At 37.8% G+C, this 72,089-nt stretch overlaps 2 protein-coding genes across 2 annotated transcripts; one reads left to right on the top strand and one right to left on the bottom strand.

Annotated features, from left to right (window-relative positions):
- Positions 1-35,849: 35,849 nt before the first annotated feature.
- CLDN1 (claudin 1) lies at positions 35,850-49,483 on the bottom strand. Its single transcript, XM_061194345.1, has 4 exons — positions 49,056-49,483; positions 40,401-40,565; positions 38,136-38,220; positions 35,850-36,421 (listed from the first exon to the last, which is right to left on the bottom strand). The coding sequence occupies exons 1-4, from the start codon at positions 49,276-49,278 to the stop codon at positions 36,259-36,261; spliced, it is 636 nt and encodes a 211-aa protein (XP_061050328.1). The 5' UTR covers positions 49,279-49,483; the 3' UTR covers positions 35,850-36,258.
- Positions 49,484-69,822: 20,339 nt separating this feature from the next.
- LOC133093439 (craniofacial development protein 1-like) lies at positions 69,823-70,759 on the top strand. The gene is given in 2 exon segments (XM_061193279.1): positions 69,823-70,473; positions 70,475-70,759. Coding segments are annotated over 2 exon segments (897 nt in total). The 3' UTR covers positions 70,721-70,759.
- Positions 70,760-72,089: the final 1,330 nt, after the last annotated feature.

Here is a 72,089-nt window from a genome sequence, read left to right as displayed (position 1 = left end):
AAGCAACATTGCCTGAAGTGTAGATGTTATAAAAAAAAATTCAAACATCAAAGTTTTGGAATAGTTATCTTGATATTCTTTCCAATTCCAAGCATCCATGGAAGTGCTCCCGGTTGTAGCATCTTTGTGTTCTTTGTAAAGATAAAGATCCTTGGGTAAGGGCCAAGGACCTTGTGCAAGGTCATATAGCTAGTAAGTAGAACTGAGAGTGAAATCTTGTTCTGATTCCAAATTATATGCATAATTTTTTTCTTTCCTATATATAAATGTCTCCCAATACTTTAGATATTTTCCTAACTCATCAGACCAGAGGAATACTTGTAAGGTTATAATGTATTAATAGAAATCCAACAGAGAATCATGAGCAATAATAAACAATTTGAGTACAGTGGATAGCTAAAAATGATTTCACAACTGAATTGTTGCCAGCAATGATAAACATTCATTTTTCTAATGAGTTGCTTTTAACTTTATAACAGATAAAAATAGAGAATTCAAGTTATTTTATATTTTGTATTTTATTTTGAGTACCACTTAACATGAAAATCCTATTTTATACATATCTATTGTAGTAAAGAGAAGATGAACCATCCAGTAATAAGCTGATAGTCTTGAATTAGGATATTCTAAACATTATTAATGCTTACATCTTGGAAAGATTCTCACTTTTTTAAAACAAAGGCTGTGGTTGTTTAATATATTTTGAGGAAATCTGAATTTTTGCTTATTTCACTCAGTCATAGTTTGAGAACCTCAAGATTTTGTTTTGTTTTGTTTTCTCCTCTTAGCCACAGAATCTGTTTTTGTATAACTTAGTTATTCAAAATAAACATGTAAGACATTGCATTTTAAATAATGAAAGGATACAAAATATGTTTGATATTTCCTAACATAATATTAAAATTAAATTATGGAAGGAGATATATCTTTCATTATTTTTTCATAAGAACACCTATTAGCATTTTCTCAAGGGCCTTTTAGGAAATACTCTTGTGTTAAAGCTACAGGGACTAAGCACTCAGCATAAGTGACAATTAGGATGCATTGAAATTTTCCAACTTTGTCATGCTTTTTATAGCTGATTTCACTCTCCTCTTATCCTACCAGCTGTTACTGAGAAGTTGGATTTTTTAAATAGCACTAAACTACAAAGAAAGAGGCATTCAATGTTTGAAATATTCCAGCCGGAACATCAGCTTGTTTATACCTCCAACATAGAGTAGTGCTGAAGTTAGCTGATACTTATCACGGAGGGTTTTCTCCACCACGACTTTTAGAAAATAATTTTGTGCATGTCTGATCCATGGAAATTATAAGGCATGGAATTATGGAATCCTTTCTACAGCTTAGTAAAACTTGCCACCTTGTTACTGGCCTTTCAGAAAACTCTAGGCCAGCTTCTGTCCAGCCCCCGTGGAATCAGGCTGGCTCGTTCCAGTCACCTCCCTAAAAAGTCTGGCAAATGCTGCAGCTCAGAAAGGTTTTATTCTGTTTACAAGAGACACATTTACAACATAAGGATATAGAAAGAATGAAAGCAGACGGATAGAGACAAATATACCAGGCAAATAATAACCAAAAGAAAACCAGTGTAGCTACTGTAATATCAGACAAGATTTTTTTTTTATTTAAATTATTTTTAATGGTCTTGAAAACACACACAAAATTAGATAGTCTATTGAACCCACATGTATCCATAATCCATCTTTAAAAATTATCATCATCTGCCAGTTTGTTTCAACTTTTGTTCCCCCTCCATATTTTATTTTTATTGGAGTATTTTAAAGCAAATCTCACGTCATATAATTTCACCCATAAATACTTCAGTATATATACATCTTTAATTGATAAGGGCTTTTCAAAAATCTAATTATCACACCAGCATTAAACATAAAATGTTAACAATAATTTCTAATATCATCTAATATCCATTCATACTAAAATTTAACAATTTGTTACTCAGTTGATTTCTTTGAATCACATATTGCATTATATCTGGTTATAGACCGTAAGTATCTTTTATTTTTTTAACATCTCCTTCTCTGTTTTTCCCTTTCTTTTCTTTTCTCTTCTCTTCTTCTTCTTCTCCTTCTTCTCCTTCTTTTTTTTTTTTCGTGATGGTTGTTAGATACACTGGAGCTTTTGAGCTGGAGAATGTCCTACTTCCTGGATTTGGCTGCTTCCTTGTGGTGATGTGTAATTTGTTTTTCTTTTTTTTTTAACGTTTTTTTGGTTTCTTTTCTTTTTTTTTTTTTTCCACACACACTGTATTTTATTTTTACAAGAGATAAATAGACTGACACCAAGCATTGTACATGGATGACCACAACAAAAGCAACAATGATTGCAATTACCAAACATGAAACACACTCATACTATGTCATAATATTGACATTCAGTCCAGTAATCCTCCACTGTAACAGCTCCTTTACTTTGCAGTGAAAATTGATTTGTGTATTCTTTGCCTCTGAGTCCTTGTGGGATTTTTTCTTTTTTAAAATTCAAACAGAAAGTCACAAAAATTATACTCATCCTCATCAGTTCACTCAGTCCCATGTAATTAATTTTTTTTTTTCATCTTGATCTTTTGTTAGCACTTTTATGAGCTCATCAGTTTTTCATTAGAGTTCTGAAAATGCTTATTCATTCAGTTCAGCAGTACAGTCAGGTACCAGAAACCTGTACTTGTCAGAGTCTTTTCCATGAATTTCCTGAAGATGAAACCCTTTTAGAGGAACATATTTACAAAAGCATCAGAGTACACCCAGAACTGTCTGTAAATGACAAAAGACTTAAAAATGACCACAGTTAAAGATTTGATGAAAGTTCATAATAATGCAGTTGACAAGAAAATTAGTTATTTCTGAGATATACATTTTAAAGTAATAACTAGGATTATGACTTATAACATTATACCAGAACATATAAGATTTTTAGAAATTTCACGTAATGTCTGAAACATTTATATTAACATATTTCCATACAAATAACCCAATGGAAGTTTACTATTAGTTGTTTTGTTTGTTTGTTTATATTGCAGGTTCTTATTAGTCATCAATTTTATATACATCAGTGTATACATGTCAATCCCAATCGCCCAAATCAGCACACCACCATCCCCACCGCTGTTTTCCCCCCTTGGTGTCCATATGTCTGTTCTCTACATCTGTGTGTCAACTTCTGCCCTGCAAACCGGCTCATCTGTACCATTTTTCTAGGTTCCACATACATGCGTTAATATACGATATTTGTTTTTCTCTTTCTGACTTACTTCACTCTGTATGACAGTCTCTAGATCCATCCACGTCTCAACAAATGACTCAATTTCGTTCCTTTTTATGGCTGAGTAATATTCCATTGTATATATGTACCACAACTTCTTTATCCATTCGTCTGTTGATGGGCATTTAGGTTGCTTCCATGACATGGCTATTGTAAATAGTGCTGCAATGAACATTCGGGTGCATGTGTCTTTTTGAATTACGGTTTTCTCTGGGTATATGCCCAGTAGTGGGATTGCTGGATCATATGGTAATTCTATTTTTAGATTTTTAAGGAACCTCCATATTGTTCTCCATAGTGGCTGTATCAATTTACATTCCCACCAACAGTGCAAGAGGGTTCCCTTTTCTCCACACCCTCTCCAGCATTTGTTGTTTGTACATTTTCTGATGATGCCCATTCTAACTGGTGTGAGGTGATACCTCATTGTAGTTTTGATTTGCATTTCTCTAATAATTAGTGATGTTGAGCATCTTTTCATGTGCTTCGTGGCCATCTGTATGTCTTCTTTGGAGAAATGTCTATTTAGGTCTTCTGCCCATTTTTGGATTGGGGTGTTTGTTTCTTTAATATTGAGCTGAATGAGCTGTTTATATATTTTGGAGATTAATCCTTTGTCCGTTGATTCGTTTGCAAATATTTTCTCCCATTCTGAGGGTTGTCTTTTCGTCTTGTTTATGGTGTCCTTTGCTGTGCAAAAGCTTTTAAGTTTCATTAGGTCCCATTTGTTTATTTTTGTTTTATTTCCATTACTCTAGGAGGTGGATCAAAAAAGATCTTGCTGTGATTTATGTCAAAGAGTGTTCTTCCTATGTTTTCCTCTAAGAGTTTTATAGTGTCCAGTCTTACATTTAGGTCTCTAATCCATTTTGAGTTTATTTTTGTGAATGGTGTTAGGGAGTATTCTAATTTCATTCTTTTACATGTAGCTGTCCAGTTTTCCCAGCACCACTTACTGAAGAGACTGTCTTTTCTCCATTGTATATCTTTGCCTCCTTTGTCATAGCTTAGTTGACCATAGGTGCGTGGGTTTATCTCTGGGCTTTCTATCTTGTTCCATTGATCTATGTTTCTGTTTTTGTGCCAGTACCATATTGTCTTGATTACTGTAGCTTTGTAGTATAGTCTGAAGTCAGGGAGTCTGATTCCTCCAGCTCCGTTTTTTTCCCTCAAGACTGCTTTGGCTATTCGGGGTCTTTTGTGTCTCCATACAAATTTTAAGATGATTTTTTCTAGCTCCATAAAAAATGCCATTGGTAATTTGATAGGGATTGCATTGAATCTGTAGATTGCTTTGGGTAGTATAGTCATTTTCACAATGTTGATTCTTCCAATCCAAGAACATGGTATATCTCTCCATCTGTTGGTATCATCTTTAATTTCTTTCATCAGTGTCTTATAGTTTTCTGCATACAGGTCTTTTGTCTCCCTAGGTAGGTTTATTCCTAGGTATTTTATTCTTTTTGTTGCAATGGTAAATGGGAGTGTTTCCATAATTTCTCTTTCAGATTTTTCATCATTAGTGTATAGGAATGCAAGAGATTTCTGTGCATTAATTTTGTATCCTGCAACTTTACCATATTCATTAATTAGCTCTAGCAGTTTTCTGGTGGCAGTTTTAGGATTCTCTATGTATAGTATCATGTCATCTGCAAACAGTGACAGTTTTACTTCTTCTTTTCCAATTTGTATTCCTTTTATTTCTTTTTCTTCTCTGATTGCTGTGGCTAGGACTTCCAGAACGATGTTGAATAATAGCGGTGAGAGTGGACATCCTTGTCTCGTTCCTGATCTTAGAGGAAATGCTTTCAGTTTTTCACCGTTGAGAATGATGTTTGCTGTGGGTTTGTCATATATGGCCTTTATTATGTTGAGGTAGGTTCCCTCTATGCCCACTTTCTGGAGAGTTTTTATCATAAATGGGTGTTGAATTTTGTCAAAAGCTTTTTCTGCATCTATTGAGATGAACATATGGTTTTTATTCTTCAATTTGTTAATATGGTGTATCACATTGATTGATTTGCGTATATTGAAGAATCCTTGCATCCCTGGGATAAATCCCACTTGATTGTGGTGTATGATCCTTTTAATGTGTTGTTGGATTCTGTTTGCTAGTATTTTGTTGAGGATTTTTGCATCTATATTCATCAGTGATATTGGTCTGTAATTTTCTTTTTTTGTAGTGTCTTTGTGTGGTTCTGGTATCAGGGTGATGGTGGCCTCATAGAATGAGTTTAGGAGTGTTCCTTCCTCTGCAATTTTTTGGAAGAGTTTGAGAAGGATAGGTGTTAGCTCTTCTCTAAATGTTTGATAGAATTCACCTGTGAAGCCATCTGGTCCTGGACTTTTGTTTGTTGGAAGATTTTTAATCACAGTTTCAATTTCATTACTTGTGATTGGTCTGTTCATATTTTCTGCTTCTTCCTGGTTCAGTCTTGGAAGGTTATACCTTTCCAAGAATTTGTCCATTTCTTCCAGGTTGTCCATTTTATTGGCATAAAGTTGCTTGTAGTAGTCTCTTAGGATGCTTTGTATTTCTGCGGTGTCTGTTGTAACTTCTCCTTTTTCATTTCTGATTTTATTGATTTGAGTCCTCTCCCTCTTTTTCTTGATGAGTCTGGCTAATGGCTTATCAATTTTGTTTATCTTCTCAAAGAACCAGCTTTTAGTTTTATTGATCTTTGCTATTGTTTTCTTTGTTTCTATTTCATTTATTTCCACTCTGATCTTTATGATTTCTTTCCTTCTGCTAACTTTGGGTTTTGTTTGTTCTTCTTTCTCTAGTTTCTTTAGGTGTAAGGTTAGATTGTTTACTTGAGATTTTTCTTGTTTCTTTAGGTAGGCTTGTATAGCTATAAACGTCCCTATTAGAACTGCTTTTGCTGCATCCCATAGGTTTTGGGTTGTCGTGTTTTCTTTGTCATTTGTCTCTAGGTATTTTTTGATTTCCTCTTTGATTTCTTCAGTGATCTCTTGGTTATTTAGTAACGTATTGTTTAGCCTCCATGTGTTTGTGTTTTTTACGTTTTTTCCCCTGTAATTCATTTCTAATCTCATAGCGTTGTGGTCAGAAAAGATGCTTGATATGATTTCAATTTTCTTAAATTTACTGAGGCTTGATTTGTGACCCAAGATGTGATCTATCCTGGAGAATGTTCCGTGCGCACTTGAGAAGAACGTGTAATCTGCTGTTTTTGGATGGAATGTCCTATAAATATCAATTAAATCTATCTGGTCTATTGTGTCATTTAAAGCTTCTGTTTCCTTATTTATTTTCATTTTGGATGATCTGTCCATTGGTGTAAGTGAGGTGTTAAAGTCCCCCACTATTATTGTGTTACTGTCAATTTCCTCTTTTATAGCTGTTAGCAGTTGCCTTATGTAATGAGGTGCTCCTATGTTGGGTGCATATATATTTATAATTGTTATATCTTCTTCTTGGATTGATCCCTTGATCATTATGTAGTGTCCTTCCTTGTCTCTTGTAGCATTCTTTATTTTAAAGTCTATTTTATCTGATATGAGTATAGCTACTCCAGCTTTCTTTTGATTTCCATTTGCATGGAATATCTTTTTCCATCCCCTCACTTTCAGTCTGTATGTGTCCCTAGGTCTAAAGTGGGTCTCTTGTAGACAGCATATATATGGGTCTTGTTTTTGTATCGATTCAGCAAGCCTGTGTCTTTTGGCTGGAGCATTTAATCCATTCACGTTTAAGGTAATTATCGATATGTATGTTCCTATGACCATTTTCTTAATTGTTTTGGGTTTGTTTTTGTAGGTCCTTTTCTTCTCTTGTGTTTCCCACTTAGAGAAGTTCCTTTAACATTTGTTGTAGAGCTGGTTTGGTGGTGCTGAATTCTCTTAGCTTTTGCTTGTCTGTAAAGCTTTTGATTTCTCCATCAAATCTAAATGAGATCCTTGCCGGGTAGAGTAATCTTGGTTGTGGGTTCTTCCCTTTCATCACTTGAAGTATATCATGCCACTCCCTTCTGGCTTGTAGAGTTTCTGCTGAGAAATCAGCTGTTAACCTTATGGGAGTTCCCTTGTATGTTATTTGTCGTTTTTCCCTTGCTGCTTTCAATAATTTTTCTTTGTCTTTAATTTTTGCCACTTTAATTACTATGTGCCTTGGCGTGCTTCTCCTTGGGTTTATCCTGTATGGGACTCTCTGCGCTTCCTGGACTTGGGTGGCTATTTCCTTTCCCATGTTAGGGAAGTTTTCGACTATAATCTCTTCAAATATTTCCTCTGGTCCTTTCTCTCTCTCTTCTCCTTCTGGGACCCCTATAATGCGAATGTTGTTGCGTTTAATGTTGTCCCAGAGGTCTCTTAGGCTGTCTTCATTTCTTTTCATTCTTTTTTCTTTAGTCTGTTCCGCAGCAGTGAATTCCACCATTCTGTCTTCCAGGTCACTTATCCGTTCTTCTGCCTCAGTTATTCTACTATTGATTCCTTCTAGTGTAGTTTTCATTTCAGTTATTGTATTGTTCATCTCTGTTTGTTTGTTCTTTAATTCTTCTAGGTCTTTGTTAATCATTTCTTGCATCTTCTCAATCTTTGCCTCCATTCTTATTCCAAGGTCCTGGATCATCTTCACTATCATTATTCTGAATTCTTTTTCTGGAAGGTTGCCTATCTCCACTTCATTTAGTTGTTTTTCTGGGGTTTTTTCTTGTTCCTTCATCTGGTATATAGCCCTCTGCCTTTTCATCTTGTCTATCTTTCTGTAAATGTGGTTTCTGATGCACAGGCTGCAGGACTGTAGTTTTTCTTGCTTCTGCTGTCTGCCCTCTGGTGGTTGAGGCTATCTAAGAGGCTTGATGGGAGGCTCCGGAGGTGGGTAGAGCTGACTGTTGCTGTGGCGGTCAGAGCTCCGTAAAACTTTAATCCACTTGACTGTTGCTGGGTGGCGCTTGGTTCCCTCCCTGTTGATTGTTTTGCCTGAGGCAACCCAACACTGGAGCCTACCCGGGCTCTTTGGTGGGGCTAATGGCAGACTCTGGGAGGGCTCACGCCAAGGAGCACTTCCCAGAACCTCTGCTGCCAGTGTCCTTGTCCCCACGGTGAAACAGAGCCAGCCCCCGCCTCTGCAGGAGACCCCCCCCAACACCAGCAGTTATGTCTGGTTCAGTCTCCCACAGGGTCACTGCTCCTTCCCCTGGGTCCCGATGCACACACTATTTTGTGTACGCCCTCCAAGAGTGGGGTCTCTGTTTCCCCCAGTCCTGTCGAAGTCCTGCAATCAATTCCCACTAGGCTTCAAAGTCTGATTCTCTATGAATTCCTCCTCCCGTTGCCAGACCCCCAGGTTGGGAAGCCTGACGTGGGGCTCAGAACGTTCACTCCAGTGGGTGGACTTCTGTGGTATAAGTGCTCGCCAGTCTGTGAGTCACCCACCCAGCAGTTATGGGATTTGATTTTACTCTGATTGCGCCCCTCCTACCATCTCACTGTGGCTTCTCCTCTGTCCTTGGACGTGGGGTATCCTCCTTGGTGAAGTCCAGTGTCTTCCTGTCGATGATTGTCCAGCAGCCAGTTGTGATTCTGGTGCTCTCGCAAGAGGGAGTGAGAGCACGTCCTTCTACTCCGCCATCTTGGTTAATCTCCATAGACAAGATTTTTAACAAAAGAATTTCTAGAAATAAATAGGGTCACCTCAAAATGATTAAATACTTAATTTATAAAGAAGATATAATTCTAAATTGTCTGCAAATAATAATGCAGACAACTAATAACACAGACTCAAACTACATACGATAAAATAAAAGTTACGTAACAAAACAACAAAAGTCAATTTCTCAATGAATATTTGAAAAATATAAATGAAAACTTGATCTAATTGACATATAAAATACTATACTCCAAACTTTAGAATATACATTTTTTTTCAATTACTGAAGGAGCATTTACAAGAATTGACCAATTTTATAACATAAGGCAAATCTCAGCACATTTCAATGGATTGAGATCACAGTGTGTGTCTTTTAACAAAAACACAATTAAAATAGAAATTAATGATTTAAAAAAAGAGAGATAGAACAAAAAGTTTTACTTTTTAAAAATTAAGGTATGAACTCTAAAATAGCCTATGGATCAATGAAATAACAATGGAAGTTAGAACGTGTTTAACTGGATGCTAACACAAGTATGACATTTCAAAACCTACAGATTGCAGGGTAAGCTGTTCTTAGAGGAAAATTTTTATCTTTAAATTCATATTTGAGAAAAGAAATGGGACAGAAAACTCCATCTTAGCTCATCTATCTCAAGAAGTTTTTTTTTTAATAACAGCAAATTAAATTCAAATAAAATAGAATGAAAGACATAGAGAATATAGATACCAAAGAAATAAACAAATATCCTGTAGAGAAGCTCCAAAAAACAGTCAAATGTTGATTGCTGGAAAAGGCAAATAAAATTGCAAATTCTTGGTGAAATTATCAAGAGAAGAAAAAGGCAAGAAGGAAAATAGATTTGTTTCACTTTAATGATTGTAAAGATGGAGTGCGGGTAGAATGAAGAAAAGAGATTGTACTTTGCAAAGCAGCTGTTTATAAATGATCCACTTTTATCCACAGGGATTTACTATACCAGCTGGATTTTCCTTGTGAGACTACTTATAAAACTCTCAATTGCTGATTTAAAAAAATAGGTATTGTATCTTCCTCTAACGTGCTAGCACAATGCAGAACATAGCCTCTTTTCCTCCTTGAAGTTCTATACAAAGACAGACAGAAATTCCTCAACTCTATCGGTGAATGGAACCAAAACACTTGAATTTCTCTCTATGTTTACAATAGGCAAGAGAATGTGATTTGAGTTATGTGTTCTGACATGTCTTGTGGCTTATAATGAAACCAAGCAAATATGAAAACACACTTGGTATGAATATGTTTACTTTTGCGCCCAAAGAATTTAAAGCATAAGAAACAATGATTCCTGAAATCTTTTAGTAATAACCTAAGTATCTGTACTTTAAGTAGAGGAATTGGATAGATCTTATGCTTGGATTTTGAGTGTCGTTATGTTTTTTGTCTAAATATTCTAGAATCTGAAACTGGGCAGCAAAATATATGGAAAGATATAAAAATACGATAGTAAACACTGCTGTCAAAGATTTCCTTATTGGCTATCAAATCAGGTGTACATTGTTCATTCTGATGTTCTAAACATTCCACAAAATATTCCCAATCCCTTTCTCCCTCTTAGTTACTACTACTATTTACAAGAATCCTAAGCACAGTCAGACTATTCCATGCTCCCCACAGATATCTCTGACATTCCTGGGATATCTTTGCTCAGACAGTTCATGATGAAACCATATTATCTTTCAAGTCTCCTCCATAATCTCTTTTCTTAATTCCCTAACAAGATGTGATCTTTCAACTCTGCAACATCATAATACCTTTCTTATATTTCTTGGGTAACTGTTTTTTTTTAAATTGGACATCATCATTTGAGAACTTGTCTAATTTTTAATTTCTTAAGGGCTGGACTGTGTCTTCAAGATATTTATATCTTTATTATCATGACTTTCACTGAATTGAATCAAGTTGTTTGGAACTAAAAAATAGTAAATGAGAAGTGAGAAAATGGGAGATCATGAGGAAAAAATCATTGAAAAAAACATGTGGCTGGTTGAGAGGGTGGAGTTTGCCTGGTGTGGAGGAGGGAGAATGAGAAAGAAAAGTTTAGTTTTTTTTTGGCTGCTCTCATGTATATCAAATCACAAAGGGGAATTGAACGAACCTGAATTTTGGAGGCAGAAGACTTTGGTTTGAACAACATACCTTCTTGAAAACTTGGTTTCTATATTTGCAGAAGAGGACTAATAATTTCTTCCTTGTTTGATTCTGTACATATGACCTTAATGAAATAATTACATATTCAGTTATTTATTATAGAAAGCTTGATTCTCATTTTATGCTTCGTACTCGACAGAGGAATATTTTTGATATGGGGGGAGACATTTTCTAATAAAAGTCATACAACGTAAGTAGACATATTATGAATAAAAATGATAATAGAAGAGAATAACTAACATATATCAAACTCCTTAGGTACCAAACATTGTGGTAATGATTTCACACAATATGTCATTAATCCTTACAATAATTTGATTGTTATTCCTGCTGTAGAGAGGAAGAAACTGAGGCACTGGGAATTCAATTTACCCAAGTTTACACTGCTGGTCAGTGTTGGAGCCAGGACTCAAATCCAGATCTCTCAAACTCAGAGGTCATGCTCTAACCACTCTCCTGTATTACCACACCAGAGGCAACACTGAGATTAATTTACTTGTACCTAGAAAAGTTATGGCGAAAGCACGTCTTGGACAAATCATTTCTTTCTCTGAAAACCTCAGCTTGAAATGGGGATAGATAGTGGTAGAATCAGAGCCTCAATTAAAAAAGACTGTTTTCCCCTCATAAGTATCAAATTATAAACATTATGGTGAATCTAACTGAATACAGTTTGGGGCCTTTTTGCTTCTTTCTAATTTAGTTGTAATGAGCTTACAGCAAATTAAGTCTGTAAGGAAGGGAGACCTAGCCAGACCCAAAGTATGCTTTCCATGGGATATAAGATAAAACCCTGTATATTTGAAAATTATGCTGTGGTTCAAAGTGTTTGGACTGTACAGGGATTTTTGACTATCAGCATTGTTGAGAAACTGCTAAGACTGCAGAAAGGGAATTGTGTGTACTGCAGAGAAATCTGGCAATTAAAGATGAAGCACATACTGGTACCCTTAGCTCAGTAATTGTACAATCACAGAACAAAAAAGGAGTCTCCTCCCTGGAGACTTTCATCTTAACAGCATTTGTGTATTGCTGCATCTGTACCTACCCTCATGTCATCTGTCTAGCCAAGGGCAGATGCTCCCACCAATTATCATATTCAAAAAGAAAGAGTTAAACAGCTAGAGAGAATCCACATGATAGACAATCATTAGTGGTCTATTTGCGGAGGAAACAATTCATATCACGGTTTTTATTTATTTGTTTGTTTTTGGTGTATGTTGCCAATTTTTCCTTCTAAACAGTCCTTATTCAGTGTCAGCGGTGTGCTTGTATTCTTAGCTCTTGCAAAGAACATTCAGCAACAAATCTATGATAATAGCTTTGTTATTTTGTGCCCCTAGAATTAATCTTGGTCTTAAGTAGGAGAGCAGTGCTGAGCCCTAAACTTCCTTGGTTATAGTTGTATAATTTTTTCTGTGACAATTTCCTGTCTGGTAAGAGTCAGCTGACAGTTAACAATTGATGAAGTGGACTAAAAGTCAACAGGTAACAGCAAAGTAACCCAGAGTTAGTAACAGCTGGAATTCTCTAACACACCAAGGCTGGAGGGACCAAGGAAGGAGGTGGTAAACCTGTGCTTGGGGTCCAGGGTCTCCTAGCAGAAGCTGGAACCATGGGGGCTGGTAGCTAAAACCCAGAAGTGATGGAGATAGTGCCAGAGATGATTCACAAGGTAGGGCAGGAAAGAGGGAAATATTAATAGCTGGTGTCTCCCTTCCTATATCCTCCCATTTCCTGCCACTGTCTACCATCAGCAAAAAGCCTGCAGACTCATAACCTGGTTATCACAGTCTGCAAGCGTTAGCCTCCTTACAATGTCAAGCAGCACATGGGAAGAGGGAGGGATTGATCTGAGGATAATAGGCCCAGGACTGGCAAGGGACATGGAAATAGATGGAAGGGAGGGATCTTTTTGGAGACATTGAAATAGTTCTGTGGCTTAGACCAAGATAGTGGCAGAGAAAATGGAGAGAAACAGATGATTTGAGGTGTATTTAGGAAAAAAAAAACCCCTCAGCATGACTTAGTGACAGATTAGGTTTGAGAATTAAGGGAAAAGAAAGTACTGTGAACAACTTCAACCATTTTCATAGATTGGGTTAGTTTTGTAGTTTCTGCAGAACGATAAGGCTGATGCTTAAAATAATCCCTGAGTGTTTAACCGAACTGTTCCTCCAATTATTAATAAGTAAGAAAGGGTAGTCAGCAATTGGCTAGAAGTTAGACAGCAGAGAAGGAAGGAGATTGGCTGCTGCCATGGGTTGCCATGGTTATTGTTGTTGGTTATTGCTATCAGGAAGCAAAGGAGAGAACAGAAAGTTATATAACCAAGGAACAGAGGATTTATGGAATAACTCAGCTTCTTGATATCACTTGAGGCTGAAAAGGAGTATTGTTTTACAGCATTTAGTTACAAAGACTAACTCACTAGAGAAACGAGACAGCTACTGTAGTAAGCAGTTACGGTAATAATTGCCAGATGTGTGTGTGTATGTGTGTTAAGTACTTGAAAAATACTTTGAGGATATCTACAAAGCGACAATTAGCCAGTCCAAAAATAAGGCTTTAAATTCAACATATCAGAACAAAGGTGGAGACTAAGGTGTGGTATAGAGGAAGTCATGAGCCAAAACAAACGGCTGCTGACTTGTCCCATGCAGTTGCCCCTGCATTTAAGCGGGGTGAAGTGGAGAGGGCAAGAGGGCTCAATAGTCACTAGACCTTCCCTTGGCAGCCGTTGTCTGTAAACCATCAGCACAGAGCCAGAACCTTGACACCAGATACTTCTGTTACCATTAGTTTATAACGTTTTAACTTTAGTAACAGTGTAAGAAAAAGATAGCAAAATAAATTGTATTAAAAATAATCCAACTCGGGCTTCCCTGGTGGCGCAGTGGTTGAGAATCTGCCTGCCAATGCAGGGGACACGGGTTCGAGCCCTGGTCTGGGAAGATCCCACATGCTGCGGAGCAACTGGGCCCGTGAGCCACAGCTGCTGAGCCTGCGTGTCTGGAGCCTGTGCTCCGCAGCAGGAGAGGCCGCGATGGTGAGAGGCCCGCGCACCGCGATGAGGAGTGGTCCCCGCTTGCCGCAACTGGAGAAAGCCCTCGCACAGAAACGAAGACCCAACACAGCCAAAAAAAATAAAGTAATTAATTAAAAAAAAATAATTACAAAAAAAATAATAATCCAACTCTATAATGATAAAGTATCTCTGCAGCCCAATAAAGCAACATTACCTAAGTGCTTACCATATGTATGGCTTTGTGCTAGTTCCTGAAAGGACTACAGAGAAATATAGGGCACACTTCAGCACAATCACAAGATCCTTTCATTTTTAATTTTAGTAACACAATTAATTAGCTCTAGCAACACTGAATTCCAAACAAATTCACTTTCCTGGTACATATTGACATTTCGCATACACTAAAACCTCTAACTAAATTTGTGGGGAAAAAGTTTACTTCAAGAACCAGAAAAAGTTAATATATAGGATTTGAATAGATAATTGAAATGTGAATATTATCAAACTAGTATGGAATGAGAATTTGATATAGACTGAAGAGTTATTAAACAGGTTGTATCAAGGAAGCCCCCAAATGTCATCTTGACCTACATACAATCTCTGAAAACTGACAAGAAAACTATTAGAAGCTACATTCCTGTACCAAGAATAAAAAAAATAATCGAAGGACTAATAAAATAACAGTGCAGAAAAGAAAAAGAAAAGTATCGAATGTCCTGCATAGGAAAATAATTGAAAGCCAGTTAGGAAACAATCAGATGACTTGCCAGAGCTGGGGACCTGAAGAGCAGGATGCAAATAACATTATAGAAAATATGTAATGGCAAATTGACCAAACTATTGAGATTGATTGAGCAATCCCACTTTTTGGTAGTTATCCAAGGAACTGAAATCAGGATCTCAAAGAGATAGATGCGCTACCATGTTTATTGTGGCATTATTCATAATACTCAAGATAGAAACAACCAAAATGTCCATCAATGGGTGAATTGATAAAGAACGTATGGTGTGTACATAAAATGGAATATCTTGCATTTTATGTTTTTTATTAACTTTTTATTGGAGTATAGTTGATTTACAATATTGTGTTAATTTCTGCTGTACAGAAAAGTGAATCAACCATACATAGACATATATCCACTCTCTTCTAGACTCCATTCCCATATAGGTCATTACAGAGCACCCAATAGAGTTTCCTGTGCTATACAGTAGGTTCTTATTAGTTATCTTTTATATGTAGAAGTATGTATATGTCAATCCCAATCTCCCAATCTATCCCCCCCACTTTCCCCCTTGGTAACCATAAGTTTGTTTTCTACACCTGTTACTCAATTTCTGTTTTGTAAATAGGTTCATTTGTACTATTTTTTTAGATTCCACATACAAGCAATATCATATGATATTTGTCTTTCTCTGACTTACTTCACTGAATATGACAATCTCTAGGTCCATCCATGCTGCTGCAAATGGCATTATTTTGTTCTTTTTTATGGCTGAGTAATATTCCATGGTTTATATGTACCACATCTTCTTTATCCATTCCTCCATCGATGAACATTTAGGTTGCTTCCATGTCCTGGATATTGTAAATAGTGCTGCAATGAACACTGGGATACATGTATCCTTTCAAATTATGGTTTTCTCCGAATATATGCCCAGGAATGGGATTGCTGGATCAATTTTAGTTTTTTAAGGAATGGTAGCTCTATTTTTAGTTTTTTAAGGAACATCCATGCTGTTCCTGTATTGGTAATGGCTGTACCAATTTACATTCCCACCAACAGTGTAGGAGGGTTCCCTTTTCTCTACACTCTCTCCAGCATTTATTGTTTGTAGATTTTTTGATGATGGACTTTCTAACCGGTGTGAGGTGATAACCTCATTGTATCAAAACTATCTTGCATTTTGAATCAATATTTTATCCATGTATGATTGTGTAATATTATGCACTGATCATTTGTAAAATATTAGTTCACTAAGTTATACAGATTTTCCAAATGAATGGTACTATCATTCCACAATATTAACAAATCAACTTTGTTAACATCACCAATCTCAAAAAGAAAAATCTTTAAAAATTTTTTTATTGAAGTATAATTTACAATGTTGTGTTACTTTCTGGTGTATAGCAAAGTGATTCAGTTATAATGGACATTTAGATTGCTTCCATGTTTTAACTATTGTAAATAGTGCTACTATGAGCATTGGGGTACATGTATCTTTTCTATTAGAATTTTCTCTGGATATATGCCCAGGGGTTGGATTTCTGGATCATATGTCAACTCTATTTTTAGTTTTGTAAGGAACCTCCATGCTGCTTTCCATAGTGGCTGCACTAATTTACATTGCCACTAACAGTGTAGGAGGGTTGCCTTTTCTCCACACCCTCTCCAGCATTTATTATTTGTAGACTTTTTAATGATGGCCATTCTGACTGGTGTAAGGTGATAATCTCATTATAGTTTTGAGTTGCATTTCTCTAATAATTAGCGATGTTGAGCATCTTTTCATGTGCTTATTGGCCGTCTGCATGTCTTCTTTGGAAAAATGTTTATTTAGGTCTTCTGTCCATTTTTTGATTAGGTTGTGGGTTTTTTGTTGTTGTTGTTGTTATTGAGTTGTATGAGCCATTTGTATATTTTGGAAATTAAGCCCTTGTCGGTCACATCCTAAAAATTTTTAAGCACTAGAAAGTTATCAAGTTCATAATGGCAGATACACATTTTCCAAGTTGCAAATAGATATACATTTTCATTTGAAAGTGCAAATTTTTACCATTGGCAACAAATATTCTCAGTTGTTTTCCTTGGAGTGACAGCCTCACTTCTTTTATTTTCAAGAAAATGTTTGCCTAGTACCCAAGGTTTATTAACCATAGTTTGTCTTTCAATCAGCCTTTCAAGTAAAAATGGTGTTCCATGAAAAAAGCAGCTGGCTCAGTTTGCAAGTCAAATAATCATACAAGTGCTTTTCCTTGAAACAGCTATTACACTTCGGTATGACAGGGAAGTACTTTATGCATATGTCTCATTTTGTCACAGAGAATATTGACAAAGCCTGTAGTCAAGGGCTGTGATCTAATAAAATTAATAATTCTTAGTGTTTCATGAAGGACATTCTTTGATGAATTAGTTAACACTGATGTGGCAGAGAAGAATATTATATAATGATTACAAATACACTTTGGTGTCAAAGCCTTGATTCATGTTTAGATACCAGAAGTTTCACCAGCCAGTGCTTTTTCACCATCAGTGGAAATGGCACGTAACACCTGAGTAGTATTATAAAAATAGTTTTGATTTCAGAAAAGTTCTGAATAAGTCTCAGTGTTCCCCAGAAGATTGAACATCAAACTTTGAAAACCACTAAATTTGGGTGATTTTGCTGCAGAACTGGAAAAAACTAATTTTATGATTCCCTTTATCACATTGACAAGACCCAACCCATTTGTCCAAAAATCCAATCTCATATCTGAGATACCCATGAAGGGTAAATGTTTATATTAATACTGAAGTTATCAAATTGTCTAGATAATTGAATAAAAATATTTTATCTGATTATGGTACTATTATTTAAGTGGAATGTCTTCAAGTACCTGATTACCTTTTACTAGAAACATGTATTTCCAAAATATTTTATAAAAATTCTATTTGAATGATCAATAACTCAAAATTTTATACTAATTCCAAGAAGTCTCACCTTTTACTTTCACTTCTAAGTGAGAACTTTCACTGGATAAATAGCAAAGAATTCTAGAAGATAAAACTATACCCTATTTTTTCCCCATATCATTATCAAGAAAAGAATAACTAATAGTGGGTAATGTCACTGAGTGACTACCAGGACCAGGAAGTATAACTATTTATTTAATACTAACAACAACCCAGTGAATTAGTTAGTTATTATTCCCAAGTAAAGCTGATGAAATTGAGTCTTAGAGAGAATTAATGACCTCACCAATGTCACAGAAGTAGTAAGTGAAAGACAACTTAATCATGAAGCTATTTAAGTGTCAGTGTGAACCCTGACTGGTTAGAGTCAAGAAAGCTCATGTTAAAGTAGGTGGCTCCTCATTTTTGGAACTGTTAAGTGGCTTTACTATTCATCAGCACTGATAAGCCTCTCACATAATCTAGTCCTGGTATAAATTCATGACAAAAGAATCTCTCTTGGGAGGTTCTCAATCTCTCTTTGCTATGATCTGTGAGCTGAATCACAGTTATAGAAAGCCTGACAACATTGCCCCAAGGTCTGGAGGCTTGGCAGAGAAAACAGAACCTGATGTTGAGCTTCAGAAATTATAACAGATTTTACACTTGGTTAGGATTGAGACTGAAAGAGGATCTGGAAGTTAGTTCTTTGGGGGACTTAACAGGAAAAATTCTCTAGTGATAAATGGAATATAACCTCTGAAAGATACTCCAGAGGATGGAGCTTACTTGGGACAAGTATGTGACTTATGATATTTGTGGCCCTGCATCAGTGAGAATCTTGTCTTTGGAGGTAGAAGGGATGACCACTTGTCTAGGATGCTAGAAAAAGGATTCAGCCTAGGCTGGGTTGTCCCATTTGACTTCTAGGACCTTATTTAGTCCTGGGTGGAAGAGAATTTTGAACAAAGGAAAAACACTGCCTTTGTCGTCACCATTTTCATTTCCACAGCTCCTTTCCTGTCAGTCAATTCATCCTTGGAGTTCTACAAAGGTGTAACTAAGGCGGTATTTCATCTTTTATTCTACATCTCTGCCACCTTACAATGAGTGTGGAAAAATCAGAAATAAAGAATTCTCCTTTTTTTAAGAAGCTGTGAAGCACACTGTATGACAATGTTAAAGTAAAAGAAGAAAAGTTTATTATTAATTAATCAAGAAGTTTTTGATTGTCAGCTCTGAGCCAGGCACGGTTATTGAAACTGGAGATACAGCAGTGAACAAAACAGAAAAATTCTCCACTTTCATGGAGCTTATGTTCCACTGGAGAGATGAAAGATATGCACATAAACAAAGAAACCCCAAATATGTATAATATATAAAATAGATATTATTATATTTATAGAAATATGTAATATGCACATTGTATATTTAGATATATGTCATGATAAGAATTATAAATAAAAAGCAGGTAAGATGTTAGAGGGTGATGAGGGGTTGGGTTATATGTTGTTTTATTTAGGTTGGTCAGGGAGGATTTTTGGACAGGGTGACATTTGAGCAAAAATCTGAATGCAGTTAGGGAATAAACCATGTGAGTATCTGGGGGAGGAGCTGTCTACTCAGACGGTATGACAAATGCAAATGTCCTCAATTGGGAATATGATTTTCATAACTGAGAAATAGCAAGGAGATCACTGTGGCTGACAAAGAATGAGCCAGGGAGAGGAGATGATATCAGACAGGTAACTGAGGGTCAGATAATATGTAGGGCCTTACAGGCAATGGGTCAAGGTGTGGGATTTGAATTTTATTCTGAGTGAGATGTAAAAGCCTTGGATGGTTTTGAGCAGAAGAGTAACGTCATATGAATTGGGTTTTAAATAATCAAGCTGTTGTGTGGAAATTAGACAGTGAGTGAACGAGGATTGAAGCCCAGTGACCAATGAAAAAGTCCAGTGAAATATCAGCAATCCAAATGAGAGACTATGTGACTTGGAGGAAAGTGGTGAGGTGATTAGATTTTAGATAACTTTTGAACTACAGCTGACAGGATTTGATAATGGATGGATGGAGTGCATGAGATAAATAATAAGGCCACTGATATTGTCAAGGCTTTGTCCCAGAGCACTGCAGAAACAGAGTTGTAGTTAAACTGAGGAGACAGAGACCTTCTCAAGTTTCTGTTTTGTTTGTTTTGTATCAAGAATTTGGTTTTTCCCTTTTGTAGTTTGAGATTCCTGTTAGACATCTTATTGGGTCAGTAGCTGTGTATCAGGTCTGGAGTTCTTGGAATACATTGAGCCTGGAGTTTTAAATTTGAGATGGCTTTAGTTGAGAGGGAAATAACAGCAAATCATGAAGGAGAACTAAAGGAAGCTGCATATTGTTTTGAGAGTTGTTTCCTTTTAAGATTTACCCCAGTCTGGGGGATTGTTTAGCCAGGGCAGTTTTTCAGCTGAAAACACTGCCCTCTAAGATACTTGAAGTTTCAAACCATGTCTCACCATCTTTACAAAGCTAAGTGCTGGCCTTATGACTGTGTCAGAGTAGACATTGGTTCACTTTAAAAAAACAAAGTTGCTAGTATTAGGTAAGTGTTCAGCGCATACTATACATAGATAATTGTGATCACTTAATTCATAATCTTGGCTGAATGAGAGGCTGATTGGTATAAAAGGACAATGTATTAATAGTTAAAGTGAAAACATGTGCTTCAAAATTTCAACATAGAATGTAAATTAATTTAATTTTTTAAAACTTTCTGAACAACACATGCTTTTAGTTTGTTTTTTTTTAGTTTTTTAATTTTAATTTTCTTTTTACATCTTATTGGAGTATAATTGCTTTACAATGTTGTGTTAGTTTCTGCTGTATAACAAAGTGAATCAACTACATGTATACATATATCCCCATATCCCCTCCCTCTTGAGCCTCCTTCCCACCCTCCCTATACCACCCCTCTTAGGTGGTCACAAAGCACCAAGCTGATCTCCCTGTGCTATGCAGCTGCTTCTCACTAGCTATCTATTTTACATTTGGTAGTGTATATATGTCAATGCTACTCTCTCACTTCTTCCCAGCTTCCCTTTTCCCGACCATGTCCTCAAGTCCATTTTCTACATCTTTGTCATTATTCCTGTCCTGCCACCAGGTTCATCAGAGCCTTTTTTTTTTTTTTTTTTTTTTAGATTCCATATATATGTGTCAGCATACAGTATTTGTTTTTCTCTTTCTGACTTACTTCACTCTGTATGAGAGACTCTAGGTCCATCTACCTCACTACAAATAACTCAATTTCATTTCCTTTTATGGCCGAGTAATATTCCATTGTATATATGTGCCACATCTTCTTTATCCATTCATCTGTTGATGGACGCTTAGGTTGTTTCCAAGTCTGGCTATTGTAAATAGTGCTGCAATGAATATTATGGTGCATGTCTCTTTTTGAATTATGGTTTTCTCAGGGTATATGCCCAGTAGTGGGATTGCTGGGTGGTATGGGAGTTCTATTTTTAGTTAAGGAACCTCCATACTGTTCTCCATAGTGGCTGTATCAATTTACATTCCCACCAACAGTGCAGGAGGGTTCCCTTTTCACTACACCCTCTCCAGCATTTAACGTTTGTAGATTTTTTGATAATGGCCATTCTGACCGGTGTGAGGTGATACCTCATTGTGGTTTTGATTTGCATTTCTTTAATGATTAGTGATGTTGAACATCCTTTAATGTGTTTGTTGGCAATCTGTATATCTTCTTTGGAGAAATGTCTATTTAGGTCTTCCGCCCATTTTTAGATTGGATTGTTTGTCTTTTTGATATTGAGCTGCATGAGCTGTTCATATATTTTGGAGATTAATCCTTTGTCAGTTGCTTCGTTTGCAAATATTTTCTCCCATTCTGAAGGTTGTCTTTTCGTCTTGTTTATGGTTTCCTTTGCTGTGCAAAAGCTTTTAAGTTTCATTAGGTCCCATTTGTTTATTTGTGTTTTTATTTTCATTTCTCTAGGAGGTGGGTCAAAAAGGATCTTGCTGTAATTTATGTCATAGAGTGTTCTGCCTATGTTTTCCTCTAAGAGTTTTATAGTGTCCGGCCTTACATTTAGGTCTTTAATCCATTTTGAGTTTATTTTTGTGTATGGTGTTAGGAAGTGTTCTAATTTCATTCTTTTACATGTAGCTGTCTAGTTTTCCCAATCTCAAGAAACAAGAAAAATCTCAAATAAACAACCTAACCTTACACTTAAAGCAATTAGAGAAAGAAGAACAAAAAACCCCAAGTTAACAGAAGGAAAGAAATCATAAAGATCAGAGCAGAAATAAATGAAAAAGTAATGAAGGAAAAAATAGCAAAGATCAATAAATCTAAAAGCTGGTTCTTTGAGAAGATAAACAAAATTGATAAACCATTAGCCAGACTCATCAAGAAAAAAAGGGAGAAGACTCAAATCAATAGAATTAGAAATGAAAAAGGAGAAGTAACAAATGACACTGCAGAAATACAAAGGATCATGAGAGACTACTGTAAGCAACTATATGCCAATAAAATGGACAACCTGGAAGAAATGGACAAATTCATAGAAAAGTCTTCAACCTTCTCAGACTGAACAAGGAAGAAATAGAAAATATGAACAGACAAATCACAAGCACTGAAATTGAAACTGTGATTAAAAATCTTCCAACAAACAAAAGCCCAGGACCAGATGGCTTCACAGGTGAATTCTATCAAACACTTAGAGAAGAGTTAACACCTACCCTTCTCAAACTCTTCCAAAATATAGCAGAGGGAGGAACACTCCCAAACTCATTCTACAAGGCCACCATCACCCTGATACCAAAACCAGACAAAGATGTCATAAGAAAAGAAAACTACAGGCCAATATCACTGATGAACATAGATGCAAAAATCCTCAACAAAATACTAGCAAACAGAATCCAACAGCACATTAAAAGGATCATACACCATGATCAAGTGGGGTTTATCCCAGGAATGCAAGGATTCTTCAGTATTTGCAAATCAGTCATTGTGTTACACCATATTAACAAATTGAAGGATAAAAACCATATGATAATCTCAATAGATGCAGAAAAAGCTTTCAACAAAATTCAGTTGTTTTGTTTTTTTAAAGAAAGAGAGTTCAAAAGCCATTAATAGTAAAAACAAGTTTCAACACACCCTGTTGAAATTGGTGGATAAATAAGCTACTTCAAGAGTTAAATAATGCCAATTTCATACAAATGATATATTCAATAAACATTACTTTTATCTCTTAATTTTAAAAAATCTCTAATGTCCGTCTGAAGAACATATATTTTTTTTTTTTTGAAGAATTTTTTTTTTTTTTTGGCTGTGTTGGGTCTTCGTTTCTGTGCGAGGGCTTTCTCCAGTTGTGGCAAGCGGGGGCCACTCCTCATCGCGGTGCGCGGGCCTCTCACCATCGCGGCCTCTCCTGCTGCGGAGCACAGGCTCAGTAGTTGTGGCTCACGGGCCCAGCTGTTCCGTGGCATGTGGGATCCTCCCAGACCAGGGCTCGAACCCGTGTCCCCTGCATTAGCAGGCAGACTCTCAACCACTGCACCACCAGGGAAGCCCCTGAAGAACATATTTTTAATCTAACTTTATCCCAAGAAGAAAGTCATTTGTTCTTACAGATTCAAGATTTACTCACATTGTTCCTATCATAATAAATAGTTTAATATAAACCATAAAGCACATTGCTTATAAAAATGGATTAGAGTTTTTGAAAATATCTTTAAACAAATCACTAAAAAGTAATAAATATGAGAATTAAAACATAAAGTCTATCAGAAAATTTCATGTTTTCTCTTCTCCAGTAAAATCAAAATATGATGTGGAGGCTACTCTTTTCTAGCTTTATTTTAATCATCTTCTGATATATTTTAAAAACATGGGAATCCAATAGAGGTGATTGTCTCAGATCTTGAAAATTATAAAAATTAAGAAAACTCCCCTACAATCTTTTACAGTACTCTACACAAGACACATTCATGTTTGTATGTAAAGAATAGAAGCTATCAAATATCTACTGTGTTCCAGGTACTGAGCTAGACATTTTCTTATAATTTTCTGACAGTCCCATGATTGAGCTCGTGGGGTTTGTCAGGTCCACAGTAGTGCACAGAAACAATGATTGGGTTACATTCACCAGGTTGCAGGGAATTAAAAGATTTATGACTTGCAATAAACTGTGGGAGGAAAGGCATGAATGTTACAAGACTTATGAGAAGAAACAAATCTTTATAAAAGCAATTTTTCTTTCTCTAGCAAACCTATAGCTTAAGTTAGATTTAGAGGATTAATTCTGATATTTTCTTTAGAGGATTTTTTTTTTCTTTTTTTTCTGAGCTGGACTCCCCTACAGTGAGGTAGCAGTTTAAATTTAAAAAGATTAAATAACCCAGGAACTTCATCTCAACCTACTTAATTTCCTAGGATTCCTGGCTTGAATACTAGGCTGTTTTATAAATGTACAACAACCTAAGATTGTGGGAGGGTTTGAATCTATTTGTGCAGCAGCTAAACAATAGAGTGCGAAAAGACCAGGATTTGGACTCGGAAGATCCAAAGTTAAGTCTTGGCTTCAACGTAATTTTGTGAGTTTGGTTAAAACTCTTCCTTTTTCCAGATCTCAATTTACCTATTTGTATATGAGGAGTTTGAGGATTATACTTGTCAGGAGTTTTTCAGAAACAAATGTCGGAAGTTCAAGTCGAAGTGCATTAAGAAAATAAGAAATTTATTGGTGCCCATAACTGAAAAGTCCAGAGTTACAACTAGCTCTAAGTATGGCTGGATCTAGGGGCTGGAATTATGTTGTCAGGTTCTGTTTTTCTACATCTTGCTGCCCTACTTTCCTCATAGATTTGGCTTTATTTATTCATTTATTTTTGGCTCTAGGCTTTACTCTTTTCATCTAGCAACTTCTAGAGAAAGAGGGTTTCCTTTCCTAATAATAATTACAATAAAAGGATGGAATCTCTTTGGTTCAACTTGTTTCATATGCTCTGCCTTAAACTAATCACAATTTATTTGTTTAACTAACTTATTTACTAATTATTATTTGAGCTCTACAATGGGATAGGTACTATGGTCCTAGACATCTGTGACACAATGATGAACAAACATAAAAATATGTAAATATATAAATACCCCACCTCCAGAGTGGGACAGCTAGGCAATACACTAATACATGAATAAATACATAATTTTCTGCCATGCTTGTCATGTTTTAAGGAAAAATAAAGCAGGACAAGGGAATAGAGAGTGATAGGGCCTATTTTGTATATGGTGATCAGACAAGTCTTTTCTGATACAGTGATATTTGTGATTCTTCTGGGAGAAAAGTGACTCTGGAAGAAAACAATAAATTCAAGAAGCTTGTTTATTCTGTCACGGAATAGCAAGGAGTCTAGGGTGGATGGAGCAGGATGATTTAGGAGGAGAGTGGTAAGGTATGAGGATAGGAAGGTGGTGTCAGATTTTATCCTAAGTTAGAAATTCTGGAGGATTGAGAACAGTAGAGAGACAGGAGAATTATCTAACCTATGTCTTCAAAGGATGACTCCTGTTAGCATTTGGAGAATAGACTGTAAGGCACTGGACTGGAAGCAAGGGATCATTTGGGAGGTTATTCCACTGGTATTGGTAGGAGATGCTTGTGGCTTAAACTACAGTAGCAGGTGGAGAGAAATGGTCAGATTCAGGACGAATTTTGAAGGTAGAGTTGACAGGATTCACTGATGGATTTAAAAATCTTCCTTCAAGAGAAAGACCAAGAATCATAAGACAGGAAGAATTCATCAGACACTCCAGTCTTCCTTGGCATATACTGTAAATATACAATTGGATATGCATGTCTAAGGGATTCTTGGCTATTTTTCTCCATACTCTATAATAACATTTGTAATGATATTTACAGTTCTGGCATGAATATGGAATATACTGATGTTCCTTTCCATTGGAAGTGGATGTTAGGGTAGGCCATTTGAACCACACCTATTGAGAGTCATGTAGGATATTTCTCTGAAACAAACCTTCATGCTGTTACTAAGGGAGAGTAAATATTGGACATAAAAAAAGTCACAGAAGATGTCTAGTATAAAAAGATGTTTAGTGTAAAATTATCGTAAACTGTAGAGCTTTTGCCATAACTTCCTGTTAATTCTCAGAAAAAGTTGTTTTAATCTTTGTAGATAGCAAAGCACCTACCCAGATTCCTTAATCTGAAATTTGAATCTTTGCATATGCATCATCTCCATTACACTTTCTCTTCGCTTCAAGTACACTGGGTCACTTCCCATAACTTACACATTTTGTTCGCTGCACTGCTTGACCCCTACACCTCTGCATGCTCTGCTCTCTACTGGGAATGCTTTTCTTTCTTTTGTCCACCTGGTAGATTCTTGACCATTCCTCAATGTTTCCCTCTCTATCAGCTTTCTCAGACTAAGTCTCCTCCTGCCTCTGGGCTCCACTTAGTACTTTAACATCAATAGTTTCACCTCTATTATAACATGGTCATGATATGTACATGCGTTGGCTTCTCAAGGATACATATCTCAAATTGACATTGCTGAATCACAGTGAAAGATCAACTTTTACTAGACATTTTAAAATTGGCTCTCTATAGCAGTTTATCAATTTACACTTATAAGTGAGGGTGAGCACTCCTTTCTTCATATCTAAGCCAACCTTTGGCATATTTAGATTTTAAGATTTTTACCAATCTGAAGAATACGAAATTAATCATTTTTCCTGATTATTAGTGGTCATTCAAGGTTCTTACCACAAACCTGATTTGTATCCTATTTGATTTATTTTTATGTTTCTTTTTATCCATTATTTCTGTTTTTGTGGCCTGGGCTATACACTGCACAGCCTATAGGGGGCATCATTCATGTAGACTACTGTGAGAATGGTGTCAGTTTGGGTTTTTGCAAAAAAATGGCCCTGAGGCAAAGGCTATGTTTTACTCATCTTTCTACAGCAATTCTGTTTGGTTCAAGATTTGGCACAGAGTAAACACTAAATAAATGTTGCATTGAATAGAGGATAGTTTCACTGAACATTTCAGCAAAATTGCTTTGTTTCCAACATCTTATGAAGAAGTAAAATATGTAGTAACGTGGCTGCATCTAGACATTATTTTTATTGTATTTACATTTTCTGTTTTATCCTTTTTTTTTTTTTTAAGAAGGCACATTATCAGAAAATGTGCATGTCTGTATGATACATTATGATAACTTGGCTTCTTAATTCTGTAACATGGGACTCTCAATGCTGAGTCTATATATTATTCTGGAAGACAGACAATGAGGTAGGTTAACATACAAAATCAGAGAAAGACTCTACCCAATCAACTGTGCACTTGAAATTGTCAAGATAAAGGCTTCAATTTCCCCAAAAGAATTATGCCTGAGAACCACAATCCTTTACATTTGTTCAATATTTTTGGTTTACAAAGGACATTCACGTATATCATGTCATTTGACTTCCACTAAAATCCAATGGGTTAAGTTGGACACATATTATTACTGAAGCTAAGAGATATTAGCAACTTGGTCAAGGTGTTGTAGCTAATGAGGCAGGCAAAATCTGATTTTCATGGGCAGCAATGTGCCCATCTGCGATACTACACATCCCAACTTCACTCGTTGCTAGATGTGACCACAGAAACACCATTTCATCCAGTGAGACATAAAAGTGGAAATTGGCTGAGAATTTCTTTGTTTTATAATGTATTTCTTTATCGTCTTTTCTAATACACTATTTGCTGCAAACCAAAGAATATGTATGTAGTATATGTAAGTTCTGAAGAATAATAATTATATAATGAACACCTGTGAACCCACTCACTACCTAACCCAAGGAGTAGAACATAACCAACAACACTTATATGCCTGTAAGTTCTTTACCTATCCAACCACTGTTTTCTTCCAGAAGTAACATTATATTGAATTTTGTGTTTATCATTTCTGTTTTTCTTTTTCCATAGTTTTATCTCTTATGTATAATGCCTTAAAAATATATTTTTTAGTTTTGCTAGTTTTGAGTTTTATAAAAATGATATTATGCTCAATGTGTTCCTCTGGGACTTTCTTTTTTTCACTCAAAATTATTTCTTAAAGACATCCATTTTATGTACAACTATATTCTATCTATTTTTACTGCCATAAGATATTCCATTGTGTGAATATACCACAAATTATCTTTCCCCTACCAATGGACATCTGAAAGGATTCCAATTTTCTCGCTATTACAATTACTACAGTTGTTATTCTTATATGTGTATCCTTGTATATATGTAAGAGTTTCCCCAGTAGTGAATTTTTATATGAATTTGGGTATTTAAATTTACAGTATAATGAAATATTTCAAAATTTGTTGGACCAATTGAGAGAGACCCACCACCATTGATCCACATTCCCTTCAACACTTGTATTATTAGACTTCTTAAATGTTGCCAATCTAGAGAATATGATTGGGTCTAAGTTTGAATCTTTATTAATTTTATTAATAATCTTTTATTATTAAGGTTATTAATAAGGTTGAGCATATTTTCATACTTTTAATGACTGCATCATTTATCTTTTGTGAAATGACTTTGCATGACTTTTGCTTATCTTTCTATTGAGTTGTGTTTTTTAATTGATTTATTGGGGTTTCTTTTAGATTCTGGATATTAAATCTTTGTCTATTATATACTATGTGCTGGTTATCTCCTCCCCATTATAGACTGTCTTTTTATGTTCCTACTATGTCTTTGATGAACAGAAGTTCTTCAGTTTAATGTAGTTGTATATATTCATTTTTAAAAATATGGTTTGCTTTTTGTGTCTTATTTAATAATAATAAAAAAATCCTGTAATTCATGGTAAAGAATTCATTCTCTTATTTTTTTATTCTGACATTTTTTAAGTTTTGGTTTTCATATTCAAGGTTTTAACCCATATGGAATTGACTTTTGTATATGGTAGGAGTTAGAGATTATTTTTCCCCCACATGGATACCCAATTTCCACACCACATATATTGAAGCATCCCTCATATCTCCACTGATCTGCAATACTGTCATGTCTTGTATCACAGTTTTACATATGCTCGAGCTATTTTGGACTGTTCATCCCACTGTTCCCATCTCACTGTTAAGTTAGTTTTTCCTTCCACTGGGGATTTCTGAGAAAGTTTTGATTTTCTGATATACGTGCTATTACTTTCTACCTTTCTCTTTCTTCCTCTTTTTCTTCTTCATCTTTGTATGTTGAATAACGTAATGAGGGTGAAGGAAGAGTAGCAGTCTTGAAGCCATAAAGTAGCTATGAGAATGGAAGCCACATACTAAGAATGATAAAGTATGAAGATAGAATATACCTGGTTATTTGGCTGTATTACAGATTCTTCATGCCATATTTGGATTACTTACCTCTGGATGACTTGTTATATGAAACAAACAAAGCTCTATTTGGTTAATTCTCTGTACTTTTATGTGAAATTCAGGAGGTGCGCTATTTACGTTTCTCTTCAAATAAGAATCTGCCATGGTGGGGACAGTTTGCCAACGGCTTTCAGCTGCACTGCCATTGGGATCTCCTGCAGCCTTCCAGCTGAAGCCACACTTTGCTGGACAGCTCCCAGATAATGACTAAGTGCAGCAGGGGTGCTAGAGCCTGTTCATTTCTGCCCAGTGCAGGACTCTTCTATGGACATCCTTTAAACCACAGCTCCCCATGGACTGGCCCCAAGACTTTCTCAGAGCTGCACATCAGGTTGAGGCTTTTCCTGCAGAATTATCTTCCCTTCCCTCTCTCCTTTCACAAGTGTTAGACCAGGCTGTGTTGACTAACTATGGCCCATGGACCAAATTTGGACCACATCCTTTTTTTTTTTTTTTGTATGCTCTGTAAGCAAAGAATAGTTTTTGCATTTTAGACAGTTGTAAAACAAACAAAAAACAAAAGCAAAGAAGAATATGTAACAGAGACTATATGTATCCCATAAAGCCTAAAGTATTTACTATCTGGCCCTTTACAGAAAGTTTGCCAACCCCTGTAAAGGCTTTCCTGTCTATTCCTGCTTTCTTTACCCTTGCTCTTCCACAGGAATTAGCATTCCACCTCTTGCAATTCTAACCCTGTCTTGACATTCTGCTTCCCAGAATACTTAAACTGAGACATTTGGTCTCTGCTACTACATTAAATTATTAAAATGTAATCATTAAAAAGTAGATTAGTAAAGGGCAGAATCAGGACCAAAATCCAGGGCAGGCCTATGACTCTAATACACCAGACTTCTTTGAGGATACTTTTGAGAACACTAGAATGCAAAATTTGGAAGATAATAAAATATTCAATAATGGGTAAAATAGATTTGGTTTCTACTTTTATTGACTTTTTAACCTAGTGATTATAGGTATCAACTTAACTGTCCAAAGATTGGGACATATTTTCAACTTGGTAAGTCATATGAAACTAATGTTTGACTTCTCTCTTCTTTTGAAAACACTTTCTTCACTCTAGATTTCCATACTCCTGCCTTTTCCCACTGTCTACTGGTCATCTCTACTTGGATGTGCAATAAGCATCTTAAACTTAACATGTCCAAAATAAAACTTCTGATTTTCTCTTCATACCTACTCTCCTGTAGTCTTCCCTCTCTGGATTTTGGCAGCTCCATCCTATCAATTGCTTGGGCCAAAAATCTTGGAGTCATCTTTGACTCTTATTTTAACATGACATCTCACATCAGTCAATCAGCAAAACTGGCTGGCTCTACTTTAGAATGTTATCCAGATTATAACCACTTCTTACTACCCACTGCTATCACCAAGCCACCTCTTGCCAGAATTATTGGTAATATCCTTCTATCTGAACTCACTGCTTTTCTCCTTGCCCTCCTATAGTCTATTCTCAACACAACAGAGAAAAAATACATCTTAATTTAGATCTTGTGCCTTCTCTGCTCAAAACCTAACACTGTTTGTTCCCTTTACTTAATAGTAGATGAAGTCCTTACAATGGTCCACCATGCCCTATATGGTTTAGATTCCCCTTCTTTTCAAGCCTTCATCTCCTATTACTCTCTTCTAGCTTAAAGCATTCCGACTACACTGGCCTCCTTACTCTTTTTTGAACATTTTATACATAATTCCACTTTTGAGCATTTAAACCTGCTTTTTTTTGGAATGTTCTTTCCCCTAGATAATTGATTTGCTTCTTATTCTCCTTGATATTGTTTCTTAAACATCACCTTTTCACTGAGGACTTCCATGACCTTATTATTTTAAATTGTTACCCTCTTCCAACCTTCCCAGTCTTGCCTACTTTGGTTTTTATCTATATGGTTTATCACCATCTAATATACTATATATTTAGCATGTTTATTTTACTGTCTATATTCCCATATAGAATGTAAGTTCTAGGAGCAAAGGGTTTTTTGTCTGTTTTATTCATGGTGGCTACGTTGCACAAATCCAGGGCCACCATTTCCTTTGTGGCAGAAAGTACTTGGCGAATATTAGCTTCTTTAAAATATTACTGAATGAATGAATCAATGTTTATGAACTCTGCATGGTAACAGTATATTACTATACACTTGAATGGAAAACAAAAAAGAAATCAAAATTATTTTTACTATGTGATACTATGAAAAAAAAGTAAAAAATAACAACAAACTCCAAAGCTGATCTTTGGGGAAGAAAAGGTGGCTAGAGAAGATCACATCAAATTATTAATAGTTTTGCTTTTGAATAATATGGCTATTACAATCTTAAATAATTATTTCTACTTTTCTATATTTTTCTACTTTATTATTAATACATTTTAATTTTATTATCTGGAAAAATAAATATTGTGGTAAAAAATAATTTTCAAAAATAAATTCCTCTAGGAATTAAAAATAAATGTAGCAAGATTATACTTTGGCTAAGGACTTTCCTGAAATTTTCATATAACAAAGGAAAATAACTCAGCGATTATAATACGATAAACACTTACACTCTTGAGCTAATATTATTTGTTAAACAGAAGGCTGTTCTTTAAACGAGAATTTGCTTTGTATTAATGACTATTATTGGTGATGACTTAAAAAATAATAGAAAATGACAAGAAAGAAGGTTATTTACCAAAGAAATATGACAACAGTTTCTGAAGACCATCTCCGTTTAACTCCTTCCTTCCTCTCACCAAAACAAACAAACAAAAAAACCCCTAAAACCAGAAAATAGAACCATAATGTTAGAGAAAAGGTAAATAAACAACATTTCATCTATGAAGTGCCTGGATGTGGTTTATATAGAAAATTTTTTGAGCAAGCTTGGTCCTGAGAGATGACATAGCCCAGTGATGTGCAATTCAGAACGTGCAGTGGAATCCCATGGGAAACTCATACCTGATACCCTCCTCTCAGAGATTCTGATTCCCCTAACCTGGGTTTAAATCCTTGGAATTGGGAAGTTTCAAAAACCTCCAATGTTCAAATGCTTCCATGTTGTTATAGATAAGAACCACTGCATGGGGCCAAGCTCTTCCTTTTACAAATGAGAAAATAGTGGATGGAGATCTCCAGAGCTCACAATGGCTGATCAATGGCAGAGCCCAGCGCTAAATTTCAAATTCATTTTTCTTCCCACTTAACACTCTTCACCCTCCTGGGGCCCAGGAGAGGGTCTTATTTGTTTTCTATATCCTTTATCCTTGTCAACATTTAATGGCACTGGCCCATGGTAGGTGTTCGGTAAATATTAATTGAATATCTCTTATCCTAAAATCTCTATAATTAGCTGGTACCATGGAAACTGGCAGAAGTCACTGCAGGTTCCAGGATTATGTGAGGACAGACTGTTGAGTTTAAAAACACAGTGAGAAACGTTCTCAATGCTCTGAAACTCTCACGGTATTTTTAATACCCATCTTCCATTGACAGGATTTTCCCACATGGCCAATATCAGCAATTAGACAAGAGATTATAGGGCAGGTTGGGGGTACCTGGGGTATAGCTGGGGTGGGGGAGGAGGAGACTGCAGAAATCTTATACCTGAGCCACACTCAAAAGGAAGGAAGAAAACCCATTACCAGATTTTACTAGGATTAACAACAGGCTTTAAAATGTTGGAATGTGGGAATGGTATGGAGTTTTCCCTGGACCTGGGCACGGATCCACATAGAAAGTACTAATTGATGAGTAGGAGAAACGACATGGTTTGCAGGACAATGGCATCCATAAGGAGGGGCTCACACAGAGGGGCTGTCTACTTGGTATGACTGACAATCCAGGTTTTCTCTTAAGAGTACTTGTCAGGAGCACTTAGGAATTGTATTACCTCTCAAACTTCATGGGCCTGGACCCCTCCTCAGAAATTTAAATTCTGTAGAAAGAGTGGGGATTCTGATGCATCTGCTTAATTTAAAGGGACTGAGAATAATCTTAGTCTCTCACCCTTAAGGCTAACGTCCACATAGAGCTCCACATAGAGCTGCAATCCTTTGTTTACAAGCCTGTCTCTTTAATATGTAAATTGCTTACGGAGAGGTTACAACTAAGGCTTTATCAATTATTGATATTTTCAGATAACAGGTGAATGAGTTTCATCACTTGCTTTCCTAAGAAGTAGTTTTGGTAATAATCATTACAAAAACAATAATGGATTTCTGGCTGTCTTTCTCTCTTCCAACTTGTGAGAAACACAACTGCCTTAAGCTTTCATGATGATTTACAGTTGGTGATTTTATCCCTTAGTCATTTATTGTAGCATGTCCCCTTTCTATGGATGAGGAAAATGAAGTAACGTCTCCTGACATTCTCTTGTATCACCACCCTTGACGAGGAAAAGCACAGTTGGAGAGAAATAGGGCATTCCAGTGGGTGGAGCCACTCAAATAGTTGACAGGTGGTGCAGAGGCACCATAGCTCTTTCCCAGTAACACATGGTGAGTCAGATCCTATCCCAAGCCATCTCTTCTTCCAAGCACGGCAATCTTGAAATAAATGATTTAAAAAAAAACAAACAAAAAAAACACAAGGATTTATTTTATATTAAAAAAAACACAATTTATTGAAAAAGAGTAACACTTTATACAATTCCCATTACAAAACCCTAAAATACCTATTTGTCTGTTTCCAGGTATGGTAGCAGAGTACAAAAATATCAAAATTAGATAAATTTTGGTGTAACCATTCTGTTGGCCATTTTGGACTATAGATTTCAGAGTTTAGCAACTAGTAACCACATGTATTTATACTTGCCCATCACTAGGATCTATGTAGGTAGCAGTTCTTTGAATTATACATTCTAGGAGCACAGACTTTCAGGTTTGGAAGACACACTAAAATTTACTAGGTTCAAATCATATGATGGAGTCCTTTGGATAATTTCCCCTATATGGTTTCACTATGAGTTACATTCCCAAACTACCTATCCTAGCAGTGTTAGCTGCCAGCTAATAGCAACACCTCTGATGACATCGCAGAACAGATATCCACCTTGTAAACCCTTGGAAGTTACTAAAAGAAAAAAAATCTTCCATTCTTTGGTTAGCCAACATGTACACTGTTTCACCCATTACATCTGCAAACTTGTCCTAGGTCAAGTCCGCATTCCTGAAAGGAGAAAAGCTTAGCCACAAAAAGCATCAGGCCATAGTGACTGAAGAAAATTAAGACTGCCCCAGAATCCTTTTCACTTAGTAATCTGAAATTCACTTTAGTGTCTCATCACTTGAGAGGTCGGTTAAAGCAAGAAACCTATTGCTTACAATTTGTCTCTTTTCAGTCATTTGAAAAGTAATCCAAAACCTATTCACTTAAATTCCTTAATTCTTTCCCCTAGTATAATACTTTTTACCTCACAAAATCACACTTACATGTATCCCATCTCATTGGATCCCCACAACAGCCCTGAGAGGTAGGCAGGTCAGGAAGTACAATCCTCTTTTTATAAGTGAAGCAGTAAATCTAGGGCAACCAAGTGCCCTGCCCAAACTCACACTGTAATTGATAGCACCAAGACTCACATAAGGTCTCCAGACACCGAAGTCAACACCCTTCCCATTACATCATCTTGCTCGAGTGAAGGAGCATTTTCCACAGACTGGAAAACTAAGGGCAATTGTTAAAACAGAACAGAGCACCAACAGCATGGTGGCCACCGCTGAAAGGAAGGAAACGGGTCTGTGGAGAAAGGAAGGTGCCGAACGACGGGATGCTTGTGTCTAGGTTTGGTTCAATGACTTCTTAACAGACAATTTAGCAAACAGAGACACTACTTAGGCATACTTCATGTTCAAAGAATGAGCATAATATCAACTAATTAATACTTATACCACTCTAGCAGCTGGTTAAGTATCATTATCTCAATTTGACAGATGGGAAAAGAGGAGAAAAATTAAGCGACTTGCTTACAGCTACAGAGAGAATATTTGTCATCAGGTTGTCACTACAGAAAGTCTAGCACTTCATTCAGACAAAAAGGCCATCCCTCTCTGGGACGAGGTAAACTATATGAGAAAACAATATAGTTTGAGGAAGGGGACAAGAAAAAGGTAGTTTGGGAGGATATACAACTGTGAATAAGTAGGTCAAAAAATTCAATCAATAGAATTGTGTCACAACACTTGGGAAAGCAGCACACAGCTCCTCAAGGGGACAAATATTTTCAAAGCAAACAAGTGTGTTACAGGTCAGAGTACAGGGAGCATATGGGAAGGTCAACAGGAATATACCAACTGGTCACACAGAAAGATCTGCTCCCAAAACTCTGGTCTGTAAGAGATTCTTATTGACTTTAGGAATTAAACTGTAGGCATATAAATGTGTTATCAGAATCGAGAGTTAAGCCCAATCTCACAAAAAACAAAGTCATGAAGAATGACTGAATGGTGACAGAGCAAGTGCTATAAGATCATAGTAAAAAAAATATGATACAAACATGAAAAGGGCACATGTGAAGAACTGAAATAATTCATACTTGGTAAAGCAGGTCAGGTCTTCTGTGAAAGACATTAAAAGCTGATGAAGGAGGGTAAATGATATTTGACATATTATATATGTATACACAAAGAAAGAAGAATACCAAATAAACTACTTATTTAATCAATATAAATATATTTTTCTTCTTTTAGATATATTTTAAGAATGCTGGTACCAACATAATGAGGTTTTACTACCTAACTTTTTTATAGAAAAACATGTACATGTACATATCTATATATATTTAAGGAATGCCCTCTCCCCACATTTGAGATGATGACTCAGTGGGAAGCAGTAATACAAATAGAAAAGGCTTCCCTCTTATGTTGAGGAAAGGAGATAAAATAAGACTAAGTCATTTTTAGCAACGGGTATTTAACAAAATATGTTTTTTTGGTAATACCACAGTTCAGACTACAATAGTCAAAATCTAAGATCTTAATGCCAATGACAGTATTTCAATGTTCATTTTCTGATTGTTCCAACAGGGTTGTCTCCTTTTGCTTCTGTGTCACACGTAGTCTTTCCCACTGGAAGGTGCAGGTTTTGGATAGGGCCTTGGTGTTGGGTAAGATGTTGTTTTCCGGGGACAGGAGCAGCAAAGTAGGGCACCTCCCAGAAGGCAGAGAGAAGCAGCAGCCCAGCCAGTGAAGAGAGCCTGACCAAATTCATACCTAAAAAGAAGGGAAAATGTATTTGCTTATTAATCAGTGAATCACTGGAAACTTCTCTAATATAATTAAAGAATGAAATCAATATCATACTCATTATATTTTTTCCACTGAAAAAAAATCCCCCATGATCCCCTTAAGTTTTGTGAAGTACTTTAAGGTTTGTGGACACACACACGAGAATGTTCACATTGCAGTTGTTGACAATTTGCAATAGTAGATCAGGCAATGTGGCATGCAACACCAGGTTAATTATACAAATCGTTCCAAAGACTTTTCCACATGTAGGAGACTTGTAAAGCATGTTTATATACTTTGGAAGTCAGGTTTGGACCATGGTTCCTAGGCTAAAACTTAACAAGTCATGCTATCACCATGTAGCAACCAAATTCTACAAAGAAACTGCTAGAGGGTGTTGGAGACTATTAGAGTTTTCAATAGTCAATCACTGATAAACACTGAAATCCGAAATTTATAGTTTTGCGAAAAAGACTTCTAAGCAGCTCATAGATCATTCTAGGTTAAGTTGATCCAGGTGGATGTATGAAGCCATACTTCTGGGGAGAAGATCTGTGACTGATGGTGGACAATAAGGAGAGAGAAGGGCTGGATCTAGAGTTATAAGGCCTGCGTTTGAATTCTGATGCAAACTCTCAACTGCTAAATTGTGGGCCAGTAACTCCTCTTCTCAACCTCAGCTGCTGCTTCTCTTAAAGCAGGATGATTCCATCTGCCTCACTGGACTGCTTTCAGGATCATGTGAGACAATGTAAATAAGCGTACAGTGCCTAGCAATTTATAAAGTGCTTTCATATCCATTACTGGTAAAATTTTAGCCTACTGAGCTCCAGCAGATTCTGTCCTTATAGCGTAGATCTTATGGGATGGGTTCCAACACAATCGCTGCAATATGTGTTCTCCTCCGTGTGGGTGATTTCATACAAAGAAGCACACCTTATCTCTCCACCACTGGGATTTTTCATCCATTCATTTTAGCACTCAACAAACAATAATTACATCTTAACATTCTGACTCAGAATATAGTTATTCGGCTTTAAAGATGTGAACACAGTGAGACAAAGAGCGTGTCTCTGATCAAAGGGTGTCATTACGTGAGAGCCAAGAGTCAGCTCTTTAACTTCCACAACCTGCAATATTATGAAGGATGACCTTTCTAAAGTTATTTTTATGGTTGTGATGAAACACAGCATTTCAAAGTGCTAACTTCTCTTTTGCATAAATAAATTGTTTTTTCGTAAACAGGATTAAACCATTAGAAATGACGTATTATTTGTTAACCTCTACAAGAGTACTATTTTTTCAATCAGTCATAAACTGTGTTTAGTTACAAATAATCACAAGTGTTAAAAGTTTCAGAATACACTTCAAAAATACAAGTTCAAATATGTTGGTATCTTTATTAATATTAAAAACATTTTCTAAATATGAAAAAAGGTCCAGCACACACTTGGAAAGTATACAGCTTAGAACTTTTCTACTTTGAAGTTCATTTTGTTATCAATACAGGCTGTTAAAGCAATTATCAGACTATTTTTAACATGAGTCACAGGCCATTCAAATTATTTCCAAGTTTGACAGAAGTTCCATAAAATTCTGGATAGCAAATCTGGGAAGCTACGGCACTAGTTGGACTTTGCAGAACATTAAAAGGGTATTTTCTCAGAGAACAAACTATTTTAGGAGTGAACAGCATTACCTGGCATTGACTGGGGTCATGGGGTCATAGAATTCTTGAACAATTCTATTGCCATACCATGCTGTGGCAACTAAAATAGCCAGACCTACAGAAATTCAAAACAAAAGACTGTTAATCACTATGGAACACTGAGCATAAATATACGGCTCATTAAATTTACAAGTATTTTATAAGAATTAAATCTCATCAATAGTGCTGACATTTTTAATTTAATCCATTTTAATTCAGACGACTTTAATTTAGGGAGATTAGAGGTTCAGACATGATTTATTCTAAGTATTCTCTTAAGACAGATGAAAATATTAGGTTGGAGTTAGGCATAGTTTATAATGTTCATGTCATTTTATTCACTTAGAGTTGAAGGTCACTGGCACAAACAACATTCTGTTGGAAATATTCAGCAGGTTCATGTCATTTAAGATCTCTTTCAAATATATTGTTATACATCAGTGTGTTAGACTACTTTTGGTAAAACCAAAGTCCTTATTAGTAAAGCTAGTCACTTACAATACAAAAGGGAAGATGAAAACCCTTCTACATTCTTCTTGACCAAAACTCAAAATTCACATTTCTGAAGGATCAAAATGAAAGTAAATAGCTAGATTGCAGGAACGAGTAGGACCTGTCGCAGAGTGCACTAGATCACCTAAATTCCTACAGCCTCACTGGCCAGATGTGTCAGGTCTTGCCATGAGATTCGCTGAAGTGCCACATCAGATCAATATGTGCTGAACACTCAATTTCTCATGCCTTTCACATTTCAGTAAGGCCAGAGAAACCACTTAGTCAAAATAACCCACTCTATCATTTGTAAGAAGTATACAACACCTTGATTTTTCTTATCCAAAGAAATTAAATAACTTCTTTTTATAGCCATTCTAAAAATTCATCAATTTAGACAGATTAAATATTTCTATGCTACCCCCTCTGCTCCCTTCCTCCTACAAAAAATGTGGTCCAACCTAATTGCCTCTAATACTTGAGAGAAAACACCATTGCTTTGGCTGCTCAAGTAGACCATGCAAATGCTGTGGAACTTGCAAGCCTCTCTCCCTAGGAAGTCTCTGAGACTGGGGAAGTGACAGACGGGAGTTACAAGAAGGCAAGCGGAGGAAGGGTCCTACACAGTAAGTGCATTCACAGCCTTTGATGTAAAATTAAACTGTTGGGAATAAAATGCTATCCAGGAGTAATCTGAATAAACTTTAACCAAACCTTTAGCAAAGCCACAGGCACTCTTCCTTCATTATTGATGAAATCCACATACTTTTGTTAAAGAGAAAATGAGAAAAAAGTCTAATTCTAGTGTTTCCTAGTGGTAGATTACATCACTGGTGTTGTTTTCAAAAACAATAGACTACTACATACTACTATTACTATATATATATATATATATATATATATACACACACTATATATAATAGTCCATTTCAAAACAATAGACAACTACTATATATAATAGTCTATTGTTTTATATATAAACACAATCTTATTTAATATAAACCTTATTATAAGGCTTTACAAGTGACCTGTCCATGTCTTCTTCTGGCTTTCATTTTCTCAAAGGCCACATATCAACACTTGAATAAAGCAATACATACACATTTATTTTCTATGGAAAATGTAATCTCACTCTTTTGTCAAGGTTTTTTTCCAAGGCCTTTCTCTATTGTTTTCTTTCTTAACTCATTTACTCTTATTCCCCACCATTCCAACATTTCGCCTCCATTCCAATTGACCTTTCTCTTCACTGATCTATGGGTAAACCTGTTTATTCTGGAGTCAGATCTGCCCACGTGGAATGATGTCCTCATTTTCCTCCAATAATCCCAGTCTCATTCATTCCTCACACACCTGTATGATTGACACATTCTTTAAGTTCTCTCTCACCATTCCCCATCTTTCCCACATAGTATTGGAAGAGACACTACAGAAATTTTCTGAATTACATAGAATTGTTCCTCAGTGTTTGCTAGATAGAAAAACCTCTCTTCACCTGGGGAGAATGGTTCTAACAACCAGTTGGCACCTGAAACCTCAAGGAATAGACCTGTCCACTGTGAATACAGATTTTCATTTGGTTCCTGTTTGAGAATGTGAAACTCAGATGGACTTAAGGTTTCTACGTCTTCAGATTTTAAAGGAACTGAATTCAATCGATTCAAGTGCAACAAATCCACCATAATCTAAGGAAACCAAAAACTATGCCTTAACCCATGTCAGAGAGAGTTTAATAAGGTCAAAGGGGGACAGGGCCTCTCTTACCTGAAATAAGAAAGATCACGCCCCCAATGACAGCCATCCGCATCTTCTGTACCTCGTTGTCTTCCAGGCACTTCATACACTTCATGCCGACAGTGGCCACAAAGATGGCTACTAGCCCCAGCAGGATGCCAATCACCATCAAGGCGCGGGTTGCTTGCAGAGTGCCTGGCAGAAAACATTTTAGAACATGTAAAAATCATGCCTAAACCAACAAGAGAAGAGTGGTAGAAGACCAAGTATATTTCAATGTTGTTTGGAAGAGAGAAAATCTAACCAGGAGTCAGGAGACCCTGGTTCTAGGGATGTTTCTGCAGGTAACCAACATAGTTTCTTCTCCAGAAAAACAAATACCTGGTTGAATGATGAATAAGAATTCCTCCAGCTCTAACAGTTTATGTTTTCAACATTAAATTCAAAATCCTCTGAAAAAATAATTAATGATTTGGTTGAATAGGTTTAGCTGAACTAATACATTTTTAATCCTTACTAATGGAGTTTTTAATTCTGAAATAACAAGCATATGTGTTATCCTTAATGTTAAAACATTTATAATTAAAATGGTTTACAATATATCTTGGTAATAGTCAATAGCTTTATACTCCACTCATCAAGCTGCAGAAAATCTGGGTGGGTGAACTTGGAAGACAACAAGTGAATTTCTCATAGATTATCATGGCTGGAGCAACACATGTATCTCCAGTGATGGGGGTGGGGTGGGAGATACGAATACCATTTTCTTAGAACAAAACATAATAGCCTTTGAGATGTTATTTTGGAACATAGTTGGTTTATATTCGGAGATATCACCAGTTTTTAAAACTATTTAAACTGCTATATTGTAAAATAGCAGATAATTCAATGTAGTATTTCTCAGGATTCCACTAATTTTCTAATTTCCTGTTATTGTCATTGGTATACTAAATCACAATCAAATCGATAGGGCCAAGTTTGAGATTATGCCAGTAAGTATCTTAAAGAGTAAAAAGGTGATACCATCACTGTGGCATAAAGACACACAGACTTTCAAAGAAAAAAGAGCTGAAACTAAGCTGGTTAGATGAGTTTGATTAATTCTGTCTTTATTTTCTCCTTCAGATAAACATCATTATCTCTTTAACAGTGATAACAGGTGACAAGTCTTTTTGCATATATAAATATTTACATTGTAACTGAGCATGCTATCTTGGGTGAGCTACTTATTATTCTTTGGGACCATCTTTTTATTATGTAAAGTGTGAATGATGGTTATCTCTAAGGGAGAAGTTGGAACAATTGACTTCTTGATGGTCTTCAAAAGTGGCTGACATCATGGAAAGGTTTTATATCTCACTCTCTAATTTAGACCTAGGCTCAGGGTCAGTATTTTCAGGGTTGAGAACCTAGGCTACAAATCATAATTAAGACTAAAGATTTCTAAAACATCATTCAATTTTAAATTGTTAATTTTTCCATCCTTGCCATAACCAGGCAATCTATGATAAAATCATAGTAACCACTTTTTGAAAGTATCAAAGGCATTTTTTTAACTGCATTTGAGAGATATTTTGGAAGCCAAGATACATTTTTACTTGATTCAATTAAAGTCAAATCATAGGCACTTCCATGCTCCCCTCATAGATCTACTTCCCCATAAATGTGTGTGGGCAAGTGTGCACCGTACCCACACACTTATTGTAAGATTCCAGGGTGGTACAAGAACTCCTGAATCAAAACACAGGTTTCATGGACCATGGGTTTGTGAAACTTCTTCCTTGGAATCACAAACCATACTGTGGCATGAAGAGGAAAGTACTAAGGACTCCACAGTTATGGTGTGTCCTTCCTTTTGGTTTACCAACAGTTTTTGCAAAGACAGTCATTACTTAGAGGAAAATTAAAAGTAAAATAACTAAGCTCTTATACATAACACAGATTTCAGATTTGGTCCTAAGTTTCACTTAGAAGGAAAGCATTTCAGGCAAAGGAACACTGGAAGAGGAGACACTGAAAGTCACAATGATCCACGTGGAGGACAGGGTGACCACCTGTCCATTTGCCGAGGACTCTCTCAGTTTTAAAACTACAAGTCCTGACTCCTGAGAAGGTCTTCAATCCTGGACAAACTGGCAAAGCTAGTCACTACTGGAGTACGGCAGGATGTAAAAGTAAAATGAGGTGGGTTAGCAAGGTAGGCAGAAGGCATTTATCATGTAAGACTTTGCAAGCTAGGGGAAGGGGTTTGGAGTTTATTCTAAGTGTGATCAGAAGTCACTGGAGGGTCTTAAAGAAGAGGTGACAAGGTTTTTACCCTCTGACTTCATATGATAGTCCTTCAAGTATGTATAGCCTCTTACATCTCTCAACCACCTTTTGCTTTGTCCATTAAGCTCAGTTTTCCAACCCTTTATTCACCACTGTGGTTGCTTTCTCTGATCTCTAAGTTTTCTACTTTGTTTGAGTTGCAGGGCCCCAAACCAGACCCAGCTTCTATCATCATTCTGATCTGTGCTTCATGTGAAAACAGCAGGCCACCAGCCCAGCAGGTCTAAGCACTTGGATCACAAGGCACTCTTCACGAGGAGTCTGCTGGGCCTCAATCTCCTGAGTCAGGCTTGTATAAAACCACCCAGGCAGGGAGCGTACATGGATCAACCACTCCAAGGCTCCACCTGCACTCGCCTGGAATTATCTCATTTTCACTGTCTTCATCTCTAAGTTTGTTCCCCTTTCAGTTCTCAAAGAAAGCACATTTAATTCATGCCCCATTTTACTCTTTCCACTACTTTTACAGAATTTCTAAGGGGGAAGGGACAGATGTTTTTTTCTGTGTGCTACAAACCCTAGTATGTTTTATTTCTTTATAGAACAATGTATCATTTTCATAACGCACAAAAAATTATGGAGAAAATGGGGGAAAAAAACCCGGGGGGTTTTTCCCATGATACTCAGGAATCATGTAAACCATATAGAGCAAGGGAATCATGTTTTGTTTTGAAAAATCTGACAAAGCAATAGTGTTATTTTGTGAAGCAATTTTTTTTTTCATTTACGTCCTGGTATCCACTGACTTAGGAAATGTCACAAAATCTCATCTTGCATCACTGGAGACGTCTGGATGAATTCTTAACTATAGTGATATGTGGGGGGGGAAATGTAAAAATACAAAAAAAAAGGCTGAGAATCATAACAGCATGAAAACTCACTAGTTGGGCATATGTAATGGTGAATTACAAATCAAAGTAAGCAAGTGTTGTATTACACGTTATGAGGGTTTTATGTGCAGATAGAATCTAAACTGCACAGTTTTAAGCTGGAACCAGATGAATCCTTCAAATTAACGTCTTATGGAAGCCTTTTAAGTCAGAGATCTAAAATATGTAATTGTGAGCTCCTTGATGACTTGGCCAAATATTTGTTCATATTTCCATCCAAAGCACTAAGAACAGTACCTGGCAAGCTTCATGGATTATTCAATCTGTGTTCAGTGAATTTAAATTTGAACATGTCTTTATCCTTTAAAAATTCTACTATGATAGGTAAAACTACTCTTTTGTGTTAAGCTTAATCTTTGAAATAATACTGAGAAACGCCTTCCTAGAAAGCCTCAGCATACTAAAATCTTGCTACATAAAGCCAGATCTAGTTTAGATCATTAAAAGCTAGAAACTCATCTAGGGAGAAAAAATTCATACTTTTTGTTTAACCCAATATAACTTTTAAAATTTTCTAAATTTCTAAATTATGCATCTAATTAGCTTCCAAGATGAAGTTTTTCTTCTGGTGGAACAATGGTCAGTAGGGCAGAGAAGTTGAGAAATATTTGAAAGCGGCAAAATATTTTAGACTAGAGAGATACAGTCTTGAACTATTATCTCTGAGTTGACCTGATTGGCTCAGATCTAGAAGCAAATATGTTCCTTTCTGGCCCATTAAATTTGCAGATACCTCTACAATATTATTATCACCGACTAAAGTTGTCTTTGGAGAAAATGGTTAGCAAACATTCAAAAAGTTACACTATTGCTCCACATCATTATCAGCAGTACACGGAGAAGGCAGTCTTTTAATTATATTATACTTAGCTAGACTGATGATCTTGAGATTAAAGACTTCTTAAGGAGTTCTTACCACTTGCAACCTGAAAGTATAACTTGAAAACATACTTACAAAGATCTCTACTTATGAGACAAGAAATGAGTTAGAAGTTACTGATCTACTACAGTGAAGTTAATCAACATAAGCGTAGAAAGACAAGCATAGACAAGTCAGTGGAATTTTTTTTCTAAAGCTTTTCTAAAGTTTTACTATACAAGCAGCAGAATCTCCTTTAACTACGTGACATTGCTCATGCTGTTTACTAGCCATATTACTATATTTTTTACCCTATGATTATATATCATAAACAAAGTAGATTTTAATTACACCTCTATCCTCACACGGTCTCTCTTTGCATCAGTAGTTCCTTAATAAGTATTAGGCAAATAAATAAACTGACCACTGGCTGACTAGAACAAAAATCCTCTTCTCTCCTCTGCAATTTAATGAACTCATCACAGAACTATACTCCCATGACTTCTTCCCTTATTAAATTGTTCACTTTTGCTCAAGTTCAAAGTTTCTCAAGAGTCCTCATTGTTACCATTTCCATTTGATTGACGTATGCACTGGTGGCCGTTGGGTGTGACCTGAGGACTCCAGCACAGTCAATAACTGTGGTCTGGGATGAGGCAGGGCCCACCCCTTTTCAGGATGTGCCAAGCAGTTTTGCTACCTTGTTTGTTTCTTAGAGAAATTGCCCCATGATTAAATGTACGCTTCTATGTTACCTCTGTGCCTCTTACTCATCACTCCAATCAAGGAAACCTAAACTATGCCCCTTGCCTGTTTCTGCTCCATCACTGCAGTTATTAACAAAGAATGTTGGCACTGGGAGGAATCAACATTTGCATCTTACCAATCTTCTTAGCTGCATTTCTAGGAACAAGGATAGGGCCTGGCTCATGCTTGTCGAATGGGTGAATGAGTCATGGATTCAGCTCCGCATTCCTCCCACTCTGCCCTATTTCATAAGCGGGGAAACTACAGCCCAGAGAGATTGAGTGGATCACCATTATAAACATGGCTAGTTAGTGCAAGACCAGGGTAAGAATTGAGTACTCAAGCCTGGCTTTGGGTTTTGACTTTCATCATTCCAAAAGTCAGAACTAATTCTTGAAACGGATCTGAACACAAATGGCCCCTTAAACACCCTTGGTTCAGCAGGCATAATGCAGTCTAGGGAAGTGTAAGCAGGTGCCCTCCTCTCTGCCTGTGCTTCAAAGACTGTCCAAGTCAGTGATTTTGTTCTTTGATTGAGCCTAACATCATGGTGAGAGTGCTGGGAAACTTCACCGACAACCAATACTTATTAAAGCACACCAACACACATGTGGATTCATGCAAAGCAAGTTGAACAGCCTAGAGGAACTTATAAACAAATTACAGAATCCCAAGGCTAGATGAGACTTAGAGAAAGTCTAGCCTAACCTCCCATTTGTCTGGGACTTGGATTTTTCCCTACAACATTCCTTCAAAACGCCTACTTATTCCTGTTTTCACACCTCCCACCATGAAACCTCCTGGGGCAACCCAGTCTTTGGACAGCTCTAGCTATTAAAGTCAAGCCAGAAGAAGCAATTAACTAAGCACATGAAATAGGCACTAGCTTGCCAAAAGTTTGAGAATTGGATCAAAACAAGGCAAGATGTACAGTTTAATCAAGAAAAGTCGACTGCAACTCTATCTGACACTCTTTTTTGTATATTCCAACTATCAGTCATCAATGTCAATAAACATCCATACTTGGATGGAAGTGAAACTGTCTCAACCATAGTAAAACCACAATCCACGGTATAAGATTTGTTTCCCCAGGAAGTTCCCCAGTTACCTTGTCATAAACTGCTTTGCAAGAACCACCTAAAGAAGCCTGGCTGTATCTCCTTTCCTATATTGGCTTATGCACACCGTATCCCTATAGACACTGTCATGTGCTTTTTACAGCTGAAACTAATTAGAGAAAGGGAACAAGGGATTTTCACATAATCTAGTGCTACAACCTTGATAAATCCCGGAATCTCGGCCCTAAGTTGCCAAATGGGCTCCACTGGCGAAAAGAACAAGGTACAATTTCAAGAAACTTCTAGCTAAGCTTTTTACCTAAAAGCACTTTGTGGAACACAACTTGTTACAAGGAACACTGCTTATATGTACAGATAATCCTGTTCACCTCTAGATGTCACAGAACTATACCAAAACCAGCTAATGAATCACCTTCCCAGCTCTCTACATCAGGTGGGTGTGTGCACAACTGTCCAGGTAGGGAAACGGAGACAGGTAGGTTCTCTGGCCTCCATCCAAAGACATCTAGTTAGTTACTGGCAGGTTGGAGAGGGTACAAGTGAGTCAAGTTTCCTTCTTCTGGGAATCAGTTTTGAGAGAAAGGCCTCAGCCCCACCTTCGGTAAACTCTGGCTTTAACGAAAATGAAAAGAGAGATCTGATCTGGAGTTAAAAAAAATTCATCAGGAAGAAATCTCCAAACTGTGTATGGGGGTAGAGGGAAGGTATTGTTTAGATCTTCTGCCACAGCTTTAAAAACTGTAACAGCTATATTAATTAGGAATAAATGAAAATAAAACATTTTAACACATTATCATGAGTAGGGATGACCTGTTTGAGTATTGACAACATGGATCAATCTGATTTCATTTGGTCCTTTAAGGCAGTTAACAGGAAACCTATTTAAACGTGTAGAAAATGAACTATTTTGATCAGAGGAATCAGAGACCTCTCTGGAATCGCCCTTAGAATGGTCTCCATCTGCCAATTCCTCAACATGACATGCCTGATACAATTCCTTACATGTATTTATCCAACTATGGGTAGATTCAATGATTATATAAAGGTGTGTACCTAGTATACTCCTTATGTTTGGCATAAAAGAATCCTAATACGGTAACTTTGAAAAGCTGAAATGACAACACTAAAAACTACTGTATGTACACTGACTCACCAAATTCCAGAGGTACTCAAGCGGTTTAAACAGATTTGGCACAGATTTAACAACTCTAAAGTATATAGCTTTTGACAAAACCACATGCAGGAGGTGGGCAAAACAACTGAAGTAAAGTTGAGCGACGACAACACTGCTTACCATCAGCACACAAAGGGGACTTGTGGGCAGGCTTGTCTGTCTAGGCAAAGACTAAGGAAGCTTTTCTTCAATTTAGTCCAAGTGCATGACAGACACAAGGTTCGGGACAACTAATGTAATATCTCTAGGAAGATACTCTAGCCATGAATTGTTATTACCTAAGTAAGTGGGAATTTAATGAATTTCTGACAAGGCACTCAAAAGCTTTTATTTAAAAAAAAAATGAAAGGAAAAAATTCCTGTCGTCTTTCGACCATCTTTAGGACTATTTCTCTCTACATAATCCTTTCTAACCCGACAGAAATAAGAAGCCAATATCCATTACACAGAAATTCCTTTGTGGAAGGCAGAAACTCAAGAGAAGACCCGCCCTCACTCTCCTGAACGCTGCACTCATCAGCTGTGTCTCCTTTGTGGCATTTGTCTTCAGTGGCTCCATTCTCCCCTTCATATTATAAAGGGAGGTTATTTAGAACTTCTTTTTGTTGTCATCCTTTTTCCACCTGCCACCCACCTTCACTTTCCAAAATAACATTATACAATCTGCCTCCTCTGAACACTCTTGGCCTGAAAGCTAAACCCTCTGGAGAATCTTAAGAGGCTTCTTCAAGGGACTCCCCTGGTTGTCCAGTGGGTAAGACTCTGCGGTCCCAACGCAGGGGGCCAGGGTTCGATCCCTGGTCAGGGAACTAGATGCCACATGCATGCCGCAACTAATAAGTCCTCATGCCACAACTAGGAGCCGGCATGTCGCAACGAAGACCCCTCGTGCCGAGACTAAGACCTGGAGCAACCAAAAAAAAAAGTTAAAATTGCTCCTTTATTTGAAAAAAAAAGGAGTCACGGAAGGGGATGCATAGGGGCTTCCTCACACTTACTGGATCTTAAAAGTCAAAAGAATCAAAAGATTCAAACTCAAGTGAGTAGAAGACACTAGGTAGAGACATTCCATGTAGGAATGTGATTTTTCCTATGAAAACCCACAGTAAAGATAGATTGAGAAAAAAAAAAAAATCCTATCTAATAACTTTGGGATTATCTATTTAATTTTACAAACTGGAGAAGCTACCAGGCTCCAAACTTTTCAAGGCATATCATTTTCTGGACCCAACCCTGCAGTTCTTCAATTTTCACAGAATCTGAGAATGTCCAGGAGAGGCCTAAGAGCTCAAGTTCGAGTCTGGCCTTCACTCGCTCCATCACCACCCCAGTCGTGGGCATGTAAGATGAAACCACACCTACAGAAAAGTGTCACCCAGGGTGTCAGAGGAAAAACAAGAGCTTAGGCCTGGGCCTCCCCTTCCCCAAGCCACAGGTCTCTCTCACTTCCTCACGGCAGAGCACGTGATCAGAAGACTTGATCCACTGAAGGTTGATAGACATGTAATCACACAACAGGGTCGTTTGGTAGCTACTACTAGAAAACGGAGCCACTGGGGGGTTGGGTCCCTGGGTCACAGCTGCGGGAGTAGGGAGTGCACTCACTGTTTAGATTCAGCAAGGAGTCGAAGACTTTGCACTGGATCTGCCCGGTGCTCTGCGACACGCAGGACATCCACAGCCCCTCGTAGATGGCCTGGGCCGTCACGATGTTGTCGCCAGCGTAGGAGCAAATCCTCCACTGGGGCAGCGCCGTGCTGACGATGGAGCCAATCCAGCCCAGGAAAGCCAGGATGAAGCCCAGCAGCTGCAGCCCCGCGTTGGCCATGGCTCGCTCGGGCTCCCGCACCGGCTCGGGGGCGGCCGTTGAACAAGCGGGAGTTTGCAGGTGCGCCCCGGGACTCCCGGGGGTGGCGGAGCTGCGCGGAGGAAGTTACTGCGGGGAGCCCTGCTCCCTGCGTCACCGCTGGAGAAGCTCTGGGTCCGGGTCCGGGTTGGCGCTGGAGTTGGTAGGCGAGAAGCCTCGGCTACTTCGGGGCCGGGACTGAGACGCCGAGCCGCTGGGCGCCGCGATTTAAAGCAGCCCCGCCCCCGGCCTGCCCGACCGCCGCGCAGCGCCCCCTGGCGGTTTCGGGGCGGCTTACGGGGAGCTCACGATGGCCCACGCGGCCGTGGCCGGAAGGCCCCGCCGCCTAAGTGGGGACAGGCCGAGGAGGAGCAGGTACGCCGAGTGTTTCCGAGCTCACGTCCTCTCTTTTCTCCCCTAGCTCTTTTCCTCTGTTAGCCTTCCCAGGCTTTCCATTCATTCAATCTACGTTTATCCAAAAATGACTCCGTATGTCTAAACACTAAAAATGCATGAAGATGAAAAATAGATACCCTAAGGGGCGCAGTTTCATTTTCAACTTTTTTCCACTATCTGATTAAAAGACATTTCCTATCTCTCTCCACCCCTCTTTCCTCCCTCACACACACTTACCTCCCTTCGGTTCGGCCTCCTCCTCCTCCTTTCCTCCCTCTGCCACCTTCTTCCCGTCAAGATCTCTCCTAGAATCATCTTTTTGCAAGGGTTGTAAGCAATCTTTATACTTTATTGATTGGGAAACTGAGACCCAGAGAAGAAACGTGATTTCCATAAGATCACATAGCAAGTTAGTAGCATATGCAGTACTTGATTCTCAGCCCACTCTGCTTTCTAACTGCTTCTCAGCTTGACCCAAATGTATGTCCTTTGATCTATTATCATCCTTATGAAAATGCAGCCTACCCTGTCCCACCCCTACACGTGTACACACACACACACACACACACCCACACACCCCCCAGCCTCTTCCCCACAGCAGTTTGTCTTAGAGCAGTGATTCATTCTCAGAGGGACCCGGCCAATCGGCCTCTACTCCTCCAAAGTGTGTTTCATTAATGAATTATCAGATGCTATTCCTCAAAGGTGACAGCATCCCAAAAGTCCCCACCCCCAGCAGAAAGAGGCCCGGACTGGGTGGGATTAGGAAGTTCAGGTTCTGACTCCGTTTTTGCAGTGACTGGCTATGGCCAACACCTCAGGTTTTAGTCTAGTTCAGCCTTTGGTTTCCCTGTATGGGTCTCTAAAGCTTCCTTCTTAATAGTTACTCAGAAGTGTACCTCAGGTGTTGTGGTCTGGAATAATTAAAATGTTTTTCCGGCTGCTTTGTGTGTGTGGTGCCAGAGTGTTGGAAGGAGAAGCTTCTATGGTTTTAGTAAGAACAGAAACGCCTGGGAGGCAGAGATAAACATGCTAAGGAGAAGACAAGATATGCTCCGATATTTACTATGGCAGCTGCCAGTTTGTAACAAGGAGGGAACAATTTAAAAAGAAAAATGTTAATAGTGTGAATGAGAGGAGTGAAAACAACTCTACCCCTTGGGGGATTTTGGTAACGGGGGGGAGGCTATACACATGTGGGACAAGAGGGAACATGGGAATCTCTGCACCTTTTGCTCAATTTTGCTGTGAACCTAAAACTGCACTAAAAAAAAAAGTCTATAAAAAAGCGAAAAAGCAAAACACCCAAAACCCTACCACCCTCACTTCCACCTGGCTGTATCCAGATATCTTCTGAAGGTTTAAATCCAAAGGATAAGTCTGCACAGAGATTTGGGGACTAGCAATGAATAGGGTAATACATGAGCTGGATGAAGAGATTTAATTTGGAGTAAGCAAGATTAAAACAAGTGGGTGATGTCCCTTATCTGAAAGCCACCTCAGACCCCAGGAAGGCTCTCAGGCAGCTCTGTAGGGCAGGACCACATCCAGGTTGAGTCCTCAGAGTCTGGGCCCACAGTTAGCAGTTCCTTCTATGTCCAGATGAATGTTCTGTGGGGTCCTGTGGTTGTAGATGAAGAGGTGTCAATCACATCTGATTTATTTGTTCCCCAGGACTATTAAGCTCAGAGGAGGTTCTCATAATATGCTATAGGACGAGACCACCACCATGTGAATCAAATAGTCCTGTCTTTTTGTTCCAGTCAGTTCAGAATTAAAACTATGAGACTAAGAATGATAGAAGAGAGTAGAGACAAAGAAACAATCCCAAGAGGAAGCATGGCAGATTCTCAGAAACGGGGAATGATGAGCATAGGAAAGCCATTGGGAGATAAATGTTTCACTTAGTGACAATGCATGTTACTGTTGACTTTTCAGGCTTTCTCAGGTCATAAAAGCAGAATGGATGAACACATTTCTAAGTAAACAATTGGCTGTATAATTATTTAGGGCTTGAGAGAGGAATCAGTACAAATGTGAAAGTTTAACATGAATTCTAGTATTAGAACATGAAGGTTACCAATACTAAAAACCATTGGTGCTTGCCTGTCATAACTACTATTTAAAACAGTCCTTTGAGTCCCCTTGGAGTTTTTGAGAAAGTAACGAGGTGTTAAGTGGTTTAAAGCACAAATTTTTGAATCCTGGTTCTATCACTTACTAGTAGAGTAACTTTGGAAAATTTATGCAACATACTTGAGCCTTAGATTTTTCCTCTTTCAAATGAGTCAGTAAAACTCTACTTCATCGTGCTGTGATGGTTAAGCAAGTTAATATGTGTGCATTACTTAAAACAGTAGTTAGTACATAGTAAGCACATGAAATGGTGGTTATTATATCAAGCAGAACAGATATATTTAATTTACTAACCCTGCCATTTACAAATGATCCTCACATTTTTTCAGAAAGACTCTTTTTCTTGCCTTGATTATGTTAGAATCCCACTTAATGTCATCGTTAAATCATGGTGACAGGATAGGAACTGTTTCTAGCAGGCAGATATTTTATATTCAGAAATCGAAAAGGCAGTGATGCGAGGGATGGGGGGGCTTTAGATGAGATTTCTGGGCCCTTTCTCCTGGCCCTCGACAGTGTTCCCCTCCAAGTCCTGTGTAGCGTCCTTTCCGAGAAGGGATGAGCCAAGAGCAGAGGGAGGATGGAGATACGGTACCGCATGACTGCAGATCAGCATGTCTCTTCAGAAGGTTAGGTGGGAAAATCCTTAGTTTATGATTTGTATTAAGTCTCTGTCTAGTTATCATGTGGACATAAATTTCCCCCTTAGTCCCTCCCATCAGCTCCCAGCCTAGCAGATCTATCTCTTCAGAAAAGAGAGAGAAAAAAAGATGGAATTTTGCCATAAAATCTACTCTTTGAATCATAATAATTTACTTTGAAGCAAGCTGGTGAAGGACTGTTCACTTACTTTATCCCTTTGCTTATGTTCTGTTTAGGGGAAGGTTTCCTTTTAAATGTCAGAGATGTTAGAGACACCCCACTAATTTGACCATCAAGAATCAAGGTCAAATTATGATATTTTACTTTTAATCTCCTTAATGTAACACTAACTGTATGAGGCAAGGTTCTCCGGAGAAACAGAACCAATAGGAGATATAGATAGATAGATAGATAGATTCCTGTATTAAACATGATGTTAGACAAGTTATATGCATATAATATAAAATAATATGTTACGTATTATATGTATATACATAGAGAAGGAGAGATTTATTTCAAATAATTCTTTATTTATTCTTTATTTATTCTAACTATTCTTTATTTTAAAGAGTTGGCTCATGAAATTGTGAGAGCTGCCAAGTCTGAAATTTGTAGAGTAGGCCAGCAGGCTGGAGACTCAGTAAGAGTTGATGTTGCAAGCTTGAGTTTAAAATCTTGCAGGTTTGAGAATTCTATTTTTTTTCAGAAACTTCAGTCTTTATTCTTAAGGCTTTCAACTGATTAGACGAGGCCCACCCACATTACGGAGAGTAATCTGCTTTACTCAAAGTCTAGTGATTTAAATGTTAATCACATCTAAAAAAATACCTTAACAGCAACATCTAGACTGGTGTTTGACCAAACAACTGACCACTATAGCCTAGCCATGTGGAGACATAAAATTAATCAATACACTAACTAATGCTTACTGATCATTTAGATTCTAAGAGCTTTATCTGTATGAGTTCACTTAGTACTTAAAACAGCCAGTGAGTTAGGTATTGATCACAGCAGATGAGGAAACTGAGGCCCAGATAAGCAAAGTAGTTTGCCCCAAGTTACACAGCTGGTAAAGGGCAGACTTGGCATCCATACTCAGTGGATCTGGCTTCTGAGGCAGAGAGCTTATGCGGTGGCCTGTGCTAACCTGAAGCACATGCTTATCTTCACCCTCTTCGCGAGTCTCCAAACCACCCGTACAGGGACATCCATAGACTGAGCCCTCAACAAGTCCTCAGACCAGAGTCATATCAGAGTGAATAGTAGGTGCTCAAGAAGTGTTGGGTAATTAAGTGAATGTGTGAACAGATGAGTGGAGATGACTCTTGTATGCCTGTATGTGATTTAAAATATTTATGCTTAGCCCCTCAGCTGGCACATATTGATTGCTTAGTAAGTCTTATCTCTTATAATGGTTGGTGTGGGAGGAAGACAATGAGGATCTGAACCAGTACTTAACAGTGAGAATGGAGAGTGGGGAGAAGTGAGAAATTTTGCAATGGGAGAAGCTGCCTTATTGTGCCATAAAATGAAGTATAAGTACATAATTAAAATCCCATAACCCACTGAAAAATAACCACAACTAGCTGAAATTAATTTTCCAAAGATGTGTATGTGCTTTTACCTTCTAATTAAAAACTAAACTCACAAAAAAGTCTGCCGCTGTTTCAGCCCTCCCCTGCATCCCATTTTTTGTCCCACCTGTGAAAGCCTTAGAAAAGACTACTTATTCTATGAAAGTTGCACAAGGTAGAGGTTAAAGCAGGTTGAACCAAAATCAGTGAGTAAACAGGAGAAATACAAAGAGGACAAAGAACACGACATTGCAAGAGCCCCACAGTTGGGAGTGAATTTGAACTGCTTTTCTGTTACTCTGCCCTGTAATATCAGACACATGTGGGATCAATGCCACTGGATGTGTGCAGTTTGCTGGTTGGATACCCTTGACCTTATTGCCGGCAGAGGCCAAACCTGCTGGAATTTGGCTGCAAAAAGTTGTTATCTTACCCCCAGTAACTGTCTTCCTCTACCTCCTTGATATTAATGGTGGCTGCCACCACATTCCCACAGACTTCATTAAATATTTACCAAGTACATAATCTACTAAACAGGGTTCAAATACTTTAGCAGGCAAAGACTTGTTTTCTGACTTGCTACATTATCTTGGCAGGATAGGGGAGAAACATTTAATTATAAACCAAACACTAACTGTGCTGTCCAATTTATTAGCCCCTATTCACATGTGGCTATTTAAATTTTAATTAAAATTAAATCAAAAAATTCAGTTTCTCTGGCGTACTTGCCACATTTCAAGAGCTCAGTGTAGTGAAGGGCTATACACTGGACAATACAGATGTGGGATATTCCATTATCTCAAATTCTTCTACTGTTTAGCACTGTACTAGAGTGTTCTGGTCACACTTCTACAATCGCTTTGACCAAATGCACAGGTTCTACATCTAAAAATGTTCTTTTTATATTCCTTTAAAAATGAGTATATTCATTTCCTGTGGATACTGTAACAAATTACCACTAACGTAGTGGCTTAAAATTACACATTTATTATCCTACAGTTCTGTAGTTCAGAAGACTGCAGTGGGTCTCACTGGGCTAAAATTAAGATGTCTGCAGAGCTTCCTTACCTTTCTGTAGGCTCTGTTCCTTTTTTTTGTAGATTCGGAATGCCACCTGCATTCCTTGACTTCTGGCTCTCTTCCTCCATCTTCAGAGTTGGCAACTTTGGCCTAAGTTCTTTTCTCACTGCCAACTCTCTTCTCTCTTTTTTGCCTCTCTCTTGCACTTATAAAGACCTTTATGATAACATTGGTGGCATTGGGATAATCCAAAACAATCTCCACAACTCAAGGTCAGTTGATTAGCAACCTTAATTCCATCTACAGCCTTAATTCTTCTACCATTGCCATGAAATATGACATATTCCAGGTCTGGGGAATTAAGGTTCAGACATCTTTGGGAGGGGCTATTATTCTACCTACATTAATGAGTAAATGTTTTATAAAGTACAGTGATTCTCCTGGAAAGGAGAGGCAATGTAAATATATTATAGACAATTATTCATATGTTTCTGATTTAACAAAAACTCTAATTACATATAATGAAATAATGTAATTAAATGATAATTATAAGAAAAATAAGATATTAATAAATATTATATGCACCAGACACTAAGTTCTAAGATTCTAAGAGCTTTACATTTATGAACTCATGAATGAATGAGTGAATAGAGACATTAATAGCACCTTAATAGTAGTGTGGGATAAATGGAGACAGAGAATATTAATCAGGAAAATGGGGTTCTCTTCCTAGCATAGTCACCTACTCACTTGTGCAATTTCTCTGGATTCAAGTTGTTCACAAAGATAAAAGTAGAAGACCGGATAAAACTATCTCTACGGTCCTTGCCAACTCTTAAAATTTTCCTTTTTGTATTAAGTTAGAAGAAATAAGATTGAAAACAAAAGATAATATTGAGCAATGCAGAGTTGCCCCATTTTACTTCAAAATAAAATAGTAGGTACAGGAAAACTAAACAGAGATGATTTAATCATAGATAATATAGCATGTTTTTATTTTTGTTACTGATAAGATATACTATGATTGAAGAGGTAAAGAAATTGGGTAAAAATAGTCACACTGAGCTTGGGAACTGTGGTTGCATTGACTTTGCTTTACTAAGGATCAAGATTAGAAGGAAGATCACCAAGACAGCACTTGTATTTCCAGTTGGTTTAGACTGACATTATTAGTCTGAAACATGTTTAAACACATTTTCATTTCCTTGCTTTATTTTAATCAGAGTGCTTAGAAAAACAGATGACTATTATTGCCATTAGAAGAGCTAAACTCCTGTCAAAAGCTATCAGACGATGCAAATAAACCTTTGCACTCAACAAAGTTCATAAACAACCAAGACTCCCTGTGCTGAAGCATTAACATGTGTGTCATGCAACAGCTCACTGAAAGATCACCCCAAAGAATAAGATAAAAGCTTTTTCTCCATACAATTCTTCAAGAGAAGCTTTTTGAATTAAATAAATTTTGGGTTTGAGAACCCTGAAGAGCCATAATTTTCAGATCAAGGTGTTTTAAAACTATTTTGTCTAAAGGCTGTTCGTCTAGAGATTCATCAGATTCTTAGAAATTTTTGTGCCAGTGATACTCATATATTAACAAATTAGCAGTGTTGAGTACCTTAAACACATTAACTTAAATGTATCCTTACTCAAGAACTATAGATAATATTACATATACTAGAAATTGGAAATGTTCTCTGATCCGAATTGAAAGCTAATCAGATAAAACCACCCTAAGTCTATCTCTATCTCTATCTCCTTATCTCTTTCTATATAAGCTATCTATTATCTGTCTATCTATGATATTCTGTCAAATATTGTGCAACCCATTGAACATGCCACACTTATTAAAATTCCATTTTATTGTAATTTTCAATTCTTCATTTGATTCTAAAAAGAAAAATCTGCTCCCTTTCCTGGAAATTTTATGGTTTGTCACTGTCTCTTACACTCGTTCACTCATTCAATCATTTATCCATCTTTCATATTCTTCAAGGACCTATTATTTGCTAGGCACTGGAAATATAATGATGAAAGGCTCATATTACAGTGCAGGTGACAGGCACCTGACCAAATCATTATAACACCCTATGGTGAATCCTATGAAAAATGTAGGTCAAGGGTTATGAAAACAGAGTGGAGGGGCATCTAAAATTTGAGACAGGAATGAGAGGCCAGAGATGACATTAAAAAAGATGTTACTTATAACTGACCCTTGAAGGATATGAATGAATCATTCATTATTTCTTCCATTCATTCACTCGTTGCTATTCTGTGGCAGAGCAATTGAAAAACAAAGCCATCTCTCTTCTCAAGTAATTTAAGATCTATTTGAGAAACTGACTCATAAGAACTAGAGTAGAGTGATTGTTGTTAGGATAAACTCTGTGTGTGTGTGTGTGTGTGTGTGTGTGTGTGTGTGTGTGGTCCAGAAGGGGGAAGTTGTGGTAGGGGGGCAGGAAGATGTAATGAGATTGGGAAGGGGAATATCAGGCAAGAAGAAAAGTATTTCAGAAATAAAAGTCTGAGAAATGTTGGCCAGGGCCTATGTTATATCAGGTAAATAGCCATGAAGTATAAAGCTTCAAGGGAGGCAAGGAAGAGAGACTGTGAAGAGCCTGCCATGCTGAGGACTGTGGCTTAATCTTTTAGGTTATGTGGGAGCCCCAAGTGACTTTATGCAGAAGCACAGGACCTTTTCTGTGTGCTCCTCTGCATCCGTTATGCAACCATCTCTACCTTGCTCTGTGTCCTAAGAATTGTATCTTTATAGTTGCATCTGTGGTCTCTCTTGCCCTCTGACTTTGATCAAAGAGAAGCACCTTTAGGAAATCAGAAAGCTGGAGGGGAGGGGGACTGGTGTGCCAGAATGTTACACTCATTCCCCAGATGCTGCAGGTCTTGGCTACTGACAACTTATATTTTAGCAGTAATGGGGAGAGCCTTTAGCTAGTGGGCACTGCCTTACCAGGAGATGCCTAGAAAGTTATGCAATCCTCCACTTTACCAGTGGTCAGTTATCAGTGGTCGACTAATACAAGGTTATAACAACCCAGCATCCTTGGATATAAGTAGTGCAACCTCTATAAACAACTGAGACTTCAGAGCTCTTCATGGGTTCAGGTTGAGGATGAATTTCTCTTGAAACCATATCTTTGTCTAGCTTCTTCTTTGCCCTGTCCTCTTTTCCTCCCCTCTTTAAAGGTTTATCCTGAGAGCATTCCCTGAATAAATCACTTGTTTTAGATTCTCTACCTCAGATTCTGCTTCTAGGGAACCCAATTTAAGACAGTTCGTACCAGAAATGGTCCTATAAAGCAAACTCTAAAGATGTAATTCTGGAGTTGGATCATATACCAGCTGAATGGCAATGAAGACCCTGTACCTAATGACAAGCAGTGTATTGATAGTTCCTTGGATGTCATAGTAGTACAATTGCTAAGATGATGGAAGTGCACTAGCTTTTACAGGGACTCTGACATTTGAGAGATAGAGGGAAAATAATAAAATTAAGGAATATGGAATTGGGTGACTACTGGTGAGTGCCTGCTGGTGCATTCTGGAGAGAAAATAACTAATCATCTATTAAAGGTAAGTGTGAAAGTCAGAGGTCTTCCTTGGCAGTCTTTAAAGAGATCCTTATCACCTGCAACTGAAAGGCATACTGAGCTGCTGAATAGGCAAAGGACTTGATATTGAGAATATCAGAACTTCAGAGGAAGCTGAATTCACAGCCTAGGTGACTCTGGATGCCATAAGACACACAAGCTTCAGAGAGTAGGAAAGATAAGCCATACAGAGATCCAGTGGCTTGTCACATCTGTGATCCTTTTAGGGAGTCAATGGTCTGGGGCCCTGGTCCAAGGCAAAGGGGAAATTATTTTACCTTGTGCATTCTACCATTAAATAAGAAGCAATGTGGAGCAAACATCACACTGCACTGAATGATTTAGCAAGTGATGTGGAAAGCTTCCAGGCTTCAGTAGGGACCCTGGGCAAGAAAGGACACATAGAGGCCATAGTACAAGTAGTCCTACCACTTGGATCATGTAACCCAGAAGATCCTATAATGGTGCATGAGTTATCTGTAGGAGATGAAGATATTCATGGAGTCTCTGGCAAGCCCCAACAGAAGAGTTTCAAACAGGCAACTGAGATTTTGGAGCAAGAGCATGCCATCTGCTGCAGAAAACATCATTCAAAATGCAGCTGCTGGAATACTGCCCGGCATGGTGTATTAGTTCAGGTTCTTTGGAGAAACAGACCAATAATACACAAAATATATTTTATAAGTATAGATAAAATTATATATATGTGTATTTATGATAGGACTTGGCCTTGATTATGGAAGCTAAGAAGTCCTCCAATCTGCCATCTGCAAGCTGGAGACCCAGAAAACCTGGCAGTATAATTCAGTCCAATGCCAAAGACCAGAAAACTAGGAGCACCAATGTCTGAGGACAGAAGAAGATGGATATCTTAGCTCAAGCAGAAAGCAAATTTACCCTTCTTTTGCCTTTCTGTGCTATTTAGGCCCTAAGTGTTTTGGATGATGCCAACCTGCATTGGTAAGGGAGATCTTCTTTACTCAATTTACTGATTCAAATGTTAATTTCTTCAGCGACACCCTCACAGACACACACATAAATAATGTTTTACAGATATCTGGGCATCTCTTAGCCCAGTCAAGTTGACACATAAAATTAACCATCACAAGTCTGCCTTTTGTCAACTTGGCATCTAAACATATGTTTAATTTTAATTTTATTTTATATTTTTATTGAAGTATAGTTTACTTAAATATTATATTAATTTCTGGTGTACAACATGGTGATCCAATGTTTTTTTAGATTATACTCCATTTAAAGTTATTATAAAATACTGGCTATATTCTCTGTTCTGCACAATATACTTTATAGCTTATTTATTTTACACATGGTAGTTTGTACCTCCTAATCCCCTGCCCCTAACTTGCCCCTCCCTCTTTCCCTCTCCCCACTGGTAACCACTACATTGTTCTCTATATCTGTGAGTCTGTTTCTGTTTTGTTATACTCATTCATATGCTTTATTTTTTTTAGATCTTACATATAAATGATACAGTAGTTATCTTTCTCTATCTGACTTATTTCACTAAGCATAATACCCTCCAGGTCCATCCATGTTGTTGAAATTGGCAAAATTTCCTTTTTTTGTGTGGGTAATATTCCATTTGTATATATATATATATTCCATTGTGATATATGTGTATATACCACAACTTCTTTATCCATTCATCTGTTGATGGACCTTAGGTTGTTTCTATATCTTGGCTATTGCAAATAGTGCTGTTATGAACATTGAGGTGCTTCGAATTAGTGTTTCTGTTTTCTTGGGGTACATACCCAGAAGTGGAATTGCCGGGTTATATGCTAGTTTTATTTTTAGTTTTTTGAGGAACCTCCATTCTGTTTTCCATAGTGGCTGCACCAATATACATTCCCATCAACAGTGTACAAGGGTTTCCTTTTATTCATATCCTCACCAACATTTGTAATTTGTAGTCTTTCTGATGAGAGCCATTCTGAAAGGTGTGATGTGATGTCTCACTGTGGTTTTGATTTGCATTTCTCTGATGATTAGCAATGTTGAGCATTTTTTCTTGTTCATGTTGACCATCCGTATGTCTTCTTTGGAAAAAAATGTCTATTCAGGTATTTTTCCCCATTTTTAAATTGAGTTGTTTGTTTTTTTCATAGAGTTGTATGAGCTGTTTATATATTTTGGATACTAACCCTTTATCAGTTATAACATTTGCAAATATTTTCTCCATTTAGTAGGTTTTCTTTTCATTTTGCTGATGATTTTCCTTGCTGTGCAAAAACTTTTAAGTTTAATTAGGCCCCATTTGTTTATTTTTCCTTTTTTTCTTTTGCCTTAGGAACAGATTAAAAAAAAACATTGCTATGATTTATGTCAAAGAGTGTTCTGCCTATGTTTTCTTCTAGGAGTTTTATGATTTATAGTCTTACATTTAGATCATTAATCCATTTTGATTCTACTTTTGTATGTGGTGTGAGAAAATATTCTATTTGCATTCTTTTACATGTGGCTGTCCAGATTTCTCAGCACTTCTTATTGAAGACACTGTCTTTTCCCATTGTATATTCTTACCTCCTTTGCCATAGATTAATTGACCATAAGTGCATGTGTTTATTTCTGGGCTCTCTATTCTGTTCCATTGATCTATGTGTCTGTTTTTGTGCTAGTACCATACTGTTTTGATTACTGTAGCTTTGCAGTATAGTCTGAAATCAGGGCATATGATACCTTCAGCTTTGTTCTTTTTTTCTTAAGATGGCTTTGGTGATTTGGGGTCTTTTGTGGTTCCATATAAATTTTAGGATTATTTGTTCTAGTTCTGTGAAGTGTCATGGATATTTTGATAGGGATTGCATTAAATATGTAGTTTGCTTTGGGTAGTATGGACATTTTATCAGTATTAATTCTTCTAATCCAAGAGCACAGGATATCTTTCCATTTGTATCATCTTCAATTTCCTTCATCACTGTTTTATAGTTTTCAGAGTATAGGTCTTTCACCTCCTTGGTTAAGTTTCTTTCTAGTTATTTTATTCTTTTTGATGCAATTTTAAACAGGATTGTTTTATTTCTTCTTTTTCTGGTAGTTTATTATTAGTGTATAGAAAAGCAACAGATTTGCATGTATTAATTTTGTATCCTACAATTTTACTGAATTCATTTATTAGTTCTAATAGTTTTTTTGTGGAGACTTCAGGGTTTTCTATACAGAGTATTATGTTATCTGCAAATAGTGACAGCATTGCTTCTTCCCTTCCATTTTGGATGCATTTTATTTCTTTTTCTTGTTTAACTGCTGTGGCTAGGACTTTCAGTACTATGTTAATGGAAGTGGCAAGAATGGGCATCCTTGTCTTGTTCCTGATTTTAGAGGAAAAGCTCTCAGCTTTTCACTAACTGTATGATGTTAGCGGTGGATTTGTCATAAATGCCCTTTATTATGTTGAGATATGTTCTCTCTATACCCATTTTGACTAGAGTTTTTGTCATGAATGGATGTAGAATTTTATCAAATGATTTCTTTTTGCAACTATTGAAATGGTCATATAATTTTTATCCTTCCTTTTGATAACATGGTGTATGACTGATCGATCTGTGGATCTTGAACCATCTGTGCATCCCTAATAAATCCCACTTGATCATGGTATATGATCTTTTTAATATATTTTTGAATTCTATTTGCTAATTTTTCTGAGGATTTTTACATCTATATTCATTGGAGATATTGGTCTGTAATTTGCTTTTTTTTGTAGTGTCTTTGTCTGGTTTTGGTATCAGGGTAATGGTAGATTTGTAGAATGAATTTGCAAGCATTCTGTCCTCTTCAATTTTTTGGAATAGTTTGACATGTTAGCTTTTCCTTATATGTTTGGTAGAATTCACCTGTGAAGCCATCAGGTTCTGACCTTTGGTTTGCTGGGAGATTTTTTTTAAATTCTAAATTCAGTTTCACTACTACTGATCAGTCTGTTCTGATTGTCTGTTTCTTCCTGGTTCAGTCTTGGAAGATTGTATGTTTCTATAAATTTATCCATTTCTTCTAGGTTGTCCAATTTATTGGTATATAACTTTTCATAGTCTCTTATGACTTTATGCATCTCTTTAATATTGGCTGTTATTTCTACTTTTTCATTTCTTATTCTATTTATTTGCATCCGCTCTCTTTATTTCTTGATGAGCCTGGCTAAAAGCTTACCAATTTTGTTTATTTTTTCAAAAAACTAGATCTTGGTTTCACTGATCTTTTTTATTGCTTTTTTTGGGGTCTGTATTTCATTTATTTTCTCTCTAATCTTTATTATTTCCTTCTTTCTTCCCTCAAGGTGTGCTACCAGCTATGACCTTGGTGGAAGGTGGGACTGGAGAGTCTAGAGCCAGATCCAGGTAGGAGCTAGGACTTCTCTTCTGCTTAGTGTCAACACTACCTTATTGGGGGTGGGATTGGGTCCCAAGTTGCTGGAGTAGAAGCCCTGAGGATCCGGTCTGAGCTGTTTCTGTTCCCACTAAGTGTGTTCTCTTTCAGCTCCCAGCACCAGCACCCTCACCCCAGAGGTGAGCAGCGCTGGAGCAAGAGGGGCTGGAGTGGACACCTGGTGTGGGCCAGGGTGCGCATTGCAGTGGTCCCAGCACACCAGTTAGAGTTCCAGACCAATCCTGATCTGCTGCCTTCATGAGCACCAGTAATGGTTGCCCTTGCCCCACTCAGATGCTGTGCTGAGTCCAAACCGGATTTGTCCCCCTCAACTGCATTCTCTCCTCGGCTGTGGCAGCCTTTACCCTAGTGTGGAGCTGCACTGAGGAGCAAGAGGGGTTGGAGAGGGCTCTAGTCCTGGGCTGGGGTGCACGCTGGGATGGTTGCAGGAAACCAGCTAGAGTCCTGGGCAATTTTAATCTGCTCCCCCCAGCCTGTTTCTGGAGTAATCAAGTGTGTGTGCACTCCTCATGAGTGGAGTCTAGACTTCTTACAGTCCACATGTCAGTCCACTGGTTTTCAAACCAGATAAGGGGACTCAGGCTCCGGGTCTCTGACCTATGTGGTTCAAACTGCTCATTCCCCAGGCAGGATCTCTGAGCCTGTGTCATCCTCCTTCTCTTCTGTATCCCCTACTAGGGGCAAAGGTCCTGACATGATCACTTTTCTTCCCTTCCTACCTGATTCCGTGTGGATCTTTCTTACAGCCTTGGATGTGTAAAAGTCTCTCTGACAGTCCCCAGTTTGTTTCAGTGAGAATTGCTCCACATGTAGATGTATTTTTGATGTGTTCGTTGGAGGAGGTTAACTCTGCATCCTCTTATTCCGCCATCTTGGTCTCCTCCCCTATACATATCTTCTTAAACCATACTTAATCTCCAAAAAAGATAATAACAAAGTCATAATACCACCTTACATGATACAGCAATCCTGCATACAACTGAAAATGCACTAATCTTTTCTCCAGAGGAGGAAGTAAAATCCTTGAGTGATGTTTACTCTTCTGCTATCCCATAACTTAAATACTATGATTTAAAATTAACAATACTTAAATGCTGATAGAAAGTCAATAAATCTTATGTTATATGGTAAGGAAATATGAGAGGAAAGAAAACAAGGCTATTTGCTTAATATATATATAAATACACACAAAACTTATTCATAACAAATTAGGAGGAAATACTCATGATAGTTATAGTCATTATTTCTGATGCTAGTCACATGGTCACAACTGGTATTTATAAATAACTTCTTCTACTACCCATTCTGTATTTCCTTTGCCTTCAGCAAACACCTCAGCTGGTTATGGTTCTTTACGTGGCAGTGTGACCCAAACCTTCATTTCCAAAGGATCTGGTAGTTCTTCCTGGATTATGTTGTTGTGCTTTTCCGTTGACCTTAATCACAGGGCAAGTTAATACTAAGAGATGCCCTAACGGATCTCCTGTATTTCAGACATACTTTTCCTTACCTCCATTGTGGAGTAGTAGCCCAACTTCTCCTTGATAGTCAGGATCACAGGCAGAATAAATATCTGGCCAAGGAACATCAAGTAGCTGTGACACCAAAACTGCTCACTGCTGGTGGCTGTCAAACCCACCAAGTCATAAACTTTAGCAGCCCAAGCAGCAATTATTTATAAAAATGGAAGGGTTACATCTTAGATCAGCCTTAAGCAGTTCCTAAGGGCATAAGTGAGCTGGAAAAATAAGTGTCTCAGACTTCCATGTCACGCAGCACAGTCTCAAAACATACCACTCACACAGCTCACAACTGTGGTCTCATGGGGTGATTCTTTATGACCAGCTTAGGAGAAGAAGAAAATAACCCAGACTTGGTCAATGGATAGTTCAGCCTGGTGTTTTAGTTTGGGCCCCAAATGGGCTGCTGTTACAGTACAGCCCACTCAGAGGAAGACTTGAAAGACAGTAGTGATGAGAAAATTCAAGCAGTAGAGAGGGCTTTGGTCAGTATTATTCATCACCCAATTTTGTTGAGAGACATGTGACTCAAAACAAAGATATACAGGAATGCATAGGCAGTGGTGAATGACTTGGTTAATTGGCTGGAGGCATGTAAGGAACAAAATTGGCAGTTTAGGGACAAGGATGTCTAAGGAAGTAGAATGTGAGTGCACATATGGGAATGGACACAAAATAAGAGGAATTTACCATATGTTAACCAGGTATGGAGGATGACTGGTCCAATAGATTATAAACCAACTTCTATGCTTGCTGAATAGACTCATGAATGGAGTAGCCATGATGACAGAGATGGAGACTACCTCTGGACCGAATAGCATGGGCTCCCTTCTCACTGAAGTTGATCTAGCTAATGCCCCAGCTAAATGTCCATCCTATCCAGAAACAGATTCTAATGCTGAATCCCTGATATGATACCATACTTTGATGAAACCAAACAGACACTTGATGGTAATTTGATAACACTGTGCCCCTCTTATCCTGACAAGGGCAATAATTTGTCTAGAGCAGAGTGACACATATTCCAAGTACGTGTTTACCTTTTTTCTTTAACAGCAGTATCTCAGTCAGCATAATATGCAAGGGCTCACAGAGTGATGTATAGAATGGGATCCCACATATTGTCTCCTAAGACCAAGAGACCCTTTTAATGGCAAAAGAAGCATGATGATGGGAACATGGCAAATAAATCCTCTGATGTTACCATGTATTGAATCATTTGGAGGCTGCTGACCTGACAGAGCATGGAAATGCCCATTTAAGGCACATCTGCAATATCAGTTTGGAGATGATACCCCTTAATGGGGACACTATCCTTCAGAGAGCAGTACCTTTATCCTAAACCAATGGCCATATATGGTGCTATGTCCCATATTATTCAATGAGTTCAGAAACCAAGAGATGGAGGAAGGTGTGACTTCACTTCACAGTCACTCCAGGGCCCGACTGAGAGAACCTGTGTTTTCCATTTGCTCAACGTAAGACCCTGTGGGCCTAGAGGTCCTATTTCCCAGAAGAGGGATGCTTTCACTCAAAGACACTGCAAAAGTCTCACTAAACTTAAGCCATGGCTGACAGCTGATCACTTAGAGTTTTTCAAATTGACCAGCAAACAAAGAAAGGAGTTACCATACTGGCACAATTGTATACACTTGGGTATTTTAACCTGATGATCCTAAGGAGATATGGTTGTTGTTACTTAATAAGAGCATGGAGGAATATGTTTAGTACTTAGGTTAACTACAGGATATTTCTTGGTACTTCCATGCCTAACCTAATTATAAATGAACAAGTACAGCAATCATTGCCTGGTAAAGGTATGGTAATAATGGTATCAAGCCTCTCAGCGATGAGAGTCTGAATCATCTCACCAAACAAGCTACTGAGGCCATCTGAAGTTCTAGGTGAGAATAAGAGGAATTTAGAAGGAGAAGGAGAAGGAGATGATAAGTATCATTTACAAATTTAAAATCAATTGAAGTAAAGAAGGCTGCAATTCACCCTACTGATGCTTCTTTTACAAGTTTTTCCAGAAATTTAGACCAACCCAAGTTCTACAATCTATGTTCTGAAGTGTCCTATGGGATTAGATTGAACCTAAACCTCTCCTGAAATCACATTTTTGCTTAATTTCATCTTTTGCCTTTTCTCACTCTCCTTCCTCCCTTACAGATTTCACCTCAGAACTTCCTCAAAGATCACTTGCACAAGACTACCTGTCTTATGCTCTACTTCTAGGTTACCTGATCCAAATCAATCGGGTGTGGCAATAACTGCTTTCCTCAACCTAGGGCCACAGTCTCATCTGGAGGTCCTTTCCTGTAGCTACAGATCTCTTGCCTGGTTTTGGTAAAGGCCCTCTCCTTTTCTCCTTTTAGAATGCCTTGTGGTAGTGTCTTTCTCTTGTTGAGAGTCCTGAGGTCTTTACCATTCTTTTGACCTTGCTCATATCTTTGAAAACGGTCCCTTCATTTAAATCTTCTCCATTGCCCCATTTGTGTGTGACACTGATTTCCCATCACAGTCCTGACTAATAAAGTAGGGACAAGCAGGGAGTGATCTGATCAGATTAACATTTAGAAAGATCAATTCGGCAGCAGTGTAGAAGAGAGTATAAGAAAGGCAAGTCTAGCTGCAGAGAGATTATTTAGTGGGTGATTGTAATAATCCAGAAAATAATTGAAAATGTTTAAATGTCAATATCCATGGAGATAGCATATTGGGGGTAAATTTGAGAGATAAGTAAGCAGTAAAATTTAAGGATTAAAATATCCTAACATCCTGAGAGAAATAAAATTACGTATGATGTCTTATGAATTCATTAAACAATGATTGTGTTACTACTTCAAATACATTTACTCTTACCCTGTAAGACTTGTGGTCTGAATGGAGACTCATTCCTAATTTGGTAGTTATTATAAAAGGCAAAACAAAGTAAATGTTATACTAGAGTTATAAGCAAAAGACTTTGAAGGCACATAATAAGGAATAGCCATCACTCTAAAGTTATAAAGTACAGAATTGCCTAATTTCTTTAACTAAATATATGTCTTCAAAGAAATTGCTACATTACCCAAACATCTCTGATTAATTTCTTAAAGTCTTCAAAAGGACATACGTGGATTCTTAGGCATTCATTTCCCAGGGGGAATATTTAACTACCTTAATCATATTCACTGCTACTATTAAAAGAATTACAAAGAAATGCCTATTAAATATTATTTAAACTGTCATTAGCATTTGATGAGTTTAATGTGCATATAAATTGCTAACTCTAAATTTTCGTATAAGTATAGTGGAGTAATGACTAATGTCTGTAATATGTATATAGACTTCATAATTAAACATGCTGGATACTTTATTCCTTATTATATATAATATATATGTGAAAATATATTAAAATAATATAATATATTAAAATTGTGTATGATTATATAATTTTAGCCCAAATTTTTATTTTGGCAAAACATTCAGAATTGAATAACTAAATTACCCCTTTCTCCTCCAGACACAAACAAAAATGTGAAAATGTAAAAAATACAGTAAGTCCCCTACATATGAACATGTTCCATTCCAAGAGGGCATTCATAAGTCCAATTTGTTAGTAGGCCCAACAAATTTAGCCTAGGTACCCAACTAAAACAATTGGCTATATATTACTGTACTATAATAGATTTATAATACTTTTCACACAAATAATACATAAAAAAACCACAAAATAATGAAAACGCTTTTAATCTTACAGTACAGTACCTTGAAAAGTACAGTAGTACAGTACAACAGCTGGCATACAGGGGCTGGCATCGAGTGAACAGGCAAGAAGAGCTACTGACTGGAGGAGGGAGAGGAGGTGGGAGATGGTAGAGCCGAAGGATTATCAGCAATAGGAGACAGGGCAAGCTGCAAGTTCACTCACGCCTGATGTTGATGGCACAGGTTCTGGTTCCTTGCTGGATTCAATTCTTTCTACCCTCTTGAAAAAATGATCCAGTGATGTCTGGGTAGTAGCTCTTTTTTTCTCATCATAGATGACACAGTAGCACTGGATTGCATTCTGAATGGCTGCTGCAACCCTCATGTACCGTTTTATGTTCGGGTCCTGTACCTCAAAAACTAACAGTGCCTCCTCAGATAAAAACAATCCCCTTGCCATTTCCTGCATCGTGAATCTCTTCGGTTCTTCAGTTACTTCTTCTTCCTCTTGTCTCTCTTTGTCCTTTTTCTGGGCCTCCAATTCCATCAGGCCTTCATTAGTAAGCTCCTCGTGTTGCACAGCAAGGAGTTCAATGAAACCGTCCTCTTGCAGATCTATCTCCAGCTTCCTGCTGAGGGTCACTAAGTTGCTGAAGACTTCTTTGGACTCCTCATCCACCTTCTCAAATACACAAAAACCGTGAATAAACTGCAGGCAAAGCTTCTTCTAAACCCTGTTCGTGGTGACGGCTGTAACCTTGTGCCAAGCAAAGTCAATGTTTTTTATGGCTTTGTAGATGTTATAGTCCTTCCAAAATTGTCACAAGGTTGTTCCCAATTCATCACTCACCTTTGCTGCCTGACAAGAAATGTGATGTAAATAATATTTCTTGAAAGTCGCTATAACTCCCTGGTCCATAAGTTGGATAAGCAACGTAGTATTTGGTGGCAGATGCAGTACTTTGATGTTGGGATGAAAGTCGTCCATGAATGGGGGGTGGCCTGGAGCACTGTCGAGCAGCAAAAGAATGTTGAATGGGATGTCCTTCTCCAAGCAATATTTCTCCACCTCCTGGATAAAGTGGTGGAAAAACCAGTCCTGGAAAACGGCCTGTGTAACCCAGACTTTGGGGTTACTCTTCCACACAACTGGGAGAGAGCCCTTGGCTATGTTTTGAAGGGCTCTTGGGTTCTCTGAATGATAAACTAAGAGGGGCTTCAGCTTCATATCACCGGAAACATTGCCACCAAACAACAGTTAACCTATCCTTTGCTGCTTTATAGCCTGGCATCAACTTTTCCTCCTTCCTGATGTAACTTTGGTCTGGCATCCTCTTCCAGTACAGTCCTGCCTCATCTACATTAAAAATCTGCTCGGGTAAATACGCGCCTTCATCAATAATTTCTGAGAGCACGCTGCGGGGGCCGCCCCAGCTGCCGCCGACCCTGCCGTATCTCTGTCTATGGTTTCTCCCTAGAGCTTTGCCTTTGGGGATAGCTGCTGCAGCTCCATCCACCCCGCGTGGCAGCGACATGGAGGAATTCGACTCTGAAGACTTCTCCACCTCGGAGGAGGACGAAGACTGCGTGCCATCGGGTGGAGAGTATAGTGAAGATGATGTAAATGAATTAGTGAAGGAAGATGAAGTGGATGGTGAAGAGCAGACACAGAAAACCAAAGGGAGAAAAAGAAAGGCTCAGAGCATTCCGGCCAGGAAGAGAAAACAAGGTGGCCTCTCATTAGAAGAGGACGAGGAGGACGCCAACGAGGAATCTGGAGGAAGTAGTAGTGAGGGGGAAGATGCAGCTGCAGAGCAAGAAAAAGGCATTGAGTCAGAGGATGCAAGGAAAAAGAAGGAAGATGAACTATGGGCCAGCTTCCTCAATGACGTAGGACTAAAATCAAAAGTGCCTCCGTGTACACAAGTTAAAAGAGGAGAGGAGGCTGAAGAGACAAGTTCAAGTAAATTGTTGGTCAGAGCAGAAGAGCTAGAGAAACCTAAAGACACAGAAAAAGTTAAAATCACCAAGGTGTTTGATTTTGCTGGTGAAGAAGTCAGGGTGGCTAAGGAAGTGGATGCTACATCTAAAGAAGCCAAATCCTTCTTCAAGCAAAATGAGAAAGAAAAACCCCAGGCTGATGTCCCTTCAGCTCTGCCGTCACTTCCTGCCGGGTCAGGGTTAAAAAAGATCAAGGGGCATGAGCAGCCTTTTGGGGAAAATAGGAGCCAAGAAGCAGAAGATGAGCACCCTAGAGAAGTCCGAGCTGGACTGGGAGGGCTTCAAGGAGGAAGAGGGTATTGGCAAAGCACTAGCCGTCCACAATCGAGGGAAGGAGGTGTACATTGAATGGAAAGCTTTTCTAGACCGAGTGGATCACAGGCAGTTTGAAATCGAGTGAGATCTCAGGCTGAGCAAAATGAAACCCTGATGTGATGAGGAACCTACAGCAGCTTAATCCTGTTTACAACGTGAGCTTTTTGTGCGTCTATGAAATGTCTCCCGTGTTTCCCATTGACTGTTTCCCAGCAAGGTCTTTTTTTCTACATTGAATTTCTGTCTTTGTATCTTGATCTCATGTGATTTCATTCATTTTACTTTTAATAGTTTGTCTTTTAAAAAATAAAAATAAAAAAGTACAGGTTGGTCCTGTGCGGGGGGAAAAAAAATTCTCAGAGCATTTCAGGAAATTCCTGGGCAGCTACTGTATCTGCACTTGCTGCCTCACCGCTTACTTTTACATTGTGAAGGTTGGCTCTAGCCTTGAACTGATGAAACCAGCCATGGCTGGCATTGAAAGATGTGCCCTCTGATTCTTGGCCGTGTTTCTTCTTCAAGCTTCATAAAGGCTTTTGGCTTTCTCTTGAATCAGCATTAAGCTGAGAGGGACTCAGTGCTGATGCTGATTCTGCACCCACACACTGAGAAGCTTCTCTGTCTCCTCCATCACTTTTCCACGCTTCTTCGCTATTATCATTGACATCATTGGCACAGCAGACTTCACATATTCCATGATCTTGTCCTTGTTCTTTAGAATTGTACTGATGGTTGAACGATTCATGTTATAAGAGTGAGTGACGTTTACTGTTTTTTCACCTCGCTCCACTATCTCAATTATTTTCACTTTTGTTTCCATCGTTATCACTTGGCGCTTCTTAGCAGTACCACCTACATCACCGCTGCTTTTACGCTTGCTTCCGGACATCCTGGGCTTGAAATAAAGATACTGTACTCTCTACAGTACTGTACAGTAACGTGCACAAAAGCACAACCACTTGTAGAGGACGCACGCATGTGACAATGTATGCCAGACACGTGAACTAACTTATGTGATTGGACATGAGAACGCATGTTTGCATCTTTCAAATTTTGCAACTTGAAGGTTTGTATGTAGGGGACTTACTGTATGTAAAGATTTCAGAGGACAATGTGGCCAGAGTATAAGGTATATGAGGATAAATATTTGGAGAAAGGGTTGTAAAAGTAGGCTGAGACCAAGCTATAAAAAGTCTTCTTGTCCGTGTTAGGAATTTGGTTGGGATTTAATAACTGATTGGACATTGGCAGAGGAGGGTCAGGTAACTACGAGTTTTCCAGATTGGTTGATTGAGTAGATATAAGTCTATCTACCCAGAAGTATAAGTAGAGTGAATAGGAAGACTGGGCTTTTACTCAGAGAAAAGTATAGGAAAAATACGCAGAATTCCAGGATAGAGGAAGAGTTAACACTGGAATTTGTGGATTTAGGGTGTAAAGGAATCTGACTAAAGACACTTCCTCCCCACCCTGATACACACAGT

This window comes from Eubalaena glacialis, chromosome 6 (genome assembly GCF_028564815.1).
Source record: "Eubalaena glacialis isolate mEubGla1 chromosome 6, mEubGla1.1.hap2.+ XY, whole genome shotgun sequence".
NCBI lineage: Eukaryota > Metazoa > Chordata > Mammalia > Artiodactyla > Balaenidae > Eubalaena > Eubalaena glacialis.
This window is presented reverse-complemented; position numbering and strand designations above follow the sequence as displayed.

What these genes read in the sequence shown, in the direction of transcription:
- CLDN1 (XM_061194345.1), bottom strand. Translation starts at nt 49,278, where the DNA reads ATGGCCAACGCGGGGCTGCAGCTGCTGGGCTTCATCCTGGCTTTCCTG. An exon ending in CTCCTTGCTGAATCTAAACA is followed by an intron (nt 40,566 to 49,055) that starts GTGAGTGCACTC and finishes GTTTTCTGCCAG; the next exon opens with GCACTCTGCAAGCAACCCGC. An exon ending in ATGACCCCAGTCAATGCCAG is followed by an intron (nt 36,422 to 38,135) that starts GTAATGCTGTTC and finishes CCTTCTTTTTAG; the next exon opens with GTATGAATTTGGTCAGGCTC.